Here is a 72,089-nt window from a genome sequence, read left to right on the forward strand (position 1 = left end):
CATAGACAAACAGAGTGTCACTAGTATGCCTCTACTTGACTAGCTCGTTAATCAAAGATGGTTATGTTTCCTAGCCATAGACATGAGTTGTCATTTGATTAACGGGATCACCTCATTAGGAGAATGACATGATTGACTTGACCCATTCCGTTAGCTTAGCACCCGATCGTTTAGTATGTTGCTATTGCTTTCTTCATGACTTATACATGTTCCTATGACTATGAGATTATGCAACTCCCGTTTACCGGAGGAACACTTTGTGTGCTACCAACCGTCACGACGTAAACGGGTGATTATAAAGGTGCTCTACAGGTGTCTCCAAAGGTACTTGTTGGGTTGGCGTATTTCGAGATTAGGATTTGTCAATCCGATTGTCGGAGAGGTATCTCTGGGCCCACTCAGTAATGCACATCACTATAAGCCTTACAAGCATTGTGACTAATGAGTTAGTTGCGGGATGATGTATTACAGAACAAGTAAAGAGACTTGCCGGTAACGAGATTGAACTAGGTATCGAGATAGCAACGATCGAATCTCGGGCAAGTAACATACCGATGACAAAGGGAACAACGTATGTTGTTATGCGGTCTGACCGATAAAGATCTTCGTAGAATATGTAGGAACCAATATGAGCATCCAGGTTCCGCTATTGGTTATTGACCGGAGAGGTGTCTCGGTCATGTCTACATAGTTCTCGAACCCGTATGGTCCGCACGCTTAAAGTTACGATGACAGTTATATTATGAGTTTATATGTTTTGATGTACCGAAGGTTGTTCGGAGTCCCAGATGTGATCACGGACATGACGAGGAGTCTCGAAATGGTCGAGCATAAAGATTCATATATTGGACGACTATATTCGGACACCGGAAGTGTTCCGGAGAAGTTTCGGATTTAACCGGAGTGCCGGAGGGTTACCGGAACCCCCCGGGGAAGTATTGGGCCTTAGTGGGCCTAGAGGGGAGAGAGAGGGCAGCAGCCAGGAGGTGGCGCGCCCCCTCCCAGGAGGAATCCTAGTTGGACTAGGAGAGGGGGGCGCTGCCCCCTTTCCCTCTTCCTCTCCCTCTCTTTCCTTCCCCCCCTCTTTTCCTAGTTGGACTAGGAAAGGGGAGTCCTACTCCTACTAGGAGGAGGACTCCCCCCTCTCCTTGGCGCGCCTAGGGCAGCCGGCCTCCCCCTTGCTCCTTTATATACGGGGGCAGGGGGCACCTCTATACACACTTGATATACGATATTTTAGCCATGTGCGGTGCCCCCCTCGACCATATTACACCTCAATAATACCGTTGCGGAGCTTAGGCGAAGCCCTGCGTCGGTGGAACATCAACATCGTCACCACGCCGTCGTGCTGACGAAACTCTCCCTCAACACTCGGCTGGATCGGAGTTCGAGGGACGTCATCGAGCTGAACGTGTGCTGAACTCGGAGGTGCCGTGCGTTCGGTACTTGATCGGTCGGATCGTGAAGACGTACGACTACATCAACCGCGTTGTAATAACGCTTCCGCTGTCGGTCTACGAGGGTACGTGGACAACACTCTCCCCTCTCGTTGCTATGCATCACCATGATCTTGTGTGTGCGTAGGAATGTTTTTGAAATTACTACGTTCCCCAACAGGGAGGATCGTACGCTGGGGGGAAGGAAGCTAGAGAGGAATGCAGGAAATATGCCCTAGAGGCAATAATAAAGTTCTTATTTATATTTCCTTATATCATGATAAATGTTTATTATTCATGCTAGAATTGTATTAACCGGAAACTTAGTACATGTGTGAAGACATAGACAAACAGAGTGTCACTAGTATGCCTCTACTTGACTAGCTCGTTGAATCAAAAGATGGTTAAGTTTCCTAGCCATAGACATGAGTTGTTATTTGATTAACGGGATCACATCATTAGAGAATGATGTGATTGACTTGACCCATTCCGTTGGCTTAGCACTTGATCCTTTAGTATGTTGCTATTGCTTTCTTCATGACTTATACATCTTCCTATGACTATGAGATTATGCAACTCCCGAATACCGAAGGAACACTTTGTGTGCTACCAAACGTCACAACATAACTGGGTGATTATAAAGGTGCTCTACAGGTGTCGCCGATGGTGTTTGTTGGGTTGGCATAGATCGAGATTAGGATTTGTCACTCCGATTGTCGAAGAGGTATCTCTGGGCCCTCTCCGTAATGCACATCACTATAAGCCTTGCAAGAAAAGTGACTAATGATGTAGTTGCGGGATGATGCATTACGGAACGTGTAAAGAGACTTGCCGATAGCGAGATTGAACTAGGTACTGAGATACCGATGATCGAATCTCGCGCAAGTAACATACCGGTGACAAAGGGAACAACGTATGTTGTTATGCGGTTTGACCGATAAAGATCTTCGTAGAATACGTGGGAGCCAATATGAGCATCCAGGTTCTGCTATTGGTTATTGACCGGAGACGTGTCTCGGTCATGTCTACATAGTTGTCGAACTCGTAGGGTCCGCACGCTTAACGTTCGGTGACGATCGGTATTATAAATTTATGTGTTTTGATGTACCGAAGGTAGTCCGGAGTCCCGGATGTGATCACGGACATGACCAGGAGTCTCGAAATGGTCAAGACATAAAGATTGATATATTGGACGGCTATATTCGGACACCGGAAGAGTTCCGGGAGGTTTCGGATAAAACCGGAGTGCCGGAAGGTTATCAGGACCCCCCCGGGAAGTTATTGGGCCCTTAGTGGGCTTTAGGGGAGAGAGAGGGCAGCAGCATGGAGGTGACGCGCTCCCCCCAAGGGAGTCCGAATTGGACTAGCGGAAGGGGGCGCAAGCCCTCTTTCCCTTTCCCCCCCCTCTCCTTCCTTCCCCTCCTAGTAGGACTAGGAAAGGAGGAATCCTACTCCTACTAGGAGGAGGATTCCTCCTCCCTTGGCGCGCCCCCTAGGGCCGGCCGGCCTCCTCCTCCCCTCCTTTATATATGGGGGAGGGGGGCACCCCATAGACACACAAGTTTATCATTCTCTTAGCCATGTGCGGTGCCCCCCTCCACCATAATCCACCTCGGTCATATCGTCGTAGTGCTTAGGCGAAGCCCTGCGCCGGTAGCTTCATCATCACCGTCGTGCTGACGAAGCTCTCCCTCGACACTCAGCTGGATCGAGAGTTCGTGGGACATCACCGAGCTGAACGTGTGCAGATCGCAGAGGTGCCGTACTTTCAGTACTAGGATCGGTCGGATCGTGAAGACGTACGACTACATCAACCGCGTTGTCATAACGCTTCCGCTTACGGTCTACGAGGGTACATAGACAACACTCTCCCCTCTCGTTGCTATGCATCACCTAGATGGATCTTGCGTGTGCGTAGGAATTTTTTTGAAATTACTGCGTTCCCCAACAAGGAAAACCAATGTAGCGGGATGGTGCAAAGAGCAAACCTGGCTGCGTCACGCAGCTTTGATCATACCTGCAATGAGGCTAGTTGAGGGGAAAGAGAAGGTCGGCAGGCGCTAGCTAGGCTTGTGGAGTGCGGCCTTGGCAGTGGTGGGAGGTGGCCGGTGTCCTCTCGGGGGTGATCAGCAGCAGTCGGTGGTGGGCGCCGCCACCGGAGCGGTGTGCGGTGAGTCTTAGCAGTGGCCGGCTGGCACTTCAGTGGTGGCCGCCGTCGCCGGGGTGGCGGACGATGCTCTCTCGCTCTCTCTCAATTCCCTCGTTGCGTGCTCGAAATAGAAGAAAGTCAGACCCGCCTTCTTTGACTCGTGAGATCTATTGTTCTGTATCCATAGCCAGACCCGCCCTCTTTGACTCGTGAGTTATGTGCATCGATGCACGTAGCTCAATGTTGGTAGCGGTTTGACTCGGGGAGGGGGGGTTGGGTCCACTTGAAGGTTAGGCGACCTGATACCTACGAGGACAATGATGGCACATATGGATCTATATATGGTGAACATGTGAATGGTTGTTGGATCCTTTCACTACAAGGTTGCGTTAGTGCTCGATCAGATCCAACCACTGAAAGACAAGGCTCCCCTATTTGGCAGGGAGCGGGGGCGGTGGGGGGGGGGAGGTGCTTGATATCAAAGAGGCGGGGTAGGGGGCGATGGATTCATCCTCTTCTAATGCACATGGATATGCTTGATTTGGAATTTAAGATGATATATGAAATGATTCAACTAGTGTGGTGATCTAGTTTTCCATGAGATTTTTGTCATTACACTGTCGATGAATGGGGTGTCAAATTCTGGGGACGTGATGGGTGATGCACATTTTATGACCGGTCAATCAATTAAATAGTTATGTTTCCAGGCTCGTTGAGGCCTAGTTGCCCAATCAACAAGTGGCTTGCCTGCCTCAGAGCAGTGGAAACCATATGTTAAAACGCAAGTATGTCATTTTTGCCACTATCGTATATCGAGGTAAGGTCACTGGGTTAGTATCCTCCTGGCTTAGCCTACAACTCTGTTGCCCAAGAGCAAACTTTTGCATGGGAGAGAAGAGAATAGACCCCTGAGACCCCACCTCACTGGGAGATTGACCATCGAGCTATCTCGTTCGTGTCAGGGGAGAAGAACTGGAACCCCCATCCTGGCATGAAGACCTTGCTATGTTCGGTCATAAAGCAACCGCTCGACACCTCTGACTGCTCGATGAATCCACCTAGTATTACTACTGAAATGACAGAGATGGCAGCTAATAAGGAAGGTCAAGCTTCCACCACGTATTCGTTGGCGACACTCACAGCTACCCCACATCCTTAGTCATGCCCATCCACACTCCCTAGATGAATTGAGGGGGCTTCTACCGGAAAACGTTCGATTAGCCATTGTGAAGCTATCTGCATTCCTCGATGCAATATCTCAGAAGGTGATCGATCCAGAAATCCTACCAAGGTTAAGGACTGATGTGGCGCATTGTCTTGTCAGTTTCGAGCTAGTGTTCCCACCATCCTCCAACAATATCATTAGCACGTCCTAGTTCATCTAGTCGACAAGATTGTCGTTCTGGGCCCTGTATTTCTACACAATATGTTCCCCTTTGAGAGGTTCATCGGAGTCCTAAAGAAATATGTTCGTAACCGCGCTAGGCCAGAAGGAAGCATCTCCATGGACCATCAAACAGAGAATGTCATTGGGTTTTGTGTTGTCTTCATTCCTGACCTTAAGAAGATTGGTCTCCCTCAATCGCGGTATGAGGGGAGACTAACTGGAAAAGGCAAGCTAGGAGGGGACTCAATAATATGTAGGGACGGGCATTCTTGGTCTCAAGCACACTACACAGTTCTACAGAACTCTACCTTCGTGACCGCGTATGTCGATGAACACAGGAACATTCCGAGCTCCAAACACCCGGAGCAGTGTGACAACTGGATTACATGTGAACACATCAGGACTTTCGGTAGTTGGTTGCAAACACGTCTCAGGGGTGACAACACTATTTCTGATGAGCTGTACTCGTTGGCCAGGGGACCATCTTCGACTGTATTGACTTACAAAGGGTACGAGATAAATGGGAATACATTTTACACGATCGCCCAAGATCAAAAGAGCACCAACCAAAACAGCGGTGTCCGCTTTGATGCAGCAACCAAGAGGGGAAAGGACACATATTATGGTTACATAGTGGACATATGGAAACTTGACTACGGACATGATTTTAAGGTTCCTTTGTTTCAGTGCAAATGGGTCAATCTGTCAGGAGGCGGGGTACAGGTAGACCTACAGTACGGAATGACAACAGTGGATCTGAACAATCTTGGGTACACAGACTAACCATTCGTCCTAGCCAATGATGTGGCGCGGGTTTTCTATGTGAAGGACAGGTCTACCAAACCGAGAAAAAGAAAAGATAAGGAAGCAAATACATCATACGATGAGCCAAAGCACCACATAGTTCTTTCAGGAAAAAGAGACATCGTGGGATTGGAGGGCAAGACAGACATGTCTGAAGATTATGAAAAGTTTCATGAAATTCCTTCCTTCAAAGTCAAGGCTGACCCAAGCACCCTGTTAAACGATGAAGATTATCCATGGTTACGGCACAATAAGCAAAGGACACAAGCAAAGAAAAAGTGAAGACTTTCTCTCCACAACTATTATGATGATGCATTTGATCTAGAATATGACTACAGATACATGTGAAGAAATGAAATGCCTTTTGTAACAGATGAGTTTCCGTACGAAACCCTGGTACTTCGAAAGAGATTGTCCGTTTTGTACACGAAGTGCATCCAGTTTTTGCCGTAACCCTCTCAACTTTTTAGCACATGCTCTGTGGGTTAAATGATGATACCATGCCAGCTTTCAACCTTTTAAGAGTTCATTTGTAGTGCTTTTCAATTTCAGGGTCATTTCCCTTTAAAAAATCAGTAAATGCATGAAAAATACCAGATGAACTCAGAAAGGGTTGAAAATTGATGATGTGGCTATGAATGGTTCATTTTGAACACACAAAAAGTCTGGAGTTCAAATAAGTTAAAAAATGAAATCCCCTTGTAACAAATGAGTTTTCGTCCGAAACCTTGATACTTGGAAAGAGATTATCCATTTTGTACACGAAGTGCATCTAGTTTTTGCCGTAACCCTCTCAACTTTTTAGCACATGCTATGTGGGTGAAATGATGATACCATGCCAACTTTCAACCTTTTCAGAGTTCATTTGTAGTGCTTTTCAATTTCAGGGTCATTTAGCTTAAAAATTAGTAAATGCATGAAAAATACCAGATGAAGTCGGAAAGGGTTGAAAATTGATGATGTGGCTTTGAATGGTGCATTTTGAACACACAAAAAGTCTGGAGTTCAAATAAGTTCAAAAAATGAAATCCCTTTGTAACAGATGAGTTTTCGTCCGAAACCTTGACACTTCGAAAGAGATTGTCCGTTTTGTACATGAAGTGCATCCAGCTTTTGCGGTAACCCTCTCAACCTTTTAGCACATGCTATGTGGGTGAAATGATGATACCATGTCAACTTTCAACCTTTTCAGAGTTCATTTGTAGTGCTTTTCAATTTCAGGATCATTTAGCTTAAAAAATCAGTAAATGCATGAAATGTATCAGATGAAGTCAGAAAGGGTTGAAAATTGATGATGTGGCTTTGAATAGTGCAGTTTGAACACACAAAAATTCTGGAGTTCAAATAAGTTCAAAAAATGAAATCCCTTTGTAACAGATGAGTTTTCGTCCGAAACCCTCATACTTCGAAAGAGATTGTCCGTTTTGTACACAAAGTGCATCCAGCTTTTGCCGTAACCCTCTCAACTTTTTAGCACATGCTATGTGGGTGAAATGATGATACCATGCCAACTTTCAACCTTTTCAGAGTTCATTTGAAGTGTTTTTCAATTTCAGAGTCATTTAGCTCAAAGAATGAACTAATAGCACAAAGAATGAACTAGAAAACTTTTATGGAACTCTAATAGAAAAAATAATGAACTAAAAATAATCAATTAAAATATTCTGTTATAATCAACTAAAACAAAACTATAATACTCTTCAATAGCAAAAAGAATCAACTATAGAGCTTTTACAAAACTCTAATAGGAAAGGAACCAACTAAAAAGATTTTATAAACCTCTTGTATTTTTGAAACTAATTTTTTATAAAATTTATGCAAATTAAATTATCAAAGTATTTTTTGTTCAAAACATTAATAGCAAAAATAATTTTCATAAAGAATTTTTTTGTTAGAAACTTTAATAGCAAACTAAAATAACAAAATCTGTTTTTGATTAAAACAGACTTTAAAAACAACCTAAAAATTACCTAAAGCAAAATGAATCACTGAAAACTCTAAAAATTAAGTAAAGCATAAAACAAAAAAAATTACAGATTTTTTTAAATGCCGCCTACAGGGCCACCACGGCCTTCATACGACTAGAAACCCAACTAGTATGTTTGGCCAAGATGCAGGCCTGAGCGGGCCATAGGCCCACATGCATAGCAGTGTTATATTAGGCCCGTAGGCCTGCAGTTCAGAGGAGTTCAAGAGGGATGAGGCAGCCGAGCTTATAAACCGGTGCGGGGTGCTCTTAACTAGCGAGGTGAGACTAAACTCCCACCACCACGTCGTTGTGCAAGCCCATTGGTCCTGGTTGGTGCCACGAAGCGGGACCAATGCCACCCTTTCGTCCCGGTTCGTGGTACCAACCGGGAGCAATGCCCCCCTTTGGTCCTGGTTCATGCCACCAACCGGGACTAAAGGGCTCTGTTTCCCGCCCTTTGGGCTACTGAAAACTGAACTTTGGTCCCAGTTGGTGGCACCAACCGGGACTAAAGGGGGGCATTGGTCCTGGTTGATGCCACGAACCGGGACCATAGGATTTCCTATATAACCCAACACTCAGGAATCCCCCCACCCGCCATTCTTCTCTCGAACGCTGCCAGGCTGCTGCTCTGCTCCTCGACGCCGCGCCCCTGCCCCGACGTCGCCGTCGCCGCCGTCCTCGTCGACCCCGTCGCCTGCAGCCGTTGCCGTCGCCCGCGCCCCTGCCCCGGCGCGCCCCCGTCGTCGCCGTCGCCCTGCCCCTCCCTCGTCGTCGTCGTCGCCCCCTGCCCCGAGCGCGCGCCCCTGCCCCGTCGACGTCGTCGCTGTTGCCGTCCTCGCCGCCGACCCCGCGCCCTGCCCCGGCCTGCCCCCGTCGTCGCCGTCGCCCTGCCTCGCCCCCTTCGTCGCCATCGCCCCCTGCCCCGAGCGCGCGCCCCTGCCCCGTCGACGTCGTCGCCGTCACCGTCCTCGCCGCCGACCCCTCGCCCCTGCCCCTCCTCAATTTGGTCCGTCCGGCGCCCTCCCTGTCCTCCTCCCTCTCCAGTTTCCCTATTTTTTTCCATATATATATGCTTATTTTTTGTTCATATATATGATGATATATATGCTTGTTTTCATAATTGTTTTTGTTCATATATATGATGATTTTTTAAAAGAATATGATGTTTTTTTGTTCATAGATGATCATATATATGATGTATGCATGGATGTGTTTGGAATATGATATTTTTTGTTCATAGAATATGATGTTTGTTTTATCCATACATATTGTTTTGTTCATGAGAGAGGCAGGGACGTCGGACATTCATGAGAGAGGCGGTCCGGTCGTCGGACATGTCATTAGGCATTTATTTGATTCATAGAAAACTCCTAACACTTCGACATGAGGGGGACGTCGATCAACGCCCCCTCTCGCCCGACCAAACTCTCGAGTCCACCCAAACCGGCCGGAGAAGAAGAAAAAATAGAATAAGAAGGAATAGAGGAGAAGAAGAAAAAATAGAATAAGAAAAAAAGAGGAACTCTCGCCGTCGGACATGTTATTCTATTTTTTCTTCTTCTCCTCTATTCCTTCTTCTTCTCCTCTTTTTTTTTGTTCTTCTATTTTTTCTTCTTCTCCTCTATTCCTTCTTCTACTCCTCTTTTTTCTTTTTCTTCTTCCTCTTCTTATTTTTTATCGGGAACGAGGGTGTCGAGGATCGCCGAGCGGTCGAGGGTCGGGAACTAGGGTAGAGGGTAGAGGGTCGCCGAAGGGTCAAGGGTCGAGGGTCGTCGAGGGGTCGAGGGTTGGGGGTCGAGGATCGTCGAGGGGTCGAGAGGGGGACTTCGATCAACGCCCTCTCGCTCGACCAACTCTCGAGGACACCCAAACCCTAGAAAAAAACGTTGTCGATCTCCTACCCACTCCCGCCCCTACCCGACAAACTCTTTTGAGTTTATAAGACATTTATCAAGAATGCCCCCATTATGAATGTGCATAATTAAGTTGATCCATATTTTTTTCCTGATCTCATCTACGCTTCTATATGTGCACGTTCTCTTGTGTCAAAGTACTAAAGAAATCCATGGTTTCATAATTAGCCGGAAGTAACAGGCGCATGATGGTATGAAGCTCTCCAAAGTTATTTTGGAAAGGAGTCCTGATAGGATAATTTGCTTTTTGGTACGAAGTTCAGCAAAAGCCTTCCAAATAGAGATATTCGAAAGGCTATTGATGAACTTCGTACCAAAAAGGGAATTATCCTATCAGGACTCCGTTCCAAAATAACTTTGGAGAGCTTCATACCATCATGCACCTGTTACTTCCGGCTAATGATGAATCCATGGTTTTCTTTGAATCCTTTGACACTAGACAACATGATATATAGAAGGGTAGATGAGATCAGTAAAATCAGGGACCATTTTATGCACATCTAGAATGGCGCCATTTTGTTAAATCCCTTGTCGGTCCGGATGTCGGACATTCACGAGAGAGGCGGTCTGGCCCAAACCCTAGAAACGTTGCCGAGGCCACCCCAAACCCTAGAAGCATCGAGGGGGCTTCTACCGGAAAACGTTCGATTAGCCATTGTGAAGCGATGTGCATTCCTCAATGCAATCTCTCAGAAGGTGATCGATCCAGAAATCTTACCAAGGTTAAGGACTGATGTGGCGCAGTGTCTTGTTAGTTTTGAGCTGGTGTTCCCATTATCCTTCTTCAATATCATGACGCATGTCCTAGTTCATCTAGTCGACGAGATTGTCGTTCTGGGCCCTGTATTTCTACACAATGTGTTCCCCTTTAAGAGGTTCATGGGAGTCCTAAAGAAATATGTCTGTAACCACGCTAGCCCAGAAGAAAGCATCTCCAGGGGCCATCAAACAGAGGATGTCATTGGGTTTTATGTTGACTTCATTCTTGACCTTAGGAAGATTGGTCTCCCTCAATCACGGTATGAGGGGAGACTGACTGGAAAAGGCACGCTAGGAGGGGACTCAATAATATGTAGGGACGGACATTCTTGGTCTCAAGCACACTACACAGTTCTACAGAACTCTACCTTGGTGACCGCGTATGTCGATGAACACAAGAACATTCTGCGCTCCAAACACCCGGAGCAGTGTGATGACTAGATTACATGTGAACACATCAGGACTTTCGGCAGTTGGTTGCAAACACGTCTAAGGGTGACAACACTATTTCTGATGAGCTGTACTTGTTGGCCAGGGGACCATCTTTGACTGTATTAACTTACAAAGGGTACGAGATAAATGGGAATACATTTTACACGATCGCCCAAGATCAAAAGAGGACCAACCAAAACAGCGGTGTCTGCTTTGATGTAGCAACCAAGAGGGGAAAGGACACATGTTATGGTTACATAGTGGATATATGGAAACTTGACTACGGACATCACATCAACCTAGATGAATAAAAGTAGAGAGAGACAAACAAATGTGGTCATGCCCTCACATCACCTTCCCAATATCCAAAGCAGAGCTGTTCACTTAATTACCACTTGGTCCATACATGTCAATATTCCCCCTCCTAAAGATTATGCCCGATTATTAGCCTTTTTGGTTACTTTTAGAAAAGGAGGTGTGTTACACCCGGCATCTGCATCGATTGACACTAGTAGAAAAAGAGGCTTCCATACGCCCCCATTAGTCCCTAAAATCATCGAACCGCGACAAAAGGGGTCTTTAGTCGCGGTTCGGGAGGAGACCCGCGACCAATAATCTGGGCCCAGCGCGCTCGGTCGACAGCTGGCGGACGGGAGGGGCTTTAGTCCCGGTTGGCCTGGCCAACCGGGACTAAAGGTCCTCAGGCTGGCCCGAAGGCCTTTAGTCGCGGTTGGCCAGGCCAACCGGGACTAAAGGCCCATCCCTATATATAGGACTCAGCTCACTTCACTTAGCCACAATTCAGAAGGGGGGTGGTGGGTTTGCTTTTGGTTCCTCCTATGCACACAAGGTGTTCGATGAAATGCCCGAGAGCATGAAACAAACATGATATGAAGTGTCCGAGCCACACTTGAGCTTTCTCATTTATTTTTCCTCCGCGATCGCGGTTAGCAACTTGAACCTTTCATGTGTCATTGATAAAATATGCATGTGTGTAGTTCATTGTTTAATTTGTATTATTTCTAGCTAGTTAGTTTAACAAATGCATGATGGTTAATTATATACTTTATATAATAATAATGCAGATGAATCGGCAATGGATGTACGGTCCCCGACTCTCCGGCGAGTTCACTACGGGTTTGAAAGATTTCCTCGTAGTGGCAAATGCGAACAAGCAGCGAGGTTTTATTATCTGTCCATGTGCTGTCTGTAAGAATCAGAAGGGTTACTCCTCCTCAAGAGACGTTCACATGCACCTGCTTCGGCACGGTTTCATGCGAAGCTATAATTGTTGGACCAAGCATGGAGAAAGAGGGGTTAGAATGGAAGAAGATGAAGAAGGGGATGATATCGATGACAACTATCATGATCATTTCGGTGATACTTTCATGGAGGATGATGCTGAAGGTGGGGAAGGGTTAGGTGAAGGTGAAGAAGAGGCACATGATGAGCCCGCTGATGATCTTGGTCGGACCATTGCTGATGCACGGAGACGCTGCGAAACTGACAAGGAGAGGGAGAATTTGGATCGCATGTTAGAGGATCACAAAAAGTCGTTGTATCCAGGATGCGATAATAGTCTGAAAAAGCTGGGCTGCACACTGGATTTGCTAAAATGGAAGGCACAGGAAGGTGTAGCTGACTCATCATTTGAAAATTTGCTGAAAATGTTGAAGAATATGTTTCCGAAGAATAACGAGTTGCCCGCCAGTACGTACGAAGCAAAGAAGGTTGTCTGCCCTCTAGGTTTAGAGGTTCTGAAGATACATGCATGCATTAACGACTGCATCCTCTACCGCGGTGAATACGAGAATTTGAATGAATGCCCTGTATGCACTGCATTGCGTTATAAGATCAGAGGCGATGACCCTGGTGACGATGTTGAGGGCGAGAAACCCAGGAAGAGGGTTCCCGCCAAGGTGATGTGGTATGCTCCTATAATACCACGGTTGAAACGTCTGTTCAGGAACAAAAAGCATGCCAAGTCGTTGCGATGGCACAAAGAGGACCGTAAGTCCGACGGGGAGTTGAGACACACCGCTGATGGAACGCAATGGAGAAAGATCGACAGAGTGTTCAAAGATTTTGCAGCTGACGCAAGGAACATAAGATTTGGTCTAAGTACTGATGGCATGAATCCTTTTGGCGAGCAGAGCTCCAGCCATAGCACCTGGCCCGTGACTCTATGCATCTACAACCTTCCTCCTTGGTTGTGCATGAAGCGGAAGTTCATTATGATGCCAGTGCTCATCCAAGGTCCAAAGCAACCCGGGAACGACATCGATGTGTACCTAAGGCCATTAGTTGATGAACTTTTACAGTTGTGGGGCAGACCTGGTGTACGTGTCTGGGATGAGCACAAAGGAGAGGAATTTGACCTACGAGCGTTGCTTTTTGTAACCATCAACGATTGGCCTGCTCTCAGTAACCTTTCGGGACAGACAAATAAGGGATACAATGCATGCACGCACTGCTTACATGAGACTGAAAGTGTACGTTTGGGTAATTGTAAGAAGAACGTGTACCTGGGTCATCGTCGATTTCTTCCCCGAAATCATAACGTAAGAAAGAAAGGCAAGCATTTCAACGGCAAGGCAGATCACCGGCCGAAGCCTGCGGAACGTACTGGTGCTGAGATATTTGATATGGTCAAGGATTTGAAAGTCATCTTTGGAAAGGGTCCTGGCGGACAATCAGTTCCGCGGGGAGTTGACGGGCACGCACCCATGTGGAAGAAGAAATCTATATTTTGGGAGCTAGAATATTGGAAAGTCCTAGATGTCCGCTCTGCAATCGACGTGATGCATGTTACGAAGAATATTTGCGTGAACCTGCTAAGCTTCTTGGGCGTGTATGGGAAGACAAATGATACAAAGGAAGCACGGCAGGACCAGCAACTTTTGAAAGACCCAGATGACCGGCATCCGGAATGGTTTCAAGGTCGTGCCAGCTACGCTCTTACCAAAGAAGAGAAGGTCATTTTTTTGAATGCCTGAGCAGTATGAAGGTCCCGTCTGGCTTCTCGTCGAATATAAAGGGAATAATAAACATGGCGGACAAAAAGTTCCTAAACCTGAAGTCTCACGACTGCCACGTGATTATGACGCAATTGCTTCCGATTGCTTTGAGGGGGCTCCTACCGGAAAATGTTCGAGTAGCCATTGTGAAGCTATGTGCATTCCTCAATGCAATCTCTCAGAAGGTAATCAATCCAGAAGATCTACCACGGTTACAGAACGATGTGGTCCAATGCCTTGTCAGTTTCGAGTTGGTGTTCCCACCATCCTTCTTCGATATTATGACGCACCTCCTGCTCCACCTAGTCGAAGAGATTTCCATTCTCGGTCCTGTATTTCTACACAATATGTTCCCCTTTGAGAGGTTCATGGGAGTATTAAAGAAATATGTTCGTAACCGTGCTAGGCCAGAAGGAAGCATCGTCAAGGGCTATGGAAATGAGGAGGTAATTGAGTTCTGTATTGACTATGTTCCTGACCTTAAGCCGATTGGTATTCCTCAATCGCGGCACGAGGGGAGACTAAGTGGAAAAGGCACGATCGGAAGGAAATCAACGATATGTATGGACGGTCATTCTATGACTGAAGCACACCACACAGTTCTGCAAAATTCCAGCTTGGTGGCTCCGTACTTCGAGCAACACAAGAATATTTTACGCTCGGACAACCCGGGGAAGCCTGAATCCTGGATTAGAAAGGCCCACATGGAGACTTTCGGCAGTTGGTTGCGAAAACATTTAATGAATGACAATGATGTTGGAGATCAGCTGTACATGTTGGCCAAGACACCATCTTCGACTATAACGACTTTCCAAGGGTACGAGATAAATGGGAATACATTTTACACCATCGCCCAAGATAAAAAGAGCACCAACCAAAACAGTGGTGTCCGCTTTGATGCAGCAACCGAGAATGGGCAAAAGGTCACATATTATGGTTACATAGAGGAGATATGGGAACTTGACTATGGACCCTCCTTTAAGGTCCCTTTGTTCCGGTGCAAATGGTTCAAGCTAACAGGAGGTGGGGTAAAGGTGGACGAGCAATACGGAATGACAATGGTGGATTTCAACAATCTTGGTTACCTTGACGAACCATTCGTCCTTGCCAAAGATGTCGCTCAGGTTTTTTATTTGAAGGACATGAGTAGCAAACCGAGGAAACGGAAAGATAAGAAAACGATCAGTACATCATGCGATGATCCAAAGCGCCACATTGTTCTTTCAGGGAAAAGAAACATCGTGGGAGTGGAGGACAAGACAGACATGTCAGAAGATTATAATATGTTTGGTGAAATTCCGCCCTTCAAAGTGAACACTGACCCAAGCATTAAGTTAAATGATGAGGATGCTCCATGGATACGGCACAATCGTAAGCAAGCAGGGACACAAGGGAAGAATTGATGTGTAATAATTTATTGTACCAAACTTTGTTGAATGGATCATGTGAATTAAAACGTACGATGGCGAATCCGGATGATTTGTATTTGGTCGATGAACTGAATGATGTATCAAACCTTTTGTCAAACCTTCAAGGGATCGATGAACTGAATTTTTTGATATATTATTTGTATTTTTAAGATTTTAAAATGAATTAGTTTTATTTTTCTGAATTTTTTGATATATTATTTGTATTTTTAAGATTTTAAAATGAATTAGTTTTATTTTATTGAATTTTTTGATATATTATTTCTATTTTTAAGATTTTAAAATGAATTAGTTTTATTTTTCTGAAATTTTTGATATATTATTTGTATTTTTAAGATTTTAAAATGAATTAGTTTTATTTTTCTGAATTTTTTGATATATTATTTGTATTTTTAAGATTTTAAAATGAATTAGTTTTATTTTTCTGAATTTTTGATATATTATTTGTATTTTAAGATTTTAAAATGAATTAGTTTTATTTTATTGAATTTTTTGATATATTATTTGTATTTTTAAGATTTTAAAATGAATTAGTTTTATTTTTCTGAATTTTTTGATATATTATTTGTATTTTTAAGATTTTAAAATGAATTATTTTTATTTTATATGAAGAAGGACCTTTAGTCGCGGTTCGTGACACGAACCACGACTAAAGGCTCTTTCCGCGCGGGAAAGAAAGCGGCGCGAAAGAACCTTTAGTCCCGGTTGGGGAGACCAACCGCGACTAAAGGGTACCTTTAGTCGCGGTTGGTGTCCCCAACCGGGACTAATGCTCTGTCTATATATACAGCACTTAGTAAATTTTCCCCCACCTCCCATTCTCCTCTCGACGCCGACGCCCTGCCTCGACGCCGACGCCCTGCCCCTAGTGAGCTCCGACGCCCTGCACTGCCGCCCTGCCCCTGCGCGCCGCCGCCGCCTTGCCCCTGCGCGCCGCCGCCACCGCTGCCCCTGCCCCTGCCCCTGCCGCCGCCGCCCGAAGGAAGAAGAAAAGAAGAAGAAAAGGAAAAAGAAAAGGAAGAAGAAAAGGAAAAAGAAAATAAGAAAAGGAAAAAGAAAAGGAAGAAGAAAAGGAAAAAGAAAAGGAAGAAGAAAAGGAAAAACAAAATAAGAAAAGGAAAAAGAAAAGGAAGAAGAAAAGGAAGAAGAAAAGGAAAAACAAAAGGAAGAAGAAAAGGAAAAAGAAAAGGAAAAAGAAAAGGAAGAAGAAAAGGAAAAACAAAATAAGAAAAGGAAAAAGAAAAGGAAGAAGAAAAGGAAGAAGAAAAGGAAGAACAAAATAAGAAAAGGAAAAATAAAAGGAAGAAGAAAAGGAAAAACAAAATAAGAAAAGGAAAAAGAAAAGAAAAAAGAAAAGAAAAGGAAAAACAAAATACTTGGCAGTGCTCAAACAAAAACTTCTATGCAAATTAGTGCTCAATAATCTTATTTTTTAATTCCTCCTCCTCTATGTCCCCTTAATCTTATTTTTTAATTCCTTTATACTTAATTAATTTTTACTACATGCAGGAGTGACATATGGCGGACGATAGAGCCGAGCCGCTTAGGGATCCGAAGGCTGAACGTTATTTAATGGGCATCATAAACAACGAGATTCCTTATGTGCCGGGCTCAGAATATGAGCAAGAAGAGGATGTAGTCTCTTCTTTTCTGAACCTTGACGGTGGAACAGACATTGTCGATGATCAAGAAGGTGAAGGAACGAACATTGTCGACGGAGGTCAACCGTCAACAAACGACGATCTCGAATTGCAAGTAGCAACCACCTCCGGCGAGGTATATATATATACATTGAGCCTCTCGTGATACAAACTTACTGAAATGTGAATACATATGTATTAACGCGCGCGACTCTCTTTCTTTTTTTAGCCCTCGGCCGGATCGAGTACGACAAAGCGTGGCAAATCCAAGGCGATGAAAACAGGAGAAACATATGCCATTGATTTTGTCAGTGAAACCGGCAAGCCCCTACAGCACACCTCAAAGTTTATCAACCAATGCGGAGTCGTTGTTAGAGACAACGTCCCGATCACCGTCCAGGAATGGAAGGAGCCAAAGAAGGCACGTCTTGGTTTCAGTTTTGTCGACAAGAGAACGAAAAAGGATTGCTGGAGAAAGCTTATGGAACATTTCATTCTACCTCCGGAATACAACAAAGTCGATGAATTCGGTAACGAGGTTCCGGGTGGACGTGAGAGGAGGAGGCTAGTTAAAGAGTTCGCTCTTCAGAAGATGGGCGAAGCATTCCGGAACTTCAAGAAAAATTTAACCCGTGACTATGTCAACAAGGGCAAGACTCCGGATTTCAATGGACAACATGAGAAACTGAAAGATGATTGGCCAGAATTTGTGAGGCAAAAGAAATCGGAGCATTTCAAGGAAATATCGAAAAAAATAAGGATAATGCGAGTAAGAAAAAGTTCCATCATATTATGGGGCCAGGAGGATACCGCCTTTCGGAGCCTAAGTGGCAGAAGATGGAGGAGGACCTGAGGGTGCGAGGAATCCCTCTAGGTACAGAGGGATGGGACCCAAGGGCCAAAAGCTGGTGGTACGGGCATGGGGGATCGCTAGACCCGGAGACAGGGGTGTGTGTTCACCGGAAGAAAAAGTTTGCTCCCACCGAAGCCCTTATTGACGCAATGACCCAAGCTCAAGAGGGCTTGATCAAGTTCAACAGAGAGAAAGACGCACTGACAACAGCCCTCGGGAATGATGAACACGGAGGACGTGTACGAGGCAAAGGCAGAATTCCGTGGAAAGTAGGGTTTTCCCAGGACAATGACCCGTACTGTTACAGAAGCCGTAAGAGAAAGACGGACCGGGATGCAGATCTCTTGGCGAAGTTTGCATCGGAACTCCATGAGTTGAAGCAGACCGTGCATGAACTAGTAAAAGAAAAATCGGCTGCAGGGCCGCATGAAGATCATGAAGCAGATCGCGGAAGCCAGCAGCGGAGAAGCAGCGTGGCTTCCACGGATGCCCCGCCTGGTGCTAATGCACCGATGATCGAGATTCGTGCACCGGAGCCTCACTACCCCGTGGATGATGTAAAGGAGATGAAATAATGTGATCTGCATTATCCCGTGGGGAACGTTTCCACGAAGGTAGCTACCGGCAGTGCTTTACCCTGTACACCTGGAGCACTCCACCACAACAACCCCATTGCATATGGCTATGCTCGTGTCACGGTGGAAGACATAGTCCAAGGGTTTGAGGACCTGGAGATTGACAAAGCTACACCCGAAGGGGAGAGAAGACTTGGAGATGTCAAGCGCCAGATCATTCTATGGAAAAAGAAGTACATAGTGTTTCCAGGCGAGGCGCCAAGGCTAACAAGTCCACCCCCCTCCGATGGTGGTGGTGGTGGTCGTCGTCGTGGTGGTTCACCTACACCTCCTTCACGCCATTCGACGCCGTCCCCCGATCCACAACCTCCGGCGGGTAAGCAGCCGCCACCCCCCAATCCTCCTCCGGCGGGTACGACGCCCCCCAATCCTCCTTCGGCGGGTACGACGACCCCCAATCCACCTCCGGCGAAGAAGCAGAAGCAGGCGGACAGCAAGGAAACCCGCTCCTGGACTATTAACCCGGACCCTTATGTACCTAAGACCACAAGGGTACCGGAGCCATCACTGAAGCCTCTCCTCCCAAGGCCTTGGGAACTTAGTGAAGCTGAAACCAAATTGGCCGCGTCTGCTCATTATGAGAAATGGAAGGCGGATATGAAGGCGATAAAAGAGCCTGAGCCCAAGCAAGTATTCACTGAGAAGCAAAAGAAGTGGGCTAAGGATTTTTTGACGACACCGTCCCAAGCCGAGCTGAATATGCCTGATGACTATGGACATGAACTTCGTAGGCAAGCAAAAATATTGAAGGAGGAGAAAGAAGAAAGTAAAAAAAGCGGGAAACAAGTTGACCAGCTCGGGATGCAGAATAAACAATCGACCCCCCCGCTCATAGTGAAAGCCGGTCCAGAAGAGGACCCCGAGATCATAGCAGCTGCGGCAGCACTTGGATTGACTGTAGCGAGTGCCATGAAACAAGCGTCCGAGATGGGTTTGACTCTTCGTGCCTTCTTAGGCCTTGAGGATGCACCAGTATGTGAGATAGCATTACAATATGTGCGGAATGGGCCTCTCATCGAGCCTGCGCGGGAAAAGAGTCTACCACCACAAATGCGAAATCTGCTACGTTGGTACAAGCAATTCATAACATGGGCCGACAAAGAATATGTTTATGCGGATGTTACAGAGGAGCATCACACCAAACGGTACTCTGTAGAAGTTAATATGAGTGAATTGTTCCAGCTGTTCAATCTGCGCGAGCTCGACAAATCTATGCTGAGTTGCTACGTTCTGTAAGTGATTTATTTCTACCTCATCTCGTTCTTCAATGCCTGCACTATATATATATATATATATATATATATATATATATATATATATATATATATATATATATATATATATATATATATATATATATATATATATATATATATATATATATATATATATATAGTCCTAACTATATTGTTACGTACGCTATTATGCAGATTGAAGATTTGGGAATGCAAAATAAGAAACATCCATGATGTTGGGTTCATTGACCCACATATCGTTAATGGACATGTGTTACAAAATCACCCCGAAGACGTGGAGAAAGACTTGTACAAGTTTCTTAGAAAGCATCAACTCAAAAGTCATATTCTATTTCCTTACCATTTTGGGTGAGTGTTTCTCTCTTGTGCCCATTCTCTTTTGTTTACTCCATGCATGGTATGTCTAATCGATGAGTTATGCATGACTGTGCATGTAACGTGTCCGCAGGTTCCACTGGATTCTGCTAAATATTGAACTTCACACCTCCAGAGTTCTAATCATGGACTCTATGGATTCGGATCCAAAGCGTTGGGCCGACATGAGAAAAATGCTGCAAAAGTAATTATTTTCAATCATTTGAGCTCTATATCGATCGGTCTCTTTCGTTCATTTCCTAATATCAAGTAACTAATAACTCCCTTGTTCATTTAATTTTCTTTGCCCTGTAGGGTTTGGAGACGGTTCTCAGAAGAAATTGTCGGTGAATTCAAACATGAGCTAGATTTTAGAAGGTTAGTTAATGTGGATAAGCAGCCACCGGGGACCAATCTATGTGGATACTATATTTGTGAGAACATCCGGAGACACACCTCTGAGCGGAAGGCATCGGATAGCGTGCGGAAGGCGACGGATAACTTGCGGAGGAGGCTTAGTCCAGAAGCTCGCTTTCGACCAATTCAAGATGAATTAGCAGGATTTTTCATGAGGGAAGTCATCAATCCTAAAGGAGAACACTAAACCGAGGACGAAGAAATTTATATGCATACCCGAGATTGAAACTTGTTCGAAGTTGTATATGGTCATCCATCCTAATTGTGTATGGAAACTTGTTCGAAGTTGTATATGGTCACCCGAGATTGAATATATATTATATATTCCTCTTGAATTCTTCTTGTTTGAAATTTCATATGCATGTATATAGTAGCGTAGAATATGTGTACTGAAACTTCATCGAAATTAAAATAAAACATAAAATATAATATAAAAGAAATAAAACACTACAAATTAAAAAGAAACCAGGTTTAGGGGGGCTAAAACCCTAAACCTGCGGAGGAGGCCTTTAGTCCCGGTTAGCCACGAGAACCGGGACTAAAGGTCCTCCGCCCTGACGGACTCCTGGCGCCCACGTGGACGGGCCTTTAGTCGCGGTTCGTAAGAGGCGCGACTAAAGGGGGGGCCTTTAGTCGCGCATATTTAGTCCCGGTTGCACAGCCGGGATTAATGGCCTTTGCGAACCGGGACTAAAGGCCTATTCGCTACCAGTGTGATGCACACAGCCATTTATTATACAATTTTCAGGACATTACATAAATAGATAAAAAGGACACAACCACGGACAATACATTTGTACATAAGACACTCATGCATTACTAAACCTATTTCTATGCTACCATATAAACTTGTTGAATAAAGCATGTACGGTCATCTCCAAATGCTTGTATCCAAAGTCTAGAAGCCCCGAGCTTCCACATGCTGATGTAAGGACTACATACAGATTCGGTGCGTAGCTCTGTGGATAACCTGCAAAAAATGGAAGCTTTGTCATTGTTAAACATAAGGCTAATATTCTCACCTGGATTTGAGCCTTAAGTTTCTCATCCACCCCACACGACTAATTTCCGAACATATTAGAGATACTAGTAGGCAGTGGAATATTAAACAGGACATGGACCCTCTACCATAACAAGCGTGTGAATGGGCACAATAGGAAGAAGTGCTCGATTGTTTCAGTCTCATCATGAAAACATCACTTTTTACTACAATTCCAGTTATATTTTGCTAAGTTATCCTTAGCCAACATGCTTGTACAAATATATACCAATCCAAAATCTTGATCTTAAGGGGGACTTTTACCTTCTAGATAAAAAATTTCCTAATAAAATATTGTCGTTTGTCAAATCAGCATACATATACTAAGAGGCGTATCTCTGAGCCATCCTTGCCAAACCTATCATTGTTACCATTACCAACTTGGAAGGAACCCTTTGAAAGAATTCCACTTTGACTCGCACGAGACCTTTCCAGAATGGAGAATTTGTAGGTTTCACTATCACTTGTAACAACGTTTTGGAATTAGTTATTTAATTCGCAACAGCTCTTACTATATATATGCCCATACCCATCATTTAACAGTTTGAAAAAACATTTGTGGAGCAACATTTATTTATTTTTATCTTCAAAACCTCCACCCCGAGACCACCCTTGTCTTTAGGTCGGAAAGTAGTGTTTAAATAGTTAGCTGTTATTTGCGCTAGCTTATGATTGTCAGATTAACAGAAGAATCTGGTTTTGTAATATTCTAGTGCTTTGTGACCTTTCCTTAGGTACCTTGGAGAATGACAACGTGAACATCGACATCCTTTCGCTGTCGAAATTGACTGGGATATTTTCTTAAACATGTCCTCTATACCATCCCACTCCTTATTCTGGAGGTTACAGATGTGGAAACAATAAATGGGTAGGCTCTACCTTTTCTAAATTCCTCTGGACTTGTTCAAACTACCTATATTCGACATGTTTTCATATATGATAAATGAACAGAAGTATGGAATTTATTTACCTTGTCATGTCAGAAATATGCTATTCAAAAACGCATATCCAGCAACCACCCCACCTTCATTTAGTGAAGCTGCTTTGGTCCTCAACAAATAACCGCACTGATCATTTATAATGACCTTGTCGTTGTTCCTATATCCATGAAATAAACAATTTTAGCAAGTGTTAAATATATGTCAAATATTACAATAGCTGATAATGTATTACCTAAGGTAGGCTCCAAATATTCCAAACTCAGAAACAACATTATCCCTAACAAAAGTTCCCTCGCGGACAAGATAGCTGGGAGATGCTGGTGGGAATATCCTTTGCATTAAGATGTATGCTGCAGTTTCATTGCTTCCATCCTTCCGAAGGCGAATCAATGTTTCACGTAGATTATCCCCGTAAATGTTGTTCCCTGAACGGAATATCAGGGTTACTCATCGGTCAATAGTGTCCAACATTTTGGCTGCATGGTGAGACTGAGGTAATACCTCCACCCTCCCTCTGTGGTTTGAGAACAAACAACTCCGGCGATTCAATAGCGGAATTTACTATAATGTCATTCTCCAAACTCCACAATCCTGCGAAGCATTTTCGTACATTTTCTATGTCGGATTGGTTGTCAAGAAACCTGGTACGTAATGCAGGGTCAGAATAGCAATCGTGTGCAGAAGGAGCCATTGATAAACATAAATAGTGAGTATCATTAGATATTTTTGTTTTATGCCCTTTTTTACTTGACTTCTAATTATTTATGTAGTCAAATTATCTGAACTTCCAAAGTTTGGCCATGAACGGACTTAATTCTGTGGAAACTGTTTACAAACAAATCATATAACTACATTTAGTATTTTTTTCGTCATATTATTACATTTCACAATATATTTATTATTACAGTAAACCTGATCCATAGTTACTGTTTTACTATGAGGTTTACCATAAACTTTTAGCGAGTCATGTATCAGTATGCAATAATAATGAAATGGGATTACCTTTCAAGCACATTTTCCTTCGCCAGTTCTTGTTGAATCTTCTTTGTACCGACAAGATGGTGTGCTATTGACGGGCACTTAATAGCAGAAGAACGCTCGATCAAGAGTCTTGCTCTCCATTCCTTAAGAAAAAATGTGGCAGTTGTGTGAATAGCAGCTACTTCAGTTGTTCTGTTGAACTATGGTAAATAGTACTCCCCTCGTCCCAAAGTAAGTGTCGTTGGTTTAGTACAAAGTTGTACTAAAATAACATCACTTATTTTGGGACCGAGAGAGTACTAGAAAAAAAATCAATGCTTAAGTCCCATATTTGTGGTTGCACATCTATTTTCAATGTTTATATCCCATCAAAAGAAGGAATCATTCAACACATCTAAAGATTAACAGAAGTATATCAAGTTTAATCATAGTAAAAGGAATACATACGGCTTCTGATGGGTAATCAGCCGGTGAGTACCCTGCCCTGAAGTAAACTATTGCAACTGGGCGTCCATTTCTGAATGACAAAACAAACAAAAATTCAAAGTTCCTCAAATCACGCATGACGACATTGCAAGTAACATTCTTGTAGAGAGGAACCTTACATCACGAGTGTCCCATCAGGACGAAGATCCCCCTCCGCTTCTATTTCTGCCATTGTCTTGCGAATAGTCGTCACCCCATACGTAAAAACAGAAGTTAAGGAAAAAAACATTGTACATTTTTTCAATAATTGCACGCTACGACACATTTTGAAATTGAATGAGATTCCTCTGCATTTTGTATTGGCAGCATCTAGCTAGTATCAAGCTACAACATGGCATTAGCATAGACCGGAGGATATATTTCTCTCAGCGCGACCGTGATCCAATACTGGTCATACATGTACCTTTCTTCTGCTTGAACAACCACCAGCACTACCGCGCTAAACAAGGAAAGCTTTTTGTTAGTTAGAACAAAAGTCTTAAGAAAGTACATGTCTGCATCAAATTAAACACCTAACCTTTGGTTGTTGTACTCGGCCCATGCAGTGGCTAATGCTTCAGCGTGCTGGGCTATCGCAGTGTTTCCAACAACACTGGTTGGATCCAAACCAAGCTCCCTCTGATGGTGTCTGATTAGATTTCTGCGCGTTGCATTCAGATCGTTCTTGTCATCAAATCATTCAGCAGAAGCACTCAAATATAGTTGTGCAACGTCTGTGAGAATTGTGCAGATACACTAGTTAAACTATTGTATGATCTTCAGACCTGTGAAGCTCAGATACGCCGCAAGCGAGACCATTGGAGGATGTAGAGATCGTGTTGAGCTCTACTTGAAGAAGCTTGTCAGTTGCCCCATCTATCATGTAGTCCGACCTGGTCAGACCCAGTTGAATGTCCTGAAAGATGTATCCAAACTCACCTCATTACTTGAGTTAAGCCAAGGGTATCATCGTGGATGGGTTTAGCATGTAGTAACCTCGTACCCCATTCGTTCCAATTTACTTTGCATATCACTTTTTTCTTAAGTTATTTTTTAAAAAGTTGACCAAATTTATGTTAAAAAAATTAACATCTACAATACCCAAAAATATTATATAATTATATATTTCATGATGGATCTAATGATATGTGATTCAGTATTTGTAAATTTTGATATTTTTTACTATAAAACTTGGTCAAACTTCAAAAAAGACTCCAAATAAAGCATATATGTGAAGTAAAGTGAAATCAAGAAAGTATATTGTACTGGTTTAAACGAACCTTAAATTAGCTGCACACTTACCTCTTTCTTGTTTAGTTCCATCATCTTTGAGTGAATATCTAGAAGCCTCCTAGTGAATGGATCCACTTCTTTTGTCCTGGAAGAGGAACATTGGCTTTCACAAAATTATTTGAGTCCAATAACTATACTCTCTTGATGTTCAGTTCCATGAGAAAATAACCTTGCCAAAGTCTGCTGCAAGAAGTCCCCATCCAGGCTGACACGATGAACGAGCTCATTGAAAAGTGGAGCTAGCTCGAGTGCCTGCTCCCAGTAAACCTTCGGAAACGACATTGGCAAGAGAGCAAATGGGGCATGGAGTAGACCAACACCAGGCGCTTTTCCTGATCTCTGCATGCACCCATGAAAAATTAAGTCAAAATGTTTTGTTTAAGAAAGTGCAAAAACTTTGCGTCTCGGTGCATTGATAGAAATATGAGTTTGTAAAACTCTAAAAAGAGAAACACCCAAAGAGTATGACACGATGCCTCTAATTGGTAGACACAGTCACACGGCCATCACCGGAAGCAACACTGCCGCCACCTATTTCCTGATTTCGGTCTTAAATGTGCCAAGTAGGCGAGCTAAGCTGGGTTGAGCAATGTCGAAGATGAGCATGTTCCGATGCTTTCGGATGCACTAAGCCAATAACATTCTGATCGAGGATATGCCTTTGCGGATCGAGGTGGGGACAAAATAATAACTTTGTTGCTCCCAGTTCACGAAACCGTTCCCCGTAGCGCTGGGGAGGGGGTACCATCGGACGGATCCATGGGAGCACCTTGTGCTACATAGTGCGTGAAAATGAGCATCCGATGAGATGATCCATTATCTCCTTCGACTGATTGTAGAGTATGCACCTAGGTGCATACTGGTGACCAACGGCGTGCCAATTGCTCGACGGTCCAACAACCATCTTGGTAAACCTGCCCCACATGGAGAACTTGACCTGAGAGAGAACCCAAGTCTTCTAGTTGAGCTTTCCATGAGCTCGAACCGGACACTCCATGAAAGCAAATATGGCGAATCCTAACCAGCTAGGTGCACAACCTGAATCGCTGACGTTGCTGGTCCATGTGGATGCACGCCCTTGCATGTGCGCGGATACTCTCTCTCTTCTCTTCCTGCGCAAGTACTCACACATGCATGGCCTACATTAGCTTCCCTCTCCCCTCTAACTCCCATGGTTTTCATTTTCTTTTGACAATTTAGATTGTACATATCTTTAGAACCAAAAAGTCATTTTTGATTTTTTTTACATATTTGAACTCGTGACGCCAAGCCCTTTAAAACAAGTACAGTCTTGGATACATTTGAAACACTTCTTTTAAAAAAAACTTTTGCTTTAAACGGTGAAGAACTTTTCATTTTTATTCTAAAGTGCCAAATAAACAGAATCAAGGCTGAAGAACTTTCTAAATAGTGGGTCTGCACTTTGTTAGAAATATGAAAGAACTTTGCTAGAAAATGTATCTGGAAACAAAGAACCTTATCTACAGCTTGGCCAAACTTTGATGAAATGTTTATGGAACTTTTTTGAGCCACACACAATTTAATTTGCGTAATTTATTTAAAAGTAATGGTGACATATTTGGTTATTCTGTTATTTTGTTTAAAGAGCCACAACATGCATGTGAATATGGCGAGGGAGTACACTGCATAGCTGACAACGTGGTGGGGCAGGTTGATTGGACATGACCCTAGATGGAGGGCCAGGATACATGTTATGCGGGTAACTGGTTAGGAAAAATCTACTTCCCCATGAAAGAGAGCGTCGTAACAGCTCTTAGCAGTCCAACATCAAATAAGGACGTCCAGTTCGATGGTAAGACGCACACTGCATACCATCCTCCATACCTGGAAGTATTGCCATAAGGCCAAGGCAAGGACCCTCTAGTGACTGAGATTGAACGAAGGTCGGTCAAGGCCCCAACGACAGCCTATTGCTTCTTGGTGCACCCTGATACCATTTTGTTAATACGCTTCCGGGTCTTCTTATTCATGCCTAGGACCATCAACTGGTGCACATGGATGGTGGCACTTAACAAACGTGAGATGTCCTACATTTGCCATCATAAATGCCCTCAAAGTTGGGAGGCGATTCGCAATCCCATCGACCAAGGGTTGGAGCGCCAAACTCGAGAGCTTTCCTGAACGCCAGAGGAAACCTGAGGTATTTGAACGGAAAAAAGCTAGCTAACACTATAACTGATGCCACCTCCAGGGGGCTCCTCCTCCTCCGAGAGTAACTTATACTAGTGTCGTGCATATGACACTAGTCTAAGTTACTATCTTTATAGTGCAAAGTAACATAGTAGCAGTGTCATAGATGTCTTTATTTATTAGCTTGTAGACTTATCCTTTCTCCGGAAGCGCTATGTTACAGTAACATATTATGTTACTCTAAACACATCTCTCCTCATTAACCACACGTCACATAAGCAAAATTTTCTTGGAGTGCGCTATGTTACTACCTAAGTTACTCCCACTATGAGACTATCCACAGTGGGAGTAACATAGGTGGTAACATCACACATATCTAGATAAAATAGATGATGTGGCAAGCAATTAATGAAGAAAGAGAGGCATGTAGTAACATAGCTAGTTACTAGTACTATGAGTAACATCACACATACCAAGGCAAGATGAGTCTATAACCTAATAAATGAACTGTTGCATAATATCACACATATGTTACTCCCCATTGTAGAGGTAGTAACATAGACTAGTAACATATGCATGTTACTAGTCTAAGTTACTCCCCACTGTGGACTAGCCTAAGGGACACTGAGGCATTTGGCAAAGCTATAATGATTGATGTGTTGTAGTAAAACGAAGCCAAACCCCATGAAACAGTCCATGGCATAACCATTTTACACTCATTTCTAGAGCAATTTTTTTACATCCAAAGATGAACAACACTAGCCAGGCCAGTTCATTAAGGTGAATTGACAATTTGCATGGCCGAACGAGAAATGGTCCCTACATCTACTCTCTATCACCCATATGCTTCTACAGTAGTAAAGGATGATTGAGGACGCACATAAATCAATCCTCTCTTTGCCTATTTTTAGTGTGTGGCATTAGTTTAGTCCCAAAATGCAGGGCCAAATATTCCTCTTTTGTTGCTGTCACCAGCAGTCACCGTCGTTATGTCGTTGTTAGTTATTACGGCCAACAAGTTGGTGCTGCTCGTGCACCTCGTGCGCCTTTTTTTAATAAAGTACACATTTTAGGGTGATGATGTTTTTAGAGGCCGTCCGTTCCTCTTTTGCCTAAGATACATATATGGACCAGAATTCGTCTATCTAAAAAATTGACACGGACGGCAATATTCCTATATTGGGCAAGTTGTTTTCGCCCGGGTCTAAAAACAATTTCTTTACCTTATGTTTGGAAAAAGTATTGTTCGCGTGACATAATTTCAGCTTGTCGGAGTTAATTAGAACCTGAATCTCTAGTTCTCTTTCATACTTTTTCGCAGGGAGAATCAGTAGATGTTCTCCACTTTCTCCCCAGAGGTGTGTCAGCCTAGTTTCTTAAAAAAGGGAAGAAGCCCATCCATACAACAGATCATACTTTCTCTATAAAGAAATATAAGAGCGGTAGAGCATCTTCAGCCACGTATCTCTAATTCAGCCCCTCAAACGCCCGCGGACGCGCCCTGTCAGTTAACTGGTGTGTCTGTTTTGAGCCCTTATTTTTCCGTCCGTGCAGCTACACTCCTCATTTTCTTTCTCATGTGTCAGGTCAGTTGCATGTGATTGGTGAAGATGAAAAGAGAAAGAAAAGAATGAATAAAGAAAAAGAAAACGTGGTCTGGGGTGGGGACGCATCCTACATGGCGGACTAACCGGGCGCGCCCGGGCGCGTCCGCGAGCCCTCATATCCTCCCCATATTTGAGACGGATATGAGGGTTCGCGGACAGCCCGGGCGTATAGAGATGATATGAGGGGTCCGGTTGAGTCAATTTTTTGCTATTTTTTGCTTCTTCCTCCTGTCCGGTCAATTGTCCCCGCACCCGATCGATCAATTTGAGGAGTCTGGCTGTAGATGCTCTTACTACTTAATTATTTCAAACTTCACCTCTAAACTACTTATTTAATGAACGAGGCAAATATTATGCCTCTGCTTCAATTTTTTATTATTATTCCAAACTTCTATGAAACGCATAAATGGTTTCTCCAGCTTCCATCGAAACGAAAAAATAGCGTGCTATAGCAAAATAGCGCCGATCTTAAAATATGCTATTAGCGACTCAGCATGCTATATCGCGCTATAGCGTGCTATTAGCGAGACGTTGTATACCGATATATTTAGCGAATCAATTCTTAACACGCTATATCGCGCTATTTTTTTCAGTGATCAAAACTATGCCAGCCGGTCAAATATGCAAAATAAAATGATTGCCGTTTCACAATTATTGTATGCTTCCGTAAACAGCAACGGGCAAACTGTGCAGCTTGTGCTCTGCACTCGTAGCAACGGGCAAACTCCAACGAAAGAAATGGGCTAGGAAGGTCACGTCACCGGGTGGTTCTTGTCGCCGACGACGAGGCCGTGCTGCGAGCACCACACGAGCGCCTCCTCCACGAGCTCATCCACCAGCTCCGGCGGCACCGCCAGCTGCTCGAACCGCCTCTCGTCACCCTCCGCCGTTGCCGCCACGGGCGCTGCTGTCCCAACGGCGGCGCACCGCACAGGGCGCAAGCACGACGAAGACAACGTCCTCGCGGCAGCCACGGAGCGTGGGCACACGGCGATCACATTGACAGAGCCGCTCAGGCTCGGAGCGCAGGACATGGAAGCGCTGGTAAATGCGTTGGCGGCCGCCATGGTCGATCGCCGGTGGTCGTGGGGGTTTCTTGCTTGATTGGTGGGGTTCCACACTTCCACTGGAGTGAGGAGCGAGCGGAAGCAGGTCATATATAGAAGAAAGTGGGGGCAGATGAGATGGGAGAAGGGGCACATATATGAGGTACACATGGAAGGCATGTGTTCTGATAGAAAATGAGACGTGGGTGCACGTAACGTAGGGACAAGCAGGGAGTCAACTTCAGTGCTCATTTGCCACGCGTGATGACAATTGACAATGTCGCCCGCGGATTGCCACACACCGATTCTCTTGTCAGTCCACATCATCCCCTCCAATTGGCGTGGCTTGCTGGCATGCGGGTCCGCTCGATTCCGGTGGTATGTGCTCGTTCGGCGGTGGAATAGACGTTTCGTTTCACCTTGCTGACCCTGACCTCATGTGTCATGTCAGTAACTCTTAAAGTGGTGTTGATATTTTGTCGAATCCAAACAAATATGTGGCTCTTATGACCGTGTGCATCTTTTGATGCAGAGGCCGGGGTTATCCTCTGTTTCAAAAAACAAAACAAATGTGTGTCTCTTGCCTTCCGTTGTTGTGGTGCCTCGCCCGGCAATTGACGGTGGTCTCGTCTAGATTTCGGATTATTACCCGAACATCGACCAACCACCCGATTACTCTCATATCTTGGTGGTAGACGGTAATGATGGGAAGAAGTTGCGATGGAGGGGCGATGATGGCGGCGCGCCTTCGGCTCGCTTCGGTGCTTGTAGTCGTTGTTAGGTGGTCTACGGATCTGGATGTACTTTTTATTTCTGGTGTTCGTTGTACTGCCATGATTGAAGATGAATAGATTGAAAGTTTTTCCGCAAAAAAAAAAGTTTGATGGAGTCATATCTTACAATGCCTGACAGATTTGGAACTACTGGAATGCTAGAAACTTCAAGAATGATCAAAGTTCTGTTAGGGAAACTAATTTCAAGATACCGGAGGATTTGAGAGTTAGAAAGATAGCATTTGCCAGCGTAGTGAGTAGTGCAGGATGTTGTAGGGCTGGAGGCTAGCGTCCTTGTTTGGGTTTTTTCCCTCCTAGGCAAAGGCTAGTGAATATGGGGCGTTGGCGTCAACTTATTCGTTCGCTTCTTTCTCCTCTAATAGATACAACAGTGCTCCTGCTCTGTCAAATGTCTCCTTTTCCGAACACCCGCTCTCCCTCGTCGGTTATAAGCGATGATGACATTGGATGCACATGATAACAATTTCGCAGACTATGGGCTATGTCTAATAGCTTTCAATGCTCGTGTTTCTTTTGGAAAGGAAAGAAGAAGAAATGACTGACTGCAGGTTAAACTCAACTTGCAAAGCCAGCAAGTGTGGCAACAGCTTCAGAGTGATTGTCCGGCTCCCGTGGTGGCGCGCATGGCCAGGTACAGCGTGCAGGCGAGTGGATCTGGCGTGGGGGCGGCCAGGTGAGGGCGGATCTGGCGCCGGCGAGGGCGTGGCGCGGCCTGCCGCGGAGGCGGCCAGGCGAGCGGATCTGGCGCCGGCGACGGCGCGCGTCCAGGGGCGAGCGGGCGTGGTGCACGGCCTGGCCCGGTGGCGGCCAGGCGAGGGCGCGCGCGGGCGTGGCCCAGGGTGGGCGCGGCCTGGCGCGGTGGCGGCCAGGCGAGGGCGCGTGGAGGTGCCTCGGATTCGGCGCGGGCTGGCGGGGCGGCGCCCCTCCGGCGTGTCGCGGCCGGATCTGGTCAAACCTGGCCAGATCCGTGGTGGGTTTGACGCGCGCCGGCCCTGCGCGCTAGTCCTATGATGCTGGAGCAGGCGGCTCCGGCCGTGATAGATGCGGGATGCAGGGACTGATCGGGTCACTGTAGGCTCGCCGTGGGCGGGGTGGACCACGACTCCGTGGCTTCTACGACTAGGTTCTGCGGCGGTAGCGGTGCGAGACTGCATGAACGAGCTTCTGTGGGCACGAGCGAAGGTGTGCGGCGATACGGATGAAAGTCCTGCACGACCAGAGGCCGGTGGCGATGGCGCCTGTGGGTGTCATTTTTCTCCTTGGAGGCGTCACCTGAGGTGTGTCAGCATCTTCCTCGTGCTCGGATGGTGGTTTGTCTCCGGGCGAAATCCTAGGTCCGGTGTTGGATCGGCATGATGGCGGCGTGTTTGACGTCGTTCCTCTGTTGGGAGCATCACGTTTGGAGACACTTCCTGGAAGCTCTTTGTGGCGCTCCTCCGGTGCTTGCCGCTGTTCAAGGTGAAGCTCCAGGCGCAATGTACGACATCATCGATGAGTCCAAGACGAAGCTCTTCCTGGGATCGACCAAGTCCCGCCATCTACCCCCTGCTTCCTGGGTGGATGGTGCGTTGGCGAGGGAAGTTGTAGTGGGAGCTGCTGCTGTCTTCAGAGGTGATCGGCGTTGTTCGAGACGCGGTGGTGATGCTTAGCTGAGGACAGGTGCTTCGGTTGTGTAGTCATGTTGTTTGTGGTGGGTGTAGCTCCCTGCAGCTATTAGGGCCGCAGTTTTTTTCTTTCTCTTTTTGATCTTCGGATCTTCACCATGTTGTTCTTCCGCTGCTTTCTGCTAAATCTGAATCAAGCCAGCAATTTGCTAGATCTTAAAAAAAAAGATTGTATGCTTCTGGATTTTGATAACGAAAGGTAACCGACACGATTATGATCGCCTTGAGGAGTTAGTCAATAGTTCAAGCTATATCCCCTTCAAATGTACGGGGCGCTAGTTGAGCGCTCACAGAGACCCTCTCCTCCGCGCATATGCTGGCATGAGGCCCCCAAACTAGCAGTGCTGGGTTGGGGCTAATCGATTTATTGTACTTTATAATAAAAAACAGAGCCAAAATGACAAATAGGTAGGTGCATCCCCATGGGACGGTCCTGCATGCATGACATAAACATTTTACACTCTTTTCCGGAACAAAACAATTTACATTTCGTCGTCTATCTAAAAAATTGTCTCCGTCAACTCTCTATCACCCACATGCTTCTGAAGTATAAGTTGTGACTGAGAAATTTGCCTATTTTTAATTGTGGCATTTTTTATATTAATCACACAATGGCATCGACAGGTTTCCCTTTCTTGCTCTGCTGCTCTGGACCCGTCACTAGCCGGTCATTGTCGCTACTTCGCTGTCACACAAACTAACAAGTGAACAAGTTGGCAAAGCTGTGACTATGACACGAGCCCCCCTCATGCACCTCGTGCGCCTTTTTTTTATGCCCCAGGATATGTGTGGAGCAACCGTCTATCTAAAAGTGACGCAGACGTACAATCCATCCAGCGGCCAACGCATCATACCATGTTGGGTCCTCGACACTGGACAAATTGTTTTCATGCAGGTCACCGAGAGCGATGCTCGAAAATCAATCAGTGGTTGGATGACTAGGAGGATGAAATCCTATATTGTGTTCTTTACATTACTGTGGTGGTAAAAACAATCTTTAATTGAACTATGGTAACGTGTTCAGTAATTTGTTTACCTTATATATGTTTGGGGGAAAGAAGACATCATTTGTATGCCATAGTTTTAGCTCGCCAGAGTTATAATCAGAAGCTGAATCTCTTATTCTCTACTACCTTCACAGAGGGTTGTCAGCCTAGTTTGTCAAGAAAAAGGCGAAGCCCATCTATTCAACAGATTGTAAACTTCTGTGTATATGCATGGAAATCTGGAAGCTTTAGGGTGCCCTCCAACCTTGCTTAGTTCAACTAAATAAACTGAAGCTTCACAATTTACATCACTTCTAAAACATTATTTCATTTTTTTGAAGTAAGGAGGGGCAAAGGGGAATAATACGCTGATGCACTTGGGTGCTGGTGCACCTGTTAAGGAAAAAATAGTGTATTAATTATAGAAGAAGTAAAAAAATCCTGAAACTATTTTTGAAACAAAATTGACCTTCTTTTGTATTGGTGTAAAAAGTTTAGCACGGGAATAATCTTTCATTTACCTCAGGCCAGAAAAACGTTTCCTAGTGCAAACCTAATGAACAGTGACTTGATTATTCCGTCGCCCACAATATGCTGGAAGGTATTTCGCCGTGAAACGTTTTAAATGGGTAGAATGTTTGCTCATGTATGTTTCAAGAAATTTTCAGTTTTTTTTGCTTTTTTAGTTACTATAAATTATTTTTTCATATCGGGTGCACTTACACCCGAGTGCACCTAGTTCCCACCTGGGCGAAGGGTACCTTATAGTTCAAAATTTGCATTCATGTCTACTCCTGGTTGTAATAACATTTTATACTATGTGACAGATGATGTATTGTACTGTACTCCGTCTGTTCGGAATTACTTGTCGCGGAAATGGATGTATCTAGACGTATTTTAGTCTAAAACTCTAGATATATCATTTCCGAGACAAGTAATTCCGAACGGAGCGAGTAGTACCGAAATGGTTTCTCCAAAGACAAATGTGCAGAATTTTAGTGGTTGCTCGTTTTGCGCACAAAAAGAAACAAACGGATAAACTCCAACGTAGAGTAGGAAATGTGCTAGCAAGGTAAGGTCACGTCACCGGGTGGTTCTTGTCGCCGACGACAAGGCCGTGCTGCGAGCACCAAACGAGCGCCTCCTCCACGAGCTCATCCACCAGCCCCTGTGGCACCGCCAGCTGCCCGAACCGCCTCCGGTCGTCACCCTCCGCCGTAGCCACAACAGGGGCTGCTGTCCCGACAACGCCGCACCGCATGGGACGCAAGGACGACGTCCTGGACGTTGGTGCCGCTGCCACCACGGAGCGCGGGCACACGGCCGTCACGGAGCCGCTCATGCTCGCACCGCCGCCGCGGGACACCGAAGCGCCGGTGAGGGCGTTGGGGGCGGCCATGGCTGTCTGGGTTTCCTGCTTGATCGGTGGAGGTCCTCCAATGGAGTGAAGTGAGCGGAAGCAGCTCAGAGAGGAAAGAGTGGGGAGATGGGACGTGAGGAGGGGCAGTTGAGGTAGCTCATAACGTGCATCCAGCGAACCCGGCCGTGGCCCATGGCATTGAAGATAGAACGCATGTGCTCTGAGCCTCTGATAGAGAAGGAGACATGGGTGCACCGTGCACGGCACCTAACGTAGGGACAAGTTCGCTGGCAATACGAGTGCATGCAATGCATGGCTCGCTCTCACGGCCGGTGGGTGGGGAGTCAGCGTCAGTACCGCTCACTCGCCGCGCGTGACGATCGGGGATCGCCCCAAATCAATCGATTTCTCTCGTATTTCGCCCCCTTTTGGCCTACTAGTTGCTGTTGATCGCATATCCCGTCCAAACGTACCCGACCCTCGTTGAGATCTCCTGCGCGACGGCCCCAGGCAGCTGGCAGTTGTGGCCGGTAGGGGGTCGGATTGAATCCGCGTTTGCTGTGGCTCGTCGGTAGGTGGATCTCCTCAATTCCACGTATTCTCTGCTTGTGCTTCCTTTTTTTTGGATAGCGATATTTGGCAACTATGTGGTAGATTGGACGAACCAGCCAATGAGGCCGAGCGTGCTCCCGCGTGAGAGGCCGAGCGCGGTACCACCACAGACCCAGACGGCATGTCGTGGCCCAATAGAAAACCCCACGAACCCCAACCCCATGCCGAATCATACCACCACTCCCCACGCCCTCAGCACCACCACCCTAAACCCCGAAGCAAGTAAACTCTCCCCCATGCCCAGTCTCTCAGATCGACACCAAAACACTATCGTAACTACAGATCTAGGGGATCAAGAACAATCCCCAGTGGCCTCTTCTCTTCATCTTCGATAGGTGGCTATCATCAGCTCCAAGACGGGGAAATTACCAGGGATCTGGCAAAAGATTCACCAGGAAACATCACCCACCCTGGCAAGATCAAGTTCATCCTCACTACTCTAAAATAATTAGCCTTGCAGTAATTTACCACCGCATTTGAACAAATCTTACCAGCCCGTGCACACTGTTATCACCAGCTATATAGATCAACAGCTCCCCCACACTCCTGTTTCAATTGTGTGATTTTGTGAATATAGCAGCCCAAGAAATCAGGAATGTTACCCATGTAAGAACTAGAGATAAAAAAGGAACCTTTAATGATCACAAAATCACATAGTTCTAGACAAAAATGCGTTACGATAGGGTAACTTCTAGACTAGTATGCTAGGTAGCAAAAAAATTTAAAAATACATGAAAAAAGGAAAAAAAAATACCAAGCTGTACATGAGAAAAATTATCATCTACTTTGTATTAAAGCTACCAGGGAAAAAACATGGTGTCTTTTTTTTGAAGTTGCTCATGCTGCACTGCATATATCCCAACTGTATAGAAAAAGTGTCCTGTGCAATTGAATGAAGGAATGATCTTCCCTTTGACCCCTGTTGTACGAAAAAACATGAAACATAACAATGTGTCAAAATTTAGTGAACATGTGTAAAATATCCACTTTTCTATACAGAGATAACAAGAACATTGTATGTAATGATGATACTAACATGTGAACGTAAAAAGCATAAGCAGGTGGTACAAAATGGCTTCTAGCCTGGAAGATAATGCAGAAGGTGTATTGAGAGGTGGCAGAATGAATCAACATGAAGATGTTGCACGCACGACAAACAACAATTTTGTAATCCCGAACACAGGTAGTTAATCATGTGTGCAATTACTACCAGCCTTGATGTTTATAAAACTACCATGATGAACTTATGTTGTTTACCAGTGTTCTTGGTGGGAAATTACCAGCATTGATGTTTATAGAACTACAATGATCAACTTATGTGGTTTACAAGCGTTTATGTGAAGGTCTTCGTACACACTACGTGTATAAACTAACAAGTTCACAATGTATATGAAAATACCGGTCCTTGTTGGAAAAAAAATCACCATACTAGATTGTGTGACTAAATTGCCCGGTGAACACTATGAAAGTTATCAGACATGTTGAGGGGAATTTACCACTCATCCTGGTAAGAAATTACCAGCCTTCATGTTTATGATATTACAATGATCAACTTATGTTGTTTACTAGAGTGTATGTAAGGGTCTTACCACACAACATGTGTCTAAACTACCAAGTTCATAGTGTGTCAAATATCGGTCTTTGTAAAATAAAAATTAAAAGATCACCATACTAGATTCTGTGACTAAAGCACCAGGTGAACACTATGAAAGTTATCAGACATGTCGAGAGGAATTTACCACACAAAAAGAAAAAATGGCCAATATTTACTATGCTGCATTGCAGGTGCCTGGACAATCAGTGCACACAACAACTTGCCTAGTGTGGAAACAAATGCAAGCATGGGAGCAGGAAGCTTCGGGGAGCAAACAATCAGTGAACTGGCAACTCCAGAATCAGCTCGGATGGACGCTGATTAAGGGGGCTCCAACATGGATGCATATTCCATGCCTAAGGCTCCTATTCCATGAACAAAGTTTGACAATATGGAGAGCGCGCGTAGATCTTTGATTCGAGCAACTGAGGGTGTTTTGTCTTCTCATTTTCATGCATGGGCAAGAAAGGGATAAAATGCCAAACTCACAAATCAGATACAGGTAATCAAGACGAAATAACTCGCATACTAAATTTAGTGATAGTTTATAGAAGCGACAGGCTACTACGATGCAGGTTTATGGGAAATTCCCTCTATATCTATACGGTCACTCCGGGCTACAGAGTATCAAGCAATATGTTTCACATGTTACTGTTTCTCATGTAGCTAAAAAGAGAGGCAAATATACCATTTGACATGGAGCATCATATATGTCAGTTGCATCTTCCCATCATCCTTCTCAATCTTAAATTGCTCCTAGAAATAACATAAAAAGCATCAAGAATAATTTCAATGATTGAAGTGTAGAGAACTCGGAAGAAGCATGGGTGTTCAAGTTATGTTCTGTACCAAATGGTATCATCGCCCAAAAAAGATTTAAAGAGCAAGAATGCGTACACAACCAGCCATACCACACATGCACAACTCATGAATATGGACCGGACATATAAAAATTTATGCAGAATTCCCATATCATTAACGTAAGCTAACCAAATACTGGAATTGGATGAAAAGAACTATTGCACAATGATACAATTACTACATAAAATGGTGTCTGCAAACCCCATATTCCATATACCAATCAGAACTGATGCAAAAAGATAAAAGTAGCAACTATATTACGACTTAGTCTCGCTATGTTCTGAAACCAATATATAGGTCATTTTACTACAATCTACAAGGTCATCTAGACACCAACTGAACCATAATGCCTGAAATTAAAAACATCAGCAGAGATGAGCACGACAAGCAACTCATGAGCATCGAGAAAATAGGAGTACCAGGTGGTGGTAGGAAGTAGCCGAGTAGTTGGGGTCGGGCGGAACTGAGCAGTGATCATGAGTATATCGTGGGCATGGGGTACCCTGTTCGTATCGATCAACTAAAGAGCAATGAGAAAAGAAATTGAACAAGCAAAGAGAAGATAAGTCGCTTAGTGGGAATCCGGCGTGGAAGATAGGTTTTCTTCTTCCTCCAGGGAAGAGGCCGAGGAGGGCCTTCCACTGGCTGTTGGCCAGACGTAGTCATGTACTAGCGGAGCCCGAGAAGCAGCATTTGTGCCGCAGGAGGTAAGGAACACAGGTGGCGTGGGCGCGGCCATGAGAGGGCTCAAAATCGAGCCTAGGTTGACCCGCCCCCGACTACTTTCCCGATTCTTCCTGTCCTGCATCCATCCACGAGGGGATCGTCTAGCACACAGCTTGTGAAGGAGGGGAGGGAAGGGGCAAGGAAGTAGAGAAGGAGCGGCAATGGCGATGGTGATGACGTGGAAGGCGAGGAACGAGAGGAGGAGGAGGCATGTCTGGTGGAGGCGATATTGATGTGAGAGATGAGAGGGGATGGTGGCGTGCGATGGGGAGTTGCCTTTTTAACAAAGGAAACAAAGTCGCGTGGAAATTCTTTGGAGCAACCGCTGCATTTTTTCTCCCGCTATTATTTGCACCGATGCACCGTTCCTACGCTGCAGACGTTGACATACTAGAGTGCACCTTGCCTTTCCCTCTTGAAGATTGTAATGGTGTCCTTTTTCAAACACCAGTAAGTTTGCAAACACTGGCTCCACTCGTTAATCTCCTTGTTCTTTGAGAGGATTTTTTTTTGCTACTAGTCCAACCCAAAGCAAAGCCAGCAAGTGGCACCATGTTGCACATCCGAGTGAGCATAGGCATACTAACTTTTGATAATGAAGGATAACCGATAAATTTATGATCAACCCAAGGGGCTAATGATCAATATTTTATATGTTCGGACCAAAACAACATGTGAAAGGATATTCTATTTTCACATTAACTATATTGGTGTTGAATCTCAAAACAACACACAAAAACTTTGCTGGAATTAAATATGAAAACAACAAAGACATGGAGTATAGGTCCAAAACTCCAAACATGCAGTGCCAACTTCTAAGGATTCATTTCAGTATAGGTAGAAATAAAAATGAGTTTTGTGCACAATGCCCACCAAGAAGCAGGTTGCAAAATCCGAGAAACATGTGACTAATCGGGACCAAAGATTTGTGATCCAAGGGCACAAGTTTCAGTTTTCATACGTTCCACTGAAACTGGGTTTCCGTTGGATACTTTCTATATTTAGATACCATATCTCCTCTTCACGATCTTCTGGCCAAACGTTCTGATGCTGTCTTCAAGGAAAAAAGTACTCTGTAAAATATTAACCGTGAAATCCAGTTAGATAATTAAAAAAATTCATAATGCAAAAGTTAACTTTGTACAATGTTAACCATGAAATTCAATGGTATTTAATCATAACAGTGTTGAATCTTGATTGTTTTGTTATTTAAACTGTTAAATGTGTCGACTAGTTCATTCATTTTACCATGTCACCTTTTACTTTTTCCTACCCGTCTTAATTAAATTAAACGTCTCTTCCCAACAATTCATAGATGGAACTCATTTCATTGATGAATGGATGTATATACTAAGCTAGCATGCATATGTATTAAGTAGCACCAACTGTTATAAAGGTAAAGTTGTGCTACTACAAAATTTGGTGAGATAGTTGAATCATAATCACTCAAGCTTTATCATCCATTGATTTTTTTATAGTTATGTTTGTTATTTAGTAATTCATTTATTTTCCATCTTAAATTTTACTATAAATCGTAGATCATATTAAGATAATTGAACTACTTGTTTTCCATTTTACTAATGATCAGTGCTTTCACGGTCGGCGATGGGCCATGTCAAGGAGTGTGATGGCCTAGGGCCCATCTCAAATAAATGCCCAATACATCAATATATTATGAAAGTATGTTTGCATAACATAAAACCAGCAATAATAAGAGGTTAAAATGAATTTGCTAATGGATACCTAACTCCACCACAATGAAGCGTCAAGAAGAAGCAATCATCTTAGACGATTTGGAATCTCAAGCACACGGGATGCATACAATATATCAACTTTATGGAAGGTCTGCATATGATAAGTCCCACATATATTTGAGCTATTATTCTAATAAAGCCAGTGCCCGATAGAGCCCCTTTGTAATGTTGTGTTTGTACTAAGTATCTCGAAACTAGGAACCACATTTCTGTAAATACTATGTTGGCCAACATGGCAGAAGGATGAGGGCTATGGCTAGTTGGTGCATGAGTTAGCTCAGGTTCACACTAGAGAGATAGGCATCTTAAGAAGATGGTAAGCTCAGCCGAGCTTTCTGTTGAGGTGAGGTGTGGGTTTTTTTTACCGGATGGAAAGAAAATATGAGTTACATAAACAAAATAAAAGAGGAACAAGCTATCTAGGCAAAATTTCTAGACCATATTCCCTTGATAGTCTCTATTTTACTGTTTTATAGCGACACTATAGGAGAAATTATAGAATAGGAGTGTAAGTTTTGGTAACCGTATTACTTTGAGTTGAATGTTAGATGATGGTGTGACTTGCTTTTGGCATTGGATCTATAAGATATAGAAAAATATTCACAGTGGTCTCAAGAAAGTTTTATCCCACTCGTCTTATTGGAAGCTATTGTTGTTAATGTTGGTGCTTGACGAACCACTCTTGACTTGACAATCTTTGTACTAATAATTTTTATGAGACACTTTGTTATGGTAATATTGATCATAATGAAACATTTATTGATTTTTGGGACAACTCGTTGAGCCATAAATTCTACCCATAGATTTGTCTTCTTGTAACTAAAGATCATGTTTAAAGTTGGCGTCCACCATTACTGTATTTAGGATGACTCATTAGAAATGGATGTCAATACGATAAGCTTCCAAAATAGGCACATATGTATATCATGAATCTATAAATAAAGTGCATTACTGTTGCAATTAGCACTTCCAGAGTGTGGAGCATGCATTAATGGTTAGCTACAAATTTTCTAAAGCACAGCACACAGAAGTGGTACTGACGGGATGCTCCTACCACAAAATATATTGATGTTATATGCGGTACACAACTATCTCCATTTTAAGTCCTCATTTGTCATCAATATCAAGGCATGAAGCCTAGTGTCCCATTATGTCTCTCACAAGATAGGAACACAATGGAGATTCGTGAGTGTTGGAGAAGACAACATCAACATTAGAGTTACACTGAATGGAGCAAGGCAAGCACATGAACCAGGCGTCTACAAATTGGTGTTTGTGGTGCTTTGGATGAACAATTACATTCATGACTTTGTTGTCTCGTGGTATTTAACTAGACAAATCTTTTCAGGGTTAAATCCTCAACAACATCGGCTCCCTCCAACCTAAAGCAACATGTTGCATTAATTGCTTGAACACCTCCCTCCTGGTTGTAGGAGAATGATGGCATAAAGTGTGTTTCCACAGAGAGTTCACATGGTCTATCATGTCGCTATAATCAATGATTGGGCAAGTCTATTGAAGGAAAAGGCAATGTAGATATCCAGTAAGGATCCAGAAAATTTGCGGCCATGAAAGCTGATGGAGGTGTTTGATTGGACAAAACGATTGTACAAGATGTTTCAGGGAAGCCATATGGCTTAATGGGCCAGCCTAGTCGCTCGCGCATCAGCGCGGCGACGTACTTTAAAAAACACCATCTGCCCTTTATTCTGAAGGGGTATGGGGTAATCACAGTCATACATGTGTTTAGGCAGGGGGAGGGGGGTTGTACCCAAGTAGAGGCCATTTCCTTTGCACATATACAGTTTTTTTACCAGAATCGACACACTAGTGACACCATGTGTCTTCCGTGAAACGTCCGGTACAATCCTTTTGCCGAGCAAACACCTCCATTGGCTGCCATGGCCGCGAGTTTTTTGGATCCTCAGTGGAGATCTACATTGCCTTTCCTTCAATAGACCTGCCCAATCATCGATTATAGCGACATGATAGACCACGTGAACTCTGCCTGGAAACACACTTTATCCTATCATTCTCCTACAACTAGGAGATTTTTCACGTAATCAATGCAACATGTTGCTTTAGGTTGGAGGGAGTTGATGTTGTCGATAAAAGGATTTAAGCGTGAAAACCTTTGTCTAGTTGAACACCACGGGACAACAAAATCATGAATATAATTGTTCATCCAAAGCACCACCGATGCCAATGTTTAGACGCATGGTATCACTATGTGTCGATTCTGGTAAAACAAACTGTAAATGTGCAAAAAAGGCTTCTGCTTGGGTACAACCCCCCCCCCCCCCCCCCCCCGCCGCCACCTAAACACATGTATGACACTGAGATTACCCTGTACGCTTTTAAAATAATGGGCAGATGGTGTTTCTTAAAGTACGTCGCCGCGCTGGTACGCAAGCGACTAGGCCGACCCATTAAGCCATGTCCCTTCTACCACGTTAAATGTAAACATACATAAAAAAGGGAGAGCTTGAGACCTCTAACTTAAGACGCGCACTGCTAGCCACTTCACATCACCACTTCTTGGGCTTGTTTGGTTGCCCGCATCGAGCCCAACCAGGCCTATTTGGTTGCCTGGTTTCACTGTTGGGCCTGCATCGCATGCTTCTTAAAGCAGCTCAGAGCCCGGCTCGCTGAAAACGCTCGAATCGGCAGTTTCTCGCGAGCCAGGCCGAGGCGAGCGCAAGCGAGCTGGCCCTTGCACAGGTGGAGACGGGAGGGATGCGAGGTGATTACGTGAGGTCTTCTTCAACCTCGAGTAAGTTTCTATCTGATCTCCTCCCTCTGATCTGCACAACGGTGCTTCGATTCGAGGTAAGCTCTACACAAAAAAGATGCACCTCGATGCTACGGTTCCATTCAGGCGATCGGTTCGTAGTTATGTCGGCCGTAAGTTTTTAATTTCGTGTTCCCGTTTGGAGCTATTCTGGACAAATTTTGCCAGATTTGTTGTGCACGATCGATCATTTGAAATTTCCTTTGACCAGCGGCCTAATCTCGCAATTCCTCACAACATTCGTGTTGTAAGTTTTTGGTTTCGACAATCGTAGCTTCATCTCTCTTTGAACAGCAGTCTACTGCACTGACGCCGCCATGTCGAGCTCCTGTGTCCTCTGCCTCTGTGCACACTGCAGTTCGCCACGCGTCGACGGGGTCTATCATCTTGGCCTCCTCTCTCTCGCCCTACTACACTGGAGTCGTTTCCGGCGTCGATCATCCCGACCTCCTCTCTCGTCCACTGCACTAACGATACCATGGTGCGAGCACTGCATTCCCCTCCTCTGTTGACTGTCTTTACGCGAGCACCGCAACTAGTTCGCGAACGGTGTCGCTCACCGTGCCGCCAACGGGGTCGCTCGTCCACGACTCCATGCTCGTCATGTCGGACACGGCGCCACGGCCACTATCCACCGTAGTCGCCATGGTCCGGCGCACACTGCATTTCTTCTCCCCCTTCCTCTGCTAGCTCTTAATCCTGTGTGCTAAGTGCAAGTGCTAGCTCTTAATCATACCACATGCGGGCAACCAAACAGCGTGTAGTTGTATGCGCCGAGACAATGCAGGCAACCAAACATCGTGCCAAAGTTGATCCCCCTAATGCAGGAAGTCCATATGCAGTCAACCAAACAACTTGCAGATGTCGCATATAAGGCTGTTTTTCCAGAGCCAGGCTGGGTTGAGATGTGTATGCAGTGCAGCTACTGTTCACTACTGCAACCAAACACGCCCCTTGTGATATTCCATAGCTCCAAATATATAAGTACACACAACAACGTTCATATATACAAAAATGTTTCCTAAATTTTTTGAAACTTTTAATGAAAAAATATGTGAACTATTTTGAAATGCCGAATAGTTGTTGAAGTTTGAACAAAATTTGAAAACACAAACATTTTCAGAAATTTGAACAATATTTAAAAATGAACTTTTTTTAAAATTTCCGTACATATTTCGAAACATGAACAATTTCCAAACATCTTTCAAAAGATGTTTTTTAATTTATGGTTTTCTTTTTTCAGTTTTCGTTTGTCCCGTTTTCCTTTTGTTTTTTCTCTTTCTCTTTCTTTTCTTTTTTAAAATTCATGAACTATTTTTGAATCATGAACTTTTTCTTAAATCCGAATCTTTAAAAATTTGTGAACATTTCTTAAATTTGCGAGCTGTGCTTTAAGAAATTATTCATAAATTAGGAAAATGTTCGTGTTGTCTAATTTTGTTCAGAGTTTCAAAATTTGTCTCCTTTTTCAAAATTTGTTCGCAAACCAAAAAAGTTCTCTTTTCTGGAAAAATAATAAATTTTGAAAAACGTCACTTTCTGAAAATTTGTTCACAAATTTTAGAATATCCCTGTTTTCCAAATATTGTTCACAAATTTTTAAAAATATTAGTGGAATTTAAAAAAGTTATGTTTTCAAAAAAGTTCCTGGTTTTAATTTTTTACAAAATTTCAAAAAATCTTCATGTTTACAAATTTTGTTCATAAATTCAAGAAAAATCATGAATTTTAAAAATTATTCTTATTTCTTAAATATTGTTCATGTTTCAAAAGATGTTCAGAAAGTTCAAATGTCAAAACATGTTTGTGTTTTCCAATTTGGTCACAAATTCAAAAATAATTCAGCATTTTACGATTGTTAACCTGTTTTCTAATAAAATGTTTGACATTTTTCAGAAATGTTTTCTTATATATGAATGCTGCTGTATGCTCTTATATATTTCGCATTGTAGAACATCACAAAAAGCTTTGAGGTGAAGTTGGTAGAAGCGCGCACCTTAAGTGGGAGATCTTGAGTTTGAATCCTCGTGAGCTTACCCTTTTCTCTGTAGTAGGAAATTGCCCGTGGGTTGCAAGAGCGCATACATATGCTAGTGATTTCACGCCGATTGTGTCTAGCATATAAATTTCTCCACACATTATCTTTGTCTAATACCTCTTTGAAACACTTAAAACCGTCCAAGTGTGAATGCTCACCCAATGCAAACTTGACCCCGACAAAATACTTGCTCGTGCTTGAGCTGCGTCTCATCAAGAGGCATCATCAACAAACAAAATTCTAAAATGCAAGGGCAATTCAGTAGCAGTAACAAAATATAGCTCTAGAAATCGACCATAGTACTCAAGCGTCGTTTCCTCGTTGGCGCCGGAGAGCGCACTAGTTCAGAAGCCAGAGTCGAGCATGAGCACGACGATATAGTACTCGAGCACCTTCAGGTTTATGCGCGCGTCGGCGAGGGTGTAGAGTGTCTGCTCCTCGATGTTGAAGTAGATCACTAGGGTGGCCAAGGTCCTCGGCGCGGCTGCCGAACCCTTATGCCAGCACGTTGAATGTACAACGACTGCAGGCCCCGACATGGCAGCCGTGGCCTCCCGGATGCATGGGGAGTCGAAGCGCTGGAAGTTGTGACCCACCCAGTCACAAAGGACGGTGCATCACGGGGAACGCGACCGAGAGGACAGAGGAAGCATTTGGAGATTGTGGAGAGGTCCCCTGGCGGAGGAGGGTTTTCTGGCGCTTCACCGTCAGTAGGTGGATACCTCGACAAGGCAGCGCCGGATCGAGACGAGCAAGGCGAGAGACATGGCGAGTGGCGGGTGGGATGAATGATAAAGGAGAGCATCGAGGAGACGGATCCATGAAGGCAAGATAGAGGGAATGGCTAGAGGAAATAAAATTTTGGCAAGATTTGGTAAGGGAAAAAAATTTGTATGTTGTTTTTAGATAGGAAGGAACATAATAGATATTTTTAGATTAGAAATAGGAGAGACTATCGTACGTGATTGACCTGAATTAACTGCGTTATCCATTACCAAAAAACATATGAGTTACCAGATAAAAGATTCTTAGTTAGGAAGGAATAGGGGAGATTGATTAGCCTGAATTAAATGTGGTACGATGTTACCAAATACTAAAAGATAGGTTACCAAATAAGAGACGTAAATTGATTGAATTACCAAAGATTGATCGGACAAAAAAAATTGTTGGAACATGGGACGAAGAGGTTCGATGAAACATAAGACGAGAGAGGGAACCTTACGTTTCTTTTAGGTAGTATATAATATATATAAAGGTTTTTATGTTGCTTACATAGAACGTGGCAGGAGGGACATGGCTTCATGAGCCGGCCCACTCGCTCGCACCCGTGCAATTCGTATACAAGGTTCCGCGTATACATTTTGCCAAAGTTCATTATTGCTCTTTATACGTTTGCTGAAAGGGGCTTAGTGAAAGGGGTGTGCCGAAGCGGCCCTCGTGCAAAATTGTGATTCTGTGTCATAGATTCCTGCCCTAAAGAGTACTGATATGACTCCTGTAGGGGGTCTAATGCTAAATAAATAAATATCTCCACAGGATATCTTCTTCAAAATGTAGTTTAATCCCATTTGCTATAGCTTGAAGCAGACCAAGGGCCAGCATATTCAGGACCAATACTTTGTTGTATAGCACAGATATTTCTCTTTCTAACCAAATAATTACGAGTACCTCTATTGTTGTTCCAAAAAAGGTTGTAGGAGGGACATAGCTTAATGAGGCCCCGTCCCTCACGCCTGTGCAATTCGTATACAAGGTTTTTGTATACCTTCTATCAAAGATTCATATTGTCCTTTATACGTTTATTAGTAAGGGGCGTGGGGCTCGTGCAAAATTATGATTCTGTTTCCAGCCCTACAGAGTACTCCCTCCGTAAACAAATATAAGAGCGTTTAGGACACTAACATAGTGATCTAAACACTCTTATATTAGTTTACAGAGGGAGTACATACTAATGAGCGTGTATCTCTTGCTTTCCTTTAGCCGATGGCTGTCAAGTATCAAACGTCTGATGATTTCAGGGGAGAAATCCCTTCATTAAAAGACGAAAAGACTAGTTACTCGAGGAGTAGTATGCGAGACTGTACCGTCGGCTGCCTGCTGGTGTCGGGGCTGCCTCCTGAGACGCTGCCGTCGCCTCTTGGTCCTCGCCGAACCTGTTTCTCACATCGTCCAAGAACTCGGTCAACACCGGATCTTGGATCGGTGACTCCTGCACGCAGCAGACCACCTCGACGCCCACCTTGTCCCAGCAACCGCGGCGCGGCCCCTCCGTCCAGCGCACGGTGAAACGGCACGCGCACCGCTCCACGCCGTCCACGGTGCCGTGCGCTGCCTTCTCCACCTGCATGTGTGGTCTGTGCCCATTACTACTCAAGCATATGCCTGTGTTGACGAACGCACTGTGTAGGGCGCGACGAGGAGGACTTACGGTCTCAAGGACGGCGTCGTAGTACTTGAGCTCGTCGGCGTCGCCGTAGATATCGCAGGCGAGGCAGAGCCGGTCGCCCGGGCGAAGATCGCCGCAGCGGGCGTCGTGGAGGGCCGGGCTTTCCCGGCGGAACCTGGCGCGGAGCGCGTCCACGTCGCCCGGGGATGCGAGGTCAGCCACTGGATCGTACCACTCGTCCGCATCCTCGAGGAAATTCTCGAACATGACGCGCAGCCAGCCGTCCTGCACCAACACGCGCGCGGGGTACCACGCTTCGTCGGACCGCGCGCGGTACTCCATTCCGGGTCGTGGGCGGCGCGGCGTCGGCGCCGGGGCGACGGTGGCCTGCCGCTGTTGCGACTTCGGCATTTCCGCGGTACTGTAGGAGTGGCGGCGCTCGGGGTGGTCCGTGGGATTTGGGCCCTCGAGAGGACGGGGCGGCGGGTTTCCCAATGCTTTATACCGTCCAGATTCTGGTAATCTCTCTATGTTTTAGGTTTTTAGATTTGGTCTGCATAATGCGCATAAACGTCCCTCAGTCAAAAGAAAATCATAATGTACAAATATAAAAGAGGATAACTATATTAGGGATATCTCTCCAAATTTCCTAGAGGTTATTTTGACCAAGATAATCACATTTCAGATTACACACTTATTTTATAAACTAAGATTTAGACCTATTATTACTAATTCATCTATGGAGCCTTCGTCTCAAAGGTGTGCTTTGATTGGGCACCTATTGATATGGGAAATGCTTTAGTATCATATCTTCCTCAGTCCGGAAATACTTATTAGAGAAATAGACGTATCTAGATGTATTTTATTTCTAAATACATTTATTTTAATTCATTTCTCCGACAAGTATCCTGGCACGGCGCTCGGCGGCGTTGCTTCCTGGTGGAAGTGGCGAGACGGCGACGGTCTACGGGCAGCGAGTGCTTCGTTGGTCGGCGTGTTGCAGCGCGGTGACAGGACTGTCCCCGGCCAGGCCGTAGGGCCTGGCACGTCCTCGTTGCCGCGTCCGGTTGGCTTCGCTCTTGCGATGGAGGTTATTCCCTCCCACCAGTCGAGTAGTGCCCGCTCTCGTGGCCGTTGTCTCCTTTCCCTCTCCAGGCCTCGTGTTGGCAGCTCCAGAGAGACGGCGAGGGTGGTCCGGTAACCGTGGTGGGCACATGCTGGTTGGCTGCTGCGTGGGTGGTGCACTACGAAGTGTCTGGAGTGGTGGTGGTGGTTGTGGATCGGGAGAAATCCCTGTCGGCCTGTCGGCACCGATGCGATGACGCATGCGGACACCGTCGGACCTTCCTGAGGGGCATCGTGTGACACCCGGATAGTTAAGCTACAGTAAACCCTTCCTAATGGTGCCACGTCATCGCATTACTGTTGCCAATACTCACTTGATCGAAATCACTTGATTGAAAATCAAATTTAAATTCAAAAATTCAAATTGGTCGAACATGAAAACTAAAATGTTCAAAGTGTAGCAAATAATCCCTGGATATTTTTAATTTTAGGACCAACCTCGTTTGGATTCCCAAAGTGCCATTGAAAATTTATTTAGTGGTCCAGCAGTATTTAAAATTGACCTTTTCAATTTCTAAAAATGGTTAGACAACTCCTTTTGGCCTCAACCTTTTTGTGACTCCTACAAATAATGTACTTGATTTATGGTTAGACAACTCCTTTTGGCCTCAAACTTTTTGTGACTCCTACAAATAATGTACTTGATTTATGTGACAAGTCTCAAATCTAACAAGACTCATCTGGTCTTACTTTTAAATAGAAAACAACAGCTAACATTGAAAACAGAAAAAGAAAATGTAAAAAAGGAAATAGACCACCCCCTTGTCCCCCCGGCCTTGCCCACTACACTGGCCAACCCACCTCCCCAGCTTCTTCCTGTTCACAAAAGCCTCGTGGACAGAGGGGACGCGTCCGTGGGCGGGATGGCCACGCGCCGGCTATCCGGCGACGCCCCGACGCCCCTCGCACCGCTCCTTCTCTCTCTCACACTCTGGATCGAGCTAGCCGACGCACACCGGAGCGTTACACCGCGAACCACCGCAGCCACCGCCCGCCTCACGATGTGCCGATTCCACCAGGAGACAAGTCGTTCCGCTTCGTCCTCCTCGCCCATGAGTTCAAGCCCAGAGACAACGCATCGACCGGGTGGAGGCAATCTTCTTCCTTGGTCATCGCCGTTGATCTTCGTCGATCCGTCGCCTCTACAGCTCCTAAGCCACCAACGGGCCTCCGTGTGCCTCTGGGCCCGGGGTGAGCCCTCATCCTTCCTCTCTCTGCATCGTTCCGCTCGCCCGCTCCCGCGCCTGCCGCTGCAGCGCCTGCCTCCGTCCGCAGCCGCTGGCCCGCACGCGCCGACCGCCCCTGTACCCCGCACCAGCGCCCCGCGAGATCCCCCTCCCTGCCCCGCTGCGCCGGCCGCCCCCGTCGCGCTGCTGTAGGCTGATCGCGGCCTTCGCTTGCTGGCTACGCCCGCCGCAGCCGCACGCCGCTGCGCCGCGCTGCACGTCACCGTCGCCGCGTGCTACCGCTGCTCTGCTGACACTCGCTACCCCGGCTGCCGATAGCCGCGTCGGCGGCGCCCCGTGCTCACCCGTGCCTGCCTGGCCTTCCCCAGTCGAGCCCGTGCCACACCACTGCCCACTGCTCTGCTCTGCTTATACTGCTGCTGCTAACTACTGTAGCTGCTAGCTAGCTTTGCTAAATCTACAATGACTAACCCTCTAGACAATCTCTAAACTGCGGTTAAACAGTTGATAACATGAGTGAAAATAATATGAGTAGAAAGTATACATGACAAACTCTATTTTATCCCACTGGACCAAATCTTTTTGATGCATGGATTAAATCCTACGAAAATCACAAAGTTCAATGTTCTGTTAACAGAAAAACCAAAAAACAGCTTTATTTTCATAGCTACTTTAGAGCTGTTGATGATCACGCAAATGAATTCTAATTTGGGTGAAAGTGATACTAACATGTAGTTCACAAAAAATGCTCAAAATTGATATAAGGCACAAAATCATAGGATGTACAGAACAATAGCTATAGCCTCCGGAAAACAGCTAATTGATGTTTACAATTGTCGAATTCTCGGGCCTTGATAAATCATAGAAAATATTCCGTAACTCGGATGAAAATGTTTTATACATGAAAGTTGCTCAGAACGACGAGACGAATCCGAATACATGGTCCGTTCGTCTGTCACGTGCCCCTAGCATAGCGAACCTGCAACCGTCCCCCCTCTGTTTCATCTGTTCGAAAATGACAAACTTCGGGAAAACTTTCCCGGATGTTTCCCCCCCTCTGTAGCGTTGCGTTAGAACACCCCTAGCGCTGCTTATTGTCTTTTCATGCTTAGTATTGCATCTGTTTGCTCTGTATTTACTGTTTCTTCCCCCTCTTCTTCTCCGGTAGACCCTAAGACCGCTGCCGATGTCGCTGTGATCGACTACGTCACCAACGACTCTTCTTCCCTTTCAGCGGAGCTTCCAGGCAAGCCCTCCTTTGGTCATCCCGATAACGCCCATTCCATTCTCTCATGCTTGCATTAGATTTTGCTACTGTAATTGATTGCTCCTATTCTGATGCATAGCCTGCTTTTGTAACCTTCTTATTGTTACATACCTGCTTATCCTAAACTGCTTAGTATAGGTTGGTTAGTGATCCATCATTGACCCCACCTTGTCCTTGTTGCCCCTGCTTCATCATCGACGACTCGGTCAACGTGATCGACGACCAGAGCATGACACCTCACATCACATCACGCCCATTTTGTTGCTCGACTCTGCAGAGCTACTATCGAGTCCCGAGGGTGATACCTCATAACGCACTCTTGATGATAACTCTGTATTGTAGCTATTCGGTCATGGTCAACGAGGGTGGTTCCTCCTTCACCATTCCCGATACGGTTCTGTCGCACAACACCTCAAGTGTGAACCTCGCATCAACCGTAGGTCACGTTTTCTGTCATGCATGTACCTCCATGACGATTTTATGACAGAATCAAGATAGTCATACCTGTGCTATCATAGAAGTGTTCCATGACATTACCAAAATTATCATCACGGAAGTGTCCACTCCCATGACGATAAATCTTGCATCATAGAAGTGCTTTCGTCAAGAGTGACCGACACGTGGCATCAACCGTAACGGGTCGCCGTTAAGCTATCGGGTCCGTTTTGGATCCGGTAACCCGTTAAGAGCCCGGACCAATGGGGATTTTTCACATGTAAAATTCTCATTGGCCGGAGGAAACACGTGTTTGCTCACCGTTGGGACAGATGTAATCCACTCATTGGACAGGAGGCGCCTATGATACGTCGACACGTGGCACGGCCCAACAGAGGCCCATTCCGGTGAAAAGGCCGGCCCAGCTAAAGGCCCACCATGTTTTTTCACACACTAGTGGGCTGGCCCGTTAACAGCCTGCCATGTTTTGGGCCAAATTGAGGCCCATAGCAGATCAGGCCCGTTCACATCCCGCCGTGTTTTGGGCCAAATTACGGCCCATATCGGATCAGGCCCGTTAACTGGCCATTCTTCTTTTGGGCCCATTCTAAGACAGGTTTGTATTTCAGCCTATTAAATGCCCGTTAACCAGTTCGGCCTGATAATAGTTTCGGCCTGTTAGCGGCCCATGGTGCATCTGGTACGTTGTCGGCCCGATTTAACTTTAGGCCCTTTAACGGCCCATGCAGAAACTAGGCTATTTCTTGCCCGAAGTAACTTTAGGCCTCTTAACGGCCCGTAGTCTTCGTGGATAAATTTCAGCCCAACAGGCCTATCGGCCTGTTAATGGCCCGTGGAATAGTTGGGCCTAATTACAACCCGCATTGAATCCGGCCTGCTTACAGCCCATCTGATAATGGCCCGTGACACTTTTGGGCCTATGGCCCGCGTGGATACCGGCCTACTTAAAGCCCATAATTTTATTGGGCCAAACTGGCCCGAGATATATTTTGGCCTGTTAACTGCTTGTCCTATTTGGGCCAAACATGAGCCTTAGGCAGTTTCGGCCTGTATTGGCCCATGAATTTTTCGGTCCAACGCTGGCCCAATCTAGGCTTTAGCCTGTTAAAAGCCCATGGAATTCTCTGGCCGAGCTGGCTAGAACTTTACTCGGCCTGTTAAAGGCGGGTAACTACTATAGGTTTAGACCTGCTAATGGCCCAAGATGATTATAGGCCCACGTTTTGGCCCATATGAGTAATGGGCGGGCCTGAAGACCGACAACATTGAGATCCATTTAACCTTCCGGCCCAAATTACTGCATACCGACCAAAGAATAAACCTAGACTATACAATAAAGAAATTACGGCATATTACATCCACTGGGAATCAAAGTTCGCTACCGGTGATAATAAAGCGCAACGTGACCGCAGATTACATACACTGGGCATCAATGGTCGCCCCCAGTGCATATAAACGCGCCGACAAAAGAATATACAAAATTGAGAGCACTTCAGAAGGCACTAGGCCTGGCCAGGACGGGCCCCGCAAGCAGCCGAACAAGCTGATGAGACCTCAGTTGTGTCAACGATAGATGCTCCATCCCTAGCTGTATGGCACGATAGTGCGCATGGCAGTCCTCTGACATCTTCGTTGCATCTTTGACTTCAAGTCGGAGCTGAGCTGAAGCAAGCCTTTCCGCTTTAAGTTGAGACTGAAGCAGTCGAACTGATTGAGCAGCGACTGCACAGAGGTTGTCTCACACCTGCTGGTGAGTAGCTTCAACTCACTGTCTTCATCAAGACAGGACCTTGGGGTCATCTCACTATCCTCAATATGATTTGGCTCACTATCTTCCCTAAAGTTCTTCCTGGCATAAGAGATACGACTCTGAAAGAGAAACAAGGAGACACGTAACAGGTTTCACAATTATATAAGCAAATAAATGGATCTGTTCTGCATAAGGAACATGTTTTTACAACTACAATTTAAAACTGGTTGTTGTTGCAAACATCCAATCAGATGTAAACAGCAAAGTAAACAGCAGTGGAGGAAATGATGCCTATCCAACTCTATATTAGAAAAAAGTTTGAAGGCTGGAGAAGGATGAACTTACTTTACATGTTAACACGGGCTGGACAAAGCCCATCTCCATGTTGATGGAAGGATAATTCAATAAATTCCCCAAAGAAAATTCTTTATAAGCGTTGCCATTTTTTCTACATTTTGCAAAGAGTAAATATAGATAAAATAATATTGGAAAAAACAGAGGATAATGAAGCTCAGGTGCAGACTGATGATACATAATCAAATGGCAATTAATTAAGTATAGGGTTACAAGGCAAAAGGTACTGACAAGAGGAATGAGGACATCAACGTGTGCAGTGGCATTGGCTTTATTCAACATTTTGGTAAGTGTAAATGTAGATATGATAATTTGGAGAAAGTGGAGGGCAGGGCAGATAAGATGCAGAGTAATGCTAGACAATCAACTATCTCGCGATGCAAGTACAGTAATACCACCACCGTCCGTTATTACTTGTCGCTCAAATGGATGTATCTAGCACTATTAAGTTCTAAATACATCCAATTGATCAACAATTAATTCGATACAGAGGGAGTACATGACAACAGGTACATACATGATGTCGGTGGAAATGACACCTATGGGATCACTGGAATCCCTTCTACGGTTGGCGGGCGTGGGGTTGTGCAAAGAGCGGGTCTAGCGGTCAGCACAAGGATCGTTTACCCAGGTTCGGGCCGCGAGGAAGCGTAATACCCTAGTCCTGCTTTGGTGTATGTATTTGAGTGTTCTTGAGTTCTTGAGCTAGCTACGGTGCGTGCATAGCCCAACAGATCCGAATCCCTCTCCTGGACGCCTCGGGCCTCCTTTTATAGACAAAAAGGGGTCGCCACAATGGCACACAGGAGGTGGAAAGGTGTACAGTGGATGAGTCTATCCTTTGGCACCGTCGGACAAACGCATTTAATGCGTTGCCGACGTGCCCCTCTTGCTTTATCGGGGACGGCAAGGAAGCTCGTCCCAGCTGTCGCCGCCTCGCCTGGCTGCGATGCGCGTCCGAGCTGATGATGCGTTGTAGCGCCACGTTGGCTGGCTGCTGGGCTGGCGCGGTGGTGGAGTATTCACAAAGATCTGCATGCCACCACGCAGGTGCTAGCTGAGTCGGCGTAGAGGCCGCACGCTGCCACGCAGGTGCCTGTCCAGCTGGTTGAGCTAGCAGCTGCATGGGAGCGGTGGTGTAGTCTTGGCAGACGTAGGCCTGGCCACGGCCCCGTAAGTGTCTTCGGCAAGGGCCTTGCCGGGGCCCCGGCAAGGGTCTTGCCGGAGCACCGTGGTCGTCCCCGGCAAGGGTCTTGCCAGGGGTCTTGTGGATTTCCTCGGCTAGGATTCCGCCGAGGATCGTCGTCTTCCGGTCCCCATCTGGTCTTGTGTGTTTATGATCTTGACGAAGATCTGCATGCCACCATAGAGGTGCCTCCCGAGCCTTGGTTCCAATGTGGTTGGTGGTGTCGCAACCCTCGGGCTCAAGGGTGGCTCGCTCTGCTGATGTTGGGCAAATTGCCCCGGCAAGGCTCTTGCCGGGGCTGCGGAGGTTGCCCGGCAAGGGTCTTGCCGGGGGAGTCCCCCTCTCCTCTTTGCTCTTTGTGGTCTCTGGTCTTGGCGTTGCTCTGATCGCCTTGTGCTCTGGCTCCCCTCTTGTGCCCTGCTCAGTGTGGCCGTGGGCACGGCTCTGACTGCCCGTGCACAAGTAAAGGGGTAAAAAGGAGTGCCCCTACTTTTGTACACCGACAGGAGCCCCCGGGCCTAGGCCACACATAAGCGCGACACGTTGTTGGGCCAGGCCCAGAATGGTGCGCGGGCAGGCGTTGCGGATTTTTACCGCGGTAACTTTTTCGCTCGCTTGCGCTTCCCCACAACCCGCGTTGAATGCGCGTCGTGGAGGGTCGTGCATGACGTGGGGGTCGTGCGTGGGGCGGTGCCCGCACACATGCATCACATCACAGTAAATGGTAAAGAGGCGGCCCGCGCCTTCCCCATAAAAAGGAATAACCGCAGGCGTGCTGCTCATTTACCCTCTGCGCTTTCTCCAATCTCGGAACCGCCGCCCCCTTCTTCCTTCCTCTCAAGCTCTTGCCTTTGCTCGCCATCACCGCGCCTTCTTCGTCCTTCATCCTTCGCCTCTCGCAGCTGCCATGGCACCCAAAACCAGCAAAGGCAAGGGAGTGGCCAAGGACGCCGGGGCGAAGGAGCCGCCGGAGAGTGAGTTGGCGGCGCGGCGGACGCAGTTCGCCTACTTCCCCTCGATGGTTGACGCGGTCCATCTCCGGGACTACTTCAAACACATGTGGGGGTGCATGATGGGAGGGGGGGGGGGGAGACGATGGGGCATCCGGCGACGCGCGTCATCCCTGCTGCTTTCGCCGAAGCCGGCCAGAATCGGTACCCATACTTCGTCGACTACTTTTGCTGCGGCCTCTGCCCCCCTTCTCTGATTTCTTTAATGATATCATGCACACCTTTGGCTTCCAGCTTCTGGATGTCACTCCAAACGCCGTGGCGTGCATGGCTCTTTTTGCGCTTCTCTGCGAGGGCTTCGTCGGAGTGCTCCCCAACACGGCGCTCTTCCGCCACTACTTTTATCCTCGAATCCAAAAGGGAGGCGCCATCTCTGGTTGTGTCGCCTGGATCCCAAGGACCAAAGGGACATGACCCACAAGAATTCTGCCAGGTCCGCCAGGCACCGCCGGTTCGCAGAAACGACTGGGGCGATGTCGACGCCGACGATGGGAAGCTCACGGTCGCCATCACCAGGATTCATCGCCTCACCATTGCCGGGCTCACCCTGGAGATGATTGGGGCGGACTTCATCCGCCGCCGAATCGCTCCTCTGCACAACAAGGGGAGGCCGGCCTGGCTTTTCAGTAATGCGGCTGTCATCATGAGGCTTCGCCCCAGCCTGAATCACAACTTCACGGTGATGGGGCATGCCCACTTCTTCCAGCGGCTCTTCCAGCTCGACGTGAACCGCGACGGCAAGGTCGAGAGGTCCGGCAAGGCTGCGAAGGCTGACAAGGTCGCCAAGGGGCCCTTGTTTCGGTTGCCGGCGGGGGTGGTCCCGCTGAGCAATAACTCGCGCCAAACCGACATCATTGCCATGATGCCAGATTTCAACGCGCATGGCCTCGTCGAAAGTTGGGACGAGCCGCTGGCGGATCAGGTGCAGGAGTTCTTCAATACCTTGGTGGAGAGGTACGCCCGCGACGAGCCGCTGCTCGTCCAGGACACCACCCAAGCGGAGCTGGACTACATCGCCGCCAAGGCGGCGGAGGTGGAGCTCGCCAGGGAGGCTGGCAGCGCTGGCGGCGTGGAGGACGAGGCCGCGGCGGCCGCGGAGGAGAGGGAGCTCACCCAGTGGGCAGAGTCCACTGGGGAGGCCAGCATCACCGGCACCGGGGCCCCTCTCATTGAAGATGTGGTCGACGAGTCGTCGGAGGAGGAGGTCGAGCCTGTCGACCCTCCGGTCATGGGGAGAGGGCGAGTCCTGCGGCGGGCCAGGTCTAGCGAGCCGGTCCGGCCCGGCAGGGCCATGCAACCACAGCAAGCCCAGGAGGCGTCCGTGCGCCAAACGAGGACCGCGGCGGCGAGGAAGTTGGTGAAGGCCGCGGTGGCGAAGAAGAAAGCAACTGCCTCTTCTTCGTCCAAGCGTGGCCGGACTCCACTCTCTTCCCCTCCTCCGGCAGATGTCGACGCGGAGGTCATCTTCGATTTTGGGTCCCTCGGCCGAAGGAGGAAGTGGAAGGCAACAGAAGAGGAGGTGGAGGATGAGTAAGTATCTTGCTCTTTTTGTCATCTCCGTCTCCCCAGACTGTGCCGCTTATCTTGGTTTGTTTTCATCTTTGTAGGGATGCGGAGACGCTGACCCAGAGGGTGAAGAGGGCCAGGGCCTCGACGGGTGGCCAGCCCCCGGCAGGCACTTTGAGTACACCGCTGGTGGTGGTGAGCAGCCCGGACAGCAGCCCCCAGCGTAAGTTCACCACTCGCTCCCCCTCAACGCGTGCTGGGTACGATCCCTTGGTGCTGACCATGTCGTGGTTGCAGGAGGAGGGCGGTAGCAGGAGGAGCCACTGGGGGCCACCCCAACATGCCGCCCCCATCATCTACGCCGCTCCGAGGGGCGTCCCTGGCAAGGGCGCCAAGCGTCGAGCCTATGCGCACAGAGGAGGAGGAGGCGAACCCGGGTGATGGTGGCTCCGTCCCGGCGCCAGATGGTGGCGGGGAAGGGGCTACTTCTTCCCAGCCCGGCACGGGTAAGTGATCCGCCTTCTGTCCTTGTTCGTTCCTGTTTCTTCTTTCTTTTTTTCTGAATTTTGGTCTTGTCATCGAGGAGGTCACCAGGGACGCCGCGGCCGAGGCCGACAAGATCGCTGCCGAGGAGGCCACCAAGGCTGCCGTCAAAGAGGCCGCCAATGGGTCTGCTGAGGAGACCGGCAAGGCTGCTGCCGAGGAGGCCGGTGAGGGGCCTGCCGGGGAGGCCGGCAAGGCCGCCGCTGAGGAGGGGGCGGTCGACGACCAACCTTCCTCCTCCGCTGCTTCTGGCTCGGGCAGGTACCTGAGGGTGAGCGACGAGTTGTTCGTCCACCTCCCAGGGACGGTGAGCACCGGGGCGCCCGCCGAGGGGGAGGTGTTTGATGACGAAGTGCTCGCCGCCACCGGGCTTGAGGTTGTTGACGAGCTGAGCGCCGGTGGCGGCGGTTCCCAGGAAGAGCGGCTCCACCAGGCCATGAGCGCCAACTTCCAGAAGCTCCAGGCGCTTCACCGCGCCCGCCTGGACAAGGCCAAGTCCAGGATGGCGGTGGTGGACAAGGCGGAGGCAGACCTCGAGGAGCGCGTTGCCGAGGCGCAGGATTGGTTCCGCCAGGCCCACAAGGACTTGAAGGCCGCCCAGGACGTGCTGGCTGAGCGCAAGCTGGAGCTCGTCATGAAGCAGGCCGACATCGAGAAGGCCTAGGAACTGGTGAAGGAGCAGGCCGCCCAGGCCGAGGCTACTCGGCACCAGCAGCAGGCCGTGCTGAACTCCCAGGAGGAGGACCTTGCCACGCGTGAGGAGAAGCTCGCCGCAACGCTCCGCGGCAAGGACAATGAGGTGGAGAAGCTCGTCGTGCAGCGGACCCAGGAGCTGGAGCAGAGGCACAAGGAGGCACTCAATGCCCAGGCTCTGGTTCACGCCAGCAAGGTGAAAGAGCTAGAGGTGGAGTGGGACGGGCTGAAGGATCAGGCCCTAAAGCTGGCCAAGGAGAAGGACACGCTCAACGGTGCCCTGGTGGAGGCGCAGGGCGCATTCCTTGGCAAGGTTGAGCAGCTCTCCAAGGCCAACGACTCCATCAAAGACCCGAAGGAGAAGCTGGAGGGTCTCGAGGGGACGCTGTCGAAGGTCAGGGCCCGAGACAAGACCCTGACCAAAAATCTGGAGAAGGAGAGGCAGCTGCAGAAGAACGAGACCGCCAACCACGAGGATTTCGTGAAAGGCGAGAACCTCTGGGTCAGCCGCCTCGCCGATGTCGCCGGCATGATCACCACGCAGCTGGCTACCACGGGGATGCCGCACGTAAGGTACGTACCGGAGCCGAACGTGAGTCCCAACGCCAAGCTGGCGCTGTTCTTCGAGGGTGTTCTTGGAGCCCTGGAGCTGTTCCGCTCCAACAGGGTGGCCACTCTGGCCGACGAGGCCCGGAAGCTTTGCCGGGGCGCCAGGACCAAGGTCCTCACCAAGGTGGCGCACTGGAACCCCAACCTCGACTTCGACGCCGCGCTGGTGTAATGCCCACGATGCGGCTATATCTCCCACGTGTCGAGGCACGACTTAGAGGCATAACCGCATAGTGGTTTTGTCGCAAGAAGGGTCATCTTCACACAATCCCATGTAATGAACAAGCATGGGATAAAGAGTTGGCTTACAATCGCCACTTCACACAATACATAAATAAATATCATACATCATCCAAAATACAAGCATATAGACCGACTACGGTCAAAATCCAGATGAAAATAAGACAACCCCAAATGCTAGATCCCCGATCGTCCCAACTGGGCTCCACTACTGATCATCAGGAAAAGACACATAGTAACGACCACGTTCCTCGTCGAACTCCCACTTGAGATCGACGCCATCATCTGCACTGGCATCGTCGGCACCTGCAACTGTTTTGGTAGAATCTGTGAGTCACGGGGACTCAGCAATCTCACGACCGTGAGATCAAGACTATTTAAGCTTGTAGGAAAAGATGGTGCAAAGAGGTGGAGCTGCAGCGGCCTCCACCTGCAACTAGCAACGCTATAAGAAGGGCTGAGCAAAAGCGGTAACATAGCCAAACAATGGTTTGCTAGGAAAGGATGGTTAGGGCTGACATGGCTAAAATGGGAGACATGATATAGCAAGAGATAGGTAGCGAGCATGGCAATAGAGCGAACAACTAGCATAGCAAAGATAGAAGTGATTTCGAGGGGTGGTCATCTTGCCTGCAAGATTCTCAGAGTTGTCGAAAGCTTGATCCTCGTAAGCGTACTCGACAAGTTCCTCGTTCACGAACTCATCTCCCGGCTCTACCCAAGACAAGAACACAAACAAACGGAACCACAATCAACAACGAGAAATGCGCAAGCAACATGATGCAAAACATGTATGATATGCAAGATATGATATGCGATGCATATGCGTGCTCCGGAAAGAAAATGATGAATATGGCAGTAACATGGCAAACCAAGCATGCCACTGGAAAGATAAGATAATTTCGGTCGAAATCGGTATAAAGATCACCGGAATCGGATGCACGGTTTGCAAATGGCAAGAAAAACAAGAATGACACGAATCTGCGATTAACAGCATGATAGCACTTAAAATGCAACAAGTAACAATGCTACATCACCCCAACATAGCAACAAAGCACATGGTAGTAATCTACAGGCGATGCTTAACAAAAGATGAACACTGAGCTACGGCTAGTTCTCAACATATCAAGCTCAAACAAGCATGGCAAAAGTGCAAAAGATTACAGGTTCATAGACTTAGTGAAAAACTGGACATAGCAGAAATCAGCATCAGGTAGCAATGTTTAGAGCACGAAATCAACATGCTACAGGAACTTAACATAGCAAAACAAGGCATGGAAGTGTTCTACTAAAAGTACATGACAAAAGTCCCTTACTGACCATAAGCCAAAAAGGACCAGAAGATATATGATGGCAAGCATGTAAACATAGCAAGTTTAAATATTACGGGGCCTACTTTGCATGCTTGTGCTAGTCACCATAGAGATCACAAAAATACATGGACTATACCACTGGAAAGATGGCATGGCATACTTCAAAACACATGTAGAGCTCATGCTCAAAAGATGCACAGATTAAATGATACAAAAATGACAAATCTCCAAGTTCTGATAAGAACCAGAGAATAACAGCAACTAGCCCTCTTCCAACGAAGATTTGGGCATCAAGATTATCTCTAATGGACATGGTGCAATTGAACAAAATGAAAAGCATCACGAGGCGAACAATTTGACATATTACACGCGCGAATCGGAGCTACATGCACGAAGTTATCGCATCGGAAACAAGAGCACTTGCTGATAAAATAACATGACTTAGAAAAAAAGGGAAGGACGAAGTCAACGCGTACTGTAGCTCCCGATCGGATCTGGGGGAGGTCGAGCTCGGGCTCGGGCTGCTCGCCGGCGGGAGGAAGAGGAGCGACGGGGAGGCGGCCGGAGGAGGGGAGGCGCGGCCGGAGGCGGTGGTCGCCGGCGGGCACGGCGGCACCGGAGGGAGCGGCGACGGCGGGGCGGGCGCGACGGCGGGCGGCGCGGGGCCGGTGGCGGCGGCGGCGGCGGTGCGGGCAAACGGCGGCGCGGCACGGGAGGCAGGCGCGGGGCGGCGGCGAACGGGTCGGCGGGCCCGCAGCGGGCTTCGCGGGCGGGCGCGGTGGAGAGGCCGGCGGTGACACGTGTCGCTACGGGATTGGACGGGGCGCGGCGGCGGACGTTGTCCGGCGCGGGCGGACGCGTCCGGCGCGGCGCGGAGGGAGGAGCTAGGGTTTGTCTGCAGTTGTAATTCGGGATGCCCACCTATTTATAGGTAGAGGGAGCTAGGAGGCTCCAAATGAGGTGCGGTTTTCGCCCACACGATCGTGATCGAACGACCTAGAGCATGGAAGAGAGTTTGGTGCGTTTTGGGCTGGTTTTGGAGGGGTTTTTTGCTGGATACTCAAATGGACTTTGCGGGTGCCCGGTTAGCCGTTGGAGTACCAAACGACCTCCGAATGGAACGAACTTGACCGGTAGTCTCCGGGTGGTATATTAAGACCACTTGACAAGCCTCGGTCCATTCCGAGAAAGTTTGACACACGCACACGAAAGAAAACTAGAGGGGTGCACCGGAGGAGATAGGAGCGCCGGATTGGAAAACGGACAACGGGGAAAATGCTCGGATGCATGAGATGAACACGTATGCGAATGCAATGCACATGATGACATGATATGAAAATGCATGACATGACAAAATAGAAAACGAAAGACAAAACCCGACAACGGAGGGAAAATCATAACACATAGCCGAAAATGGCAAGAGTCGGAGTTACAAATATGGCAAGTTACATGCGGGGTGTTACAGCTGGAGAGCTTGCCGGAGGATGCGGACCTCGCGATGCTCGAGGAGCGTATCAAGCCCATCACCAGCCGCATCGACGGAATCCAGAGGGTAGAGGGCCAGCGCCGGGACTAGGCACCCCGTTCTTCTTTGCCGCTACGAGAGGATCTCGTCCCGAGATCTAGGACTGAAAGAACTCCGGATATTCGGAACGGAGATGGTCCTCGTGTTCCCAGGTGGCTTCCCGGTCGGAATGGTGCGACCACTTCACTTTCAGGAATTTGATAGACTTGTTGCGAGTCTTGCGCTCAGTTTCTTCAAGAATAGCAATGGGGTGCTCATGATAAGACAAATCTTCTTGGAGGTCAATCTCTTCGAAGTCGATAGTGTGCTCAGGCGTCTTGAAGCACTTGCGGAGCTGTGACACGTGGAACACATCGTGCACGTTCGCGAAGTTGGAAGGAAGCTCAAGTTGATAGGCAAGGTCGCCTCTTTTGCCAATGATCTTGAAAGGACCCACGTATCTAGGGGCAAGCTTCCCTTTGATACCGAAGCGACGAGTGCCTTTCATTGGAGAGACGCGGAGGTAGACATGCTCTCCGATCTCGAAAGCCAAATCACGATGCTTACTATCATAGTAACTCTTCTGGCGCGATTGCGCGGCTTTGAGATTATCACGGATGTCTTTACACATTTCTTCAGCTTTAGTGATTAAGTCATTGCCAAGAAGTTGGCGTTCACCAGTCTCTGACCAATTGAGAGGAGTACGGCACTTTCTGCCATAGAGAATCTCGAATGGGGCCTTGCCCGAACTCGCTTGGAAGCTGTTGTTGTAGGAGAATTCAGCATATGGAAGACAATCTTCCCATTTCATGCCAAAGGAAATGACACAAGCCCTGAGCATATCTTCAAGAATTTGATTGACTCGCTCGACTTGGCCACTAGTTTGAGGGTGAAAAGCTGTGCTGAAGCGAATATTTGTGCCCATGGCCTTCTGGAAGGAGTCCCAGAACTTAGAGGTGAAGATGCTTCCACGATCTGAAGAAATCAATTGTGGAATGCCGTGCAAGGAGACAATTCTGGAGGTGTAAAGCTCTGCCAGCTGAGCTGCTGTGATGGATTCTTTGACAGGAAGGAAATGAGCCACTTTAGAGAGCTTGTCAATGACAACGAAGATAGCATCATTTCCGCGCTTGGACTTGGGAAAACCAGTCACGAAGTCCATTTCGATATGATCAAACTTCCATTCTGGGATAGCAAGAGGTTGGAGGAGACCAGCTGGTCGTTGGTGTTCTGCTTTCACTCTTCGACAGACATCACATTCATTCACGAATTGAGCAATTTCTCGCTTCATTCGAGTCCACCAATACGACTGCTTGAGGTCATGATACATCTTCGTACTTCCAGGATGAATGGAAAGGAGAGAATTGTGCGCCTCGTTCATTATGACTTTCCTTAGATCACCTTTCGGAACCACAATCCGGTCCTCGAAGAACAAAGTGTCTCTGTCATCAATGCGATAGCACTTGTATTTGGAAAGACCCTTGTCGATACCACGTTTCACCTTCTTCACCATGGCATCAAGGAGTTGTGCCTCACGAATTTGATCTTCCAAAGTAGGAGATACTATGAGGTTGGCAAGAAAGCCTTGAGGAACAACTTGGAGATTCAGCTTGCGGAAAGCTTCACAAAGATCCGGTTGGAAAGGCTTGAGAATTAAGCTGTTGCAATAAGCTTTCCTGCTTAAAGCATCTGCAATGACATTTGCTTTGCCTGGAGTATATTCGATACTCGGATTGTACTCTTGAATCATTTCGACCCATCGAGTCTGCCTGAGGTTGAGGTTGGGCTGAGTGAAGATATACTTGAGACTCTTGTGATCAGTGAAAATGTCCACTTGTCTTCCCAACAAGAGATGTCTCCACGTAATCAATGCATGGACAACTGCCGCCAACTCAAGATCGTGAGTGGGGTAGTTCTTCTCGTTGGGCTTCAACTGCCGAGAGGTATAGGCCACAACTTTCTTCTCTTGCATTAACACAGCACCGAGACCTTGGAGAGAAGCATCACAGAAAACTTCATACGGCTTGGATTCATCAGGAGGAGTCAAGACAGGAGCTGTGACTAGTTTCTCTTTGAGAGTGTTGAAAGCAACGTCACACTCAGGAGACCAGACATATTTCACATGCTTCTGTAGGAGGTTGGAAAGAGGCTTTGCAATCTTGGAGAAATTCTCAACGAATCTTCGGCAATAGCTTGCAAGACCCAGAAAACTGCGGAGCTGCTTGACATTTTGAGGAGGTTCCCAATCCAGAACTGCGGACACCTTCTCGGGGTTAACAGCGATGCCCTTGGCAGAGATGATGTGACCAAGGAAAAGAACTTCATCGAGCCAAAACTCACATTTGGAGAACTTCGCATAGAATTGATACTCTCTGAGCTTGTCGAGCACCAATCGCAAATGTTTGGCATGATCCTGCTTATTCTTGGAGAAGACCAAGATATCATCGAGATACACCAGAACGAATTCATTGGTATAGGGGTTGAAGATGAAATTCATCATCCGAGAGAACACCGGAGGAGCATTGACAAGGCCGAAAGACACGACAGTATATTCATAAGAACCAAAGCTTGTTCTGAATGCTGTCTTGGGAATATCTTCTTCACGAATGCGAATCTGATGATAACCCATACGAAGGTCAAGCTTCGAGAATACTTTAGCACCTTTGAGTTGCTCAAATAGCTCATTGATGTTGGGAAGTGGATACTTGTTCTTGATTGTCTTCTTGTTCAATGGACGGTAGTCGACACAAAGTCGGTCCGTGCCATCCTTCTTCTTGACAAAAAGAACACCACAACCCCATGGAGAAGAACTCGGTCTGATCAAACCCAGACGTTCTTGTTCATCGAGCTGCTTCTTCAATTCCTTCAGCTCGTTAGGTCCAAGCTTGTATGGACGCTTGCAAACGGGTTCAGTGCCAGGCTCTAGTTCGATAACGAACTCAACTGGCCGATGAGGAGGCATACCCGGAAGCTCTTCTGGAAAGACATCTTGATACTCGCAAACGACTGGAATTTGAGAGATGGCATTCAATTCGCCCTTCTCATTGAGAGAGAAAAACCGAATGGTTTCATCACGAGCGGCAAAAATAATCACATCCTCAGACGAGTGTGTCAATTGAATTTCCCTGGCAGCACAATCAAGTTGAGCCTTGTGCTTAGAAAGCCAGTCCATCCCGAGAATAAGATCAATATCCGAGTCACCAAGAACAATTGGAGAAGACTGAAATTTATAGTCGCCCATCTTGATGGAAACATCGGGAGCAACCAAACTAGAAGACAAAAGCTTACCCGGAGAAACAACTTGCATAACTTTGGATAAAATCTCTGTGTCAACATTGTGCTTCGATGCAAATGGGTATGACAAGAAAGAATGCGATGCACCAGTATCAAAAAGAACTTTTGCAGGAATATCATTAACTGAGAGATTACCCATTATCACATCAGTAGATTCCTCCGCTTGAGCTGCATTCATCATGTTCACCTTTGCAGACTTTGGATTATGCTTGACCACTGCATTGCTGGAAGATCTGACAGGAGGAGGAGGAGGAAGACGCCTTTGGTTGAAGCACTTGTTAGCATAGTGACCTTTCTGCTGACATTTGTTGCAAGTCACCTCTGAGAGTGGACGGTGATAAGGAGCATTGGACTTGGGAGCTTGATTCTGAGACTTGTTCTGATAGCCAGAGTTGGAAGAGTTGGAAGAACCATGGCCACCTTTGTTCTTCTGCTGATAAGGCTGACGAAACGGAGGAGGAGGAGGCAACCAGAACTTCTGTTGCTTAGCTGTCACAAGTGAGGAAGAAGAAGACTGAACTGCGTCTCTGACTCTTTCTTAGAAGCCTCACACTTGAGCTGAGCAGCCTCTTGCTTCAGTGCCATATTGTAGAATTGATCAAACTGAGTAGGCTCAACAAGAACGAGAGCTAACTGCAGATCCTCTTTAAGGCCACCTCTGAAGTGATAGATCATGCTCTTCTCATCAGGAACGTCTTGTTTAGCGAAGCGAGCAAGTTTCTGAAACTGAATGTTGTATTGATACACAGACATGTTGCCTTGCTTGAGATTGCGGAACTCCTCACGCTTGCTCTCAACAACACTTTGTGGAATGTGGTGCGCTTTGAAGTCCCGACAGAAGTCAGTCCAAGTGATCACACGACCTCCTCTGGAATCTTTGTATTGTTGAAACCAATCAGCAGCTTGGTCCTTGAGCTGGAAAGAAGCGAACTTGACATAGTCCTCAGGCCTGACATTGCTACATTCAAAATGCTTGTTGATGTCCACGAGCCAATCATCGGCATCCGTGGCCTCGGCACAGTAGCTGAAAGACTTGGGCTGATTTGCGAGAAACTGGTTGAGAGTGGCAAAGTGAAACTGATTGTTGCCTTGACCTTGATTGCCTTGCCCTTGAGTACGTTCTTGCAAGAGTTGCAGAATCATCTGAGCATTGGCGTTGGTGGCTGCCATGATTGCTTGCCATGCCTCCGGAGGTGGAGGTGGTGGCGGAGGGTTCGCTTGACTCCCTTCATTGCGATCCGGATTCTGACGCGTTGGCGGAGCCATCCTGAAGAGGGTGACATCCGTTAGCATCTTGATAGACAAATAGATAAGTAGAATCAACGGATAGAAATTGCAACATATAGTCTTCACAATAAACATTCGAACGAAGATGAACGAATGAATTCCGTAGTAAATCATCACACTTCCATAAGTTGAGAAGCCACTTGAAAAAGATATGGAATGAACATATGAATTCGAAGCAACTCGAATACCACAATACAAAATAAAACAAAGTATTGGCTTGCAGAATAAGCCGGAACAAACATATGATAGATATTTCGTCCGAAGTTTTCGTGGTGGGGCCCACACGGGCTCAATCGTACAGCACCATCATGTACAAGGCTGTGCACATGACATACGAAGCGTCCCCGAGTCGGCAAAGCCATGGACTCTTTAAGACACAACGAGACCACTGTAAAATCAACCGTATACAGGCGGACCACTAGACGTCGAACCCCAATCTCATATCATGCGTCTGTCGGAAAGATATCCTAAGGCTACTTGAATTCCCACTTATAAACTCCCGAAACTTTCTGGTTATGCAATCTGGTGTAGGGGATATAGGGGACACAAATATATATCACCCAAACTAGCAATCCCTAGATCCAGCTGTATCCATCCGTCAACACATAACCAAGAAACCTTCGGAAATCGTTTACCTCAACCTTCGAAAAACATCCGTTACACAAGTTATGGCAATACTCCCGAACTCCCGCCCCAGTACAGGGTGGCGTCGAGGTCATCTCACCAACAACTGTATAAAAGAGATTTCGATGTCGGCGAAACTCAGGTATTCCAGAACTGCAACGATAAAATTGTGACGACAACACCTCGGAGCTCAACTCCCCGGGACACTGCCACAACCCCTAAATGTCAGGAGGCACCAAGAACAATGTTCTCGTCACAAAACCATCGGAACGATTCCAAGATACCCGCGTGATCCTAAATTTTTTTTAGTGAAATTTGAGGAGAGAATAGTCAAAACTTCTATGTCAGGAGACCTCACCAGAGCGACGAAGGGACTGAGGAGTAAAAAGAATCCTACTCTCCGATATATATAATCCTAAGACTCAAAACATTTTTTCTAGACTCAACAACGTCAGCGATTCGATCAAGCAGGGGGCTCCTAAGTCGGGGATGGCTCTGATTACCAACTTGTAACGCCCACGATGCGGCTATATCTCCCACGTGTCGAGGCACGACTTAGAGGCATAACCGCATAGTGGTTTTGTCGCAAGAAGGGTCATCTTCACACAATCCCATGTAATGAACAAGAATGGGATAAAGAGTTGGCTTACAATCGCCACTTCACACAATACATAAATAATATCATACATCATCCAAAATACAAGCATATAGACCGACTACGGTCAAAATCCAGATGAAAATAAGACAACCCCAAATGCTAGATCCCCGATCGTCCCAACTGGGCTCCACTACTGATCATCCAGAAAAGACACATAGTAACGACCACGTTCCTCGTCGAACTCCCACTTGAGATCGACGCCATCATCTACACTGGCATCGTCAGCACCTGCAACTGTTTTGGTAGAATCTGTGAGTCACGGGGACTCAGCAATCTCACACCCGCGAGATCAAGACTATTTAAGCTTGTAGGAAAAGGATGGTGCAAAGAGGTGGAGCTGCAGCGGCAAAAGCATATATGGTGGCTAACTTGCGCAAATGAGAGCGAGGAGAGAAGCAAAGGAACGGACGTCATCTAACAATGACCAAGAAGAGGTCCTGAACACCTACTTACGTCATTCATAACACAGACCGTGTTCACTTCCCGGACTCCGCCGAGAAGAGACCATCACGGCTACACACGCAGTTGATGTATTTTAATTGGGTCAAGTGACAAGTTATCTACAACCGGACATTAACAAATTCCCATCTGCCTCATAACCGCGGGCACGGCTTTCGAAAGATAATACCCTGCAGGGGTGTCCCAACTTAGCCCATCATAAGCTCTCACGGTCAACGAAGGATAAACCTTCTCCCGGAAAGACCCGATCAGTCTCGGAATCCCGGTTTACAAGACATCTCGACAATGGTAAAACAAGACCAGCAAAGCCACCCGAATGTGCCGACAAATCCCGATAGGAGCTGCACATATCTCGTTCTCAGGGCACACCGGATGAGACATCCTACGAGTAAAACCAGACCTCGAGTTTCCAGGAGGGGGCCCCGCAGTCTGCTCAGTTCGGACCAACACTCGAAGGAGCACTGGCCCGGGGGGGGGGTTAAAATAAGATGACCCTCGGGCTCGCGAAAACCCGGGGGAAAAAGGCTTAGGTGGCAAATGGTAAAACCAAAGTTGGGCCTTGCTGGAGGAGTTTTATTCAAGGCGAACTGTCGAGGGGGTCCCATTAATCACCCGACCGTGTATGGAACGCAAACTCAAGGAACATAATCCCGGTATAACAGTAACTAGGGCGGCAAGAGTGGAACAAAACACCAGGCATAAGGCCGAGCCTTCCACCCTTTACCAAAATATATAGATGCATTAATTAAATAAGAGATATTGTGATATCCCAACATATCCATGTTCCGACATGGAACAACCTTCGACTTCACCTGCAACTAGCAACGCTATAAGAAGGGCTGAGCAAAAGCGGTAACATAGCCAAACAACGGTTTGCTAGGAAAGGATGGTTAGGGATGACATAGCTAAAATGGGAGACATGATATAGCAAGAGATAGGTAGCGAGCATGGCAATAGAGCGAACAACTAGCATAGCAAAGATAGAAGTGATTTCGAGGGGTGGTCATCTTGCCTGCAAGATTCTCAGAGTTGTCGAAAGCTTGATCCTCGTAAGCGTACTCGACAGGTTCCTCGTTCACGAACTCGTCTCCCGGCTCTACCCAAGACAAGAACACAAACAACGGAAACACAATCAACAACGGGAAATGCGCAAGCAACATGATGCAAAACATGTATGATATGCAAGATATGATATGCGATGCATATGCGTGCTCCGGAAGGAAAATGATGAATATGGCAGTAACTTAGCAAACCAAGCATGCCACTGGAAAGATGAGATAATTTCGGTCGAAATCGATATAAAGATCACCGGAATCGGATGCACGGTTTGCAAATGGCAAGCAAAACAAGAATGACATGAATCTGCGATTAACAGCATGATAGCACTTAAAATGCAACAAGTAACACTGCTACATCACCCCAACATAGCAACAAAGCACATGGTAGTAATCTACAGGCGATGCTTAACAAAAGATGAACACTGAGCTACGGCTAGTTCTCAAAATATCAAGCTCAAACAAGCATGGCAAAAGTGCAAAAGATTACAGGTTCACAGACTCTGTGAAAAACTGGACATAGCAGAAATCAGCATCAGGTAGCAATGTTCAGAGCACGAAATCAACATGCTACAGGAACTTAACATAGCAAAACAAGGCATGGAAGTGTTGTACTAAAAGCACATGACAAAAGTCCCTTACTGACCATAAGCCAAAAAGGACCAGAAGATATGATGGCAAGCATGTAAACATAGCAAGTTCGTTATCAGGTTTCAGACTTGGCAGAAAACAGACCATGGCAGAAATAATAATATGTAGGCCTCTTTGTGAGCTTGATGCACTCACTAAAGAGCAATACACTACAAACCAAGCATACCTATAACAAGATGGCATGTTTATGAAGCTAACCATGGCAAAAAAAATAGCATAGCATGTATGGATCAACTACACTAAGCTTGGCAAAAATGAATATCATGTTAAGAATCTGCCAGAAATATTTTATAGCAAAAGTAGAGCAAGATTGAGTCATGCTATGGCACTCCATAATTGCAAATAATTGCAGGAATGGATCAATTACAACTATAGCTACAAAATATCCTTACTGAACATCTCCAAAATATGCATGGATCTCTCTGTAGCATCAAGTTTACATGGCAACAAAATTACAGCAGACAAGGACTTGGAGAAATCACTAAGTCCCTGAAATCAGAAATATTACGGGGCCTACTTTGCATGCTTGTGCTAGTCACCACAGAGATCACAAAAATACATGGACTATACCCCTGGAAAGATGGCATGGCATACTTCAAAACACATGTAGAGCTCATGCTCAAAAGATGCACAGATTAAATGATACAAAAATGACAAATCTCCAAGTTCTGATAAGAACTAGAGAATAACAGCAACTAGCCCTCTTCCAACGAAGATTTGGGTATAAATATGACCTCTAATGGACATGGTGCAATTGAACAAAATGAAAAGCATCACGAGACGAACAATTTGACATATTACACGCGCGAATCGAAGCTACATGAACGAAGTTATCGCATCGGGAACAGGAGCACTTGCTGATAAAATAACAGGACTTGGAAAAAAAGGGAAGGACGAAGTCAATGCGTACTGTAGCTCCCGATCGGATCTGGGGGAGGTCGAGCTCGGGCTTGGGCTGCTCGCCGGCGGGAGGAAGAGGAGCGACGGGGAGGCGGCCGGAGGAGGGGAGGCGCGGCCGGAGGCGGTGGTCGCCGGCGGGCGCGGCGGCGCCGGAGGGAGCGGCGACGGCGGGGCCGGCCGGCGGCGGGCGGCGGCCGGCGGCGGTGAGGGCAAACGGCGGCGCGGGCACGGGAGGCAGGCGAGGGGCGGCGGCGAACGGGCCGGCGGGCCCGCGGCGGGCTTCGCGGGCCGGCGCGGTGGAGAGGCCGGCGGCGACACGTGTCGCTACGGGATTGGATGGGGCGCGGCGGCGGACGTTGTCCGGCGAGGGCGGACGCGTCCGGCGCGGCGCGGAGGGAGGAGCTAGGATTTGTCTGCAGTTTTAATTCGGGATGCCCACCTATTTATAGGTAGAGGGAGCTAGAAGGCTGCAAATGGGGTGCGGTTTTCGCCCACACGATCGTGATCGAACGACCTAGAGCATGGAAGAGAGTTTGGTGGGTTTTGGGCTGGTTTTGGAGGGTTTTTTTGCTGGATACTCAAATGGACTTTGCGGGTGCCCGGTTAACCGTTGGAGTACCAAACGACCTCCGAATGGAACGAAACTTGACCGGTAGTCTCCGGGTGGTATATTATGACCACTTGACAAGCCTCGGTCCATTCCGAGAAAGTTTGACAGACGCACACGAAAGAAAACTAGAGGGGTGCATCGGAGGAGATAGGAGCGCCGGATTGGAAAACGGACAACGGGGAAAATGCTCGGATGCGTGAGACGAACACGTATGCGAATGCAATGCACATGATGACATGATATGAAAATGCATGACATGAAAAAATAC

At 46.7% G+C, this 72,089-nt stretch overlaps 2 protein-coding genes across 3 annotated transcripts; both read right to left on the reverse strand.

Moving 5' to 3' along the window:
* Positions 1-21,165: 21,165 nt before the first annotated feature.
* Positions 21,166-34,976, reverse strand: LOC123167324 (glutathione synthetase, chloroplastic). 2 transcript variants are annotated; one of them, XM_044585171.1, is made up of 13 exons: positions 34,506-34,976; positions 25,340-25,509; positions 25,180-25,255; positions 24,663-24,793; positions 24,416-24,538; positions 24,257-24,337; positions 24,018-24,098; positions 23,860-23,929; positions 23,434-23,555; positions 22,933-23,072; positions 22,664-22,856; positions 22,461-22,588; positions 21,166-21,421 (listed from the first exon to the last, which is right to left on the reverse strand). In XM_044585171.1, the coding sequence occupies exons 1-12, from the start codon at positions 34,815-34,817 to the stop codon at positions 22,465-22,467; spliced, it is 1,623 nt and encodes a 540-aa protein (XP_044441106.1). In that variant the 5' UTR covers positions 34,818-34,976; the 3' UTR covers positions 21,166-21,421; positions 22,461-22,464. The 2 variants fall into 2 exon arrangements, with proteins under 2 accessions (XP_044441106.1, XP_044441105.1); XM_044585170.1 differs by lacking the exon at positions 34,506-34,976 and adding an exon at positions 29,690-30,060.
* Positions 34,977-39,291: 4,315 nt separating this feature from the next.
* Positions 39,292-48,021, reverse strand: LOC123169702 (uncharacterized). Its single transcript, XM_044587574.1, has 3 exons — positions 47,583-48,021; positions 47,239-47,495; positions 39,292-39,644 (listed from the first exon to the last, which is right to left on the reverse strand). Exons 1-3 carry the CDS (start codon positions 47,949-47,951, stop codon positions 39,593-39,595), a joined length of 678 nt encoding a protein of 225 aa, XP_044443509.1. The 5' UTR covers positions 47,952-48,021; the 3' UTR covers positions 39,292-39,592.
* Positions 48,022-72,089: the final 24,068 nt, after the last annotated feature.

This window comes from Triticum aestivum, chromosome 7D (genome assembly GCF_018294505.1).
Source record: "Triticum aestivum cultivar Chinese Spring chromosome 7D, IWGSC CS RefSeq v2.1, whole genome shotgun sequence".
NCBI lineage: Eukaryota > Viridiplantae > Streptophyta > Magnoliopsida > Poales > Poaceae > Triticum > Triticum aestivum.

Coding starts and splice junctions, on each gene's coding strand:
- LOC123167324 (XM_044585171.1), bottom strand. CDS start 34,817: ATGGCCGCCCCCAACGCCCTCACCGGCGCTTCGGTGTCCCGCGGCGGC. Junction 25,510..34,505: donor TCGGCGACAAGAACCACCCG/GTGACGTGACCT, acceptor GGGTGCATGCAG/AGATCAGGAAAAGCGCCTGG. Junction 24,338..24,415: donor GCCGAGTACAACAACCAAAG/GTTAGGTGTTTA, acceptor TTCCTTGTTTAG/CGCGGTAGTGCTGGTGGTTG.
- LOC123169702 (XM_044587574.1), bottom strand. CDS start 47,951: ATGCCGAAGTCGCAACAGCGGCAGGCCACCGTCGCCCCGGCGCCGACG. Junction 47,496..47,582: donor ACGACGCCGTCCTTGAGACC/GTAAGTCCTCCT, acceptor CCACACATGCAG/GTGGAGAAGGCAGCGCACGG. Junction 39,645..47,238: donor ACACCAGCAGGCAGCCGACG/GTACAGTCTCGC, acceptor AATATTTTACAG/AGTACTTTTTTCCTTGAAGA.